General features: G+C 40.2%; 1 protein-coding gene across 4 annotated transcripts; it reads right to left on the bottom strand.

The window, feature by feature from the left end:
• Positions 1 to 12,200: 12,200 nt before the first annotated feature.
• On the bottom strand, positions 12,201 to 69,217 carry BCAS1 (brain enriched myelin associated protein 1). Of its 4 annotated transcripts, XM_052787194.1 has the most exons (13): positions 69,126 to 69,217; positions 63,655 to 63,728; positions 63,468 to 63,549; positions 53,314 to 53,897; positions 47,604 to 47,759; positions 46,989 to 47,033; positions 42,083 to 42,223; positions 38,834 to 38,869; positions 38,295 to 38,498; positions 29,888 to 30,055; positions 23,660 to 23,725; positions 19,589 to 19,855; positions 12,201 to 14,124 (listed from the first exon to the last, which is right to left on the bottom strand). In XM_052787194.1, exons 1-13 carry the CDS (start codon positions 69,214 to 69,216, stop codon positions 14,050 to 14,052), a joined length of 1,989 nt encoding a protein of 662 aa, XP_052643154.1. In that variant the 5' UTR covers position 69,217; the 3' UTR covers positions 12,201 to 14,049. The 4 variants fall into 4 exon arrangements, with proteins under 4 accessions (XP_052643154.1, XP_052643164.1, XP_052643174.1 ...); XM_052787204.1 differs by lacking the exon at positions 23,660 to 23,725; XM_052787214.1 differs by lacking the exon at positions 42,083 to 42,223.
• Positions 69,218 to 72,089: the final 2,872 nt, after the last annotated feature.

The raw sequence follows: 72,089 nt of genomic DNA, 5'->3' as shown, positions 1-72,089 counted from the left end.
TTAAATACTTATTGTTATCACCAAAGAAATCTCAGTGCAGTCATGTGCCTGTCAGAACAGACTGAAGAATCTGAACATTTACCTCATTTACACAAAAATTTGATCTGGATCCGTGACTCATATCTGCCTGAACCAGAATGCTGACACCCAATACCAGGAACCTCAGACACCATGTTGAGTAGGAACCATCCTTTATCTTTAAAGAGAGAGTACAGAATACACTTTTTCCGTTATTAAACTGAAATATGTATTAGTCAGTTTTCAAAGAGTTTCACCATTTTCAGTCTCAGGAAATATCATAGTTCCTAAGAGCCGCAGCCACAAACTAGAAACCTGTTGTGTGAACTATTGTACAAAAAGATCGAGACACTTTACAAAGACAATGACTTCCCTGATATATAATGAAAGTAGGAAATTAAAAATTTTCCTTTATGCTGAAAGGGTGTAACTGATAATGCACACTCTATACGGGTCCTGCTGAGTGTGCTTTTTAAACCCAGATGAATTTGCACTAGAAATAATACCGGAAATGCTGGCAAGTTATTTCTCAGCTTCAGTTTAGGGCAGGGACTGTGAATACTTTGGACTAGTGCAGACTGCAGGATAAGAATACTTCCTTTTACAAGCGACTGATTCTGCGACGGCTATTCTGCTGAGGTTACATAGATGACAAGTTAAGGACTCCAGTTGTCCCAGTATACGCAAGGCTTTCTCATTAATAACTCAGCTGTCTATCCAAGCTCACCCTATTGTGACAGGTATGACTGCACTCCTATTTTACTCATGCAGTTACGATTGCATATGGTATTTAATTAATTATGTACATAACTAGGCAATTATGTATCTCACAAAGCAGTTATACAGTTATCTGACTTATATGTGAACTGAAAGCACAGAACAGACTGTACAACTGTATATACAATTATGACAGATGTAAATCAAAAATCAGTTGTCTTTGCTTAACTGTGTGCAATTGTCAGCCATCAACCTTATTCATATTTTGTACCAGACGCGCTTCAGTTACTTCTATTAGGTAACAGCTTTCCCAGTTGGATGGCAGTGTTAGGAGGGAAAGGTTTACAGCAAGAGATTTCATACGTCTCAAGCAGAAAATTGAAAGTTGCTTTGTGAGAAGGATATGGTGAGAGTACACAGCGTAGTTTTTCTTCAAAGCAGTGTGGTAAAGTACACAGGTAAGCATGTTTCCTCTCCAACAGCCACCTGGCCCAGCACAGGCTTTGTCCCTCTCTTGTCATTAGCATTGTTTTTATTTCATTCTTAATATGAACAAAGCAGTAAGAGAAGAACAATAACACATCCACAATAGCACAAAAAGTGACTTCCATGTTATGGTGTTGACCAAATCTCTCTTGACCTTCTTGTTTCTTCTGCATTTGAAAGACAGAGAATGGAGTGGGGAATATGTCTTTTCATATACATAAGGCACTTACTCTCATTTATCCTCTCTCTTTTTAATTTAAAAGCACTTCTGTGGCACTTGCTTAACATTCACATCACACTGTGCATAGATACAATTTTAGGCACATTATTATTTTTTTCTGTCCTAAGTACATTAGTTTTTGCAAGGCAGCAGATAAAGAAGCCAGAGCGCTCTCATTTCCCCTTTATCATCGCCTCTCTCCCCTTCAATGACATTCCGTCACTTTTGTCTGCCCCACTCCCACAGTCACACACCCCACATCACCTTTTAATCCATGGGATCCCAGAAAAGGCACCAATTGAAACCCCATCACCATTTATACCCTGAACAGTGCTGAGCGGGAGCTCTCCTGAGCCAAATATTAAGAATTAAACCACGCAGTGGCATTGTTTTATTCTTTGTGAAGGAGGGTAGGATTAAGAGGAAACCTGAACAGAGATTACTGGACACAACATCCAGCTTGAGCTATAAATCCGGGGGGGGGGGGGGGGGATCAAAGAGTAAACAAAGGAAGAAGGGAGGTTTGGAGGTGTGCACTGTTGTCCTGTGCTCAGCACTGTGCTATAGTTAGGATAAGCCACCATTTTGCTGAGGCTGCAGAAGCCTTATTTACCCAGAGCACCGCTGTGAAGAAATTGCTCCGAAAACATTTTGGAGGACCCTTTCATTAGCCTCCCTCCATGATCAGAAAGATCCTCCTAAAGAAAACAGATCACTTGGAGTTTACCAAAATGGTGTCCCCCAGTGTCTTCCCCTGCAGTGACATTCCCATCCCTGGCACATCTGCACCTACAGGCACCACACTCCCCTTCCTGATCTCTAGGTAAATTTCGATCAGGTAGGTTTGGGTTTTTGGTTTTTGTTTTTTCTATGAATGGGACGACAAGAAAAAAAAACTGCAAGTGCAACTGCTTGAATAGTTTTAGCGACTGAAACGTCCAAGAAACTAAGTCCAAGTGCCCTCTACTGGCATTGGGGAGAAAGAGGTGGCTGGATAACGTGGGTGGGGAGGGGAGGGGGTGGCAGAAAGAGGAGGGAAGTGATATTAAGCAATAGTAAAAGGAAACTGTGTCAATAAAGTGGGTATGGCCTGAAAACTATAATCACGTAGCAGAGCTATTAAATTGTTGGCAGGCTGGGTTGTTACTGTAATGTACAGTACATGCCAAAAAGCATATTGCTGGTATGAAGGCAGTAACAAGGCAGGATGTTGAAACAACTTCTGTTTTGGGGGTGGGGAAGCAGGGGGGATAATGAAACTCTCTTTAATTTAAGGGAATGTCTGTAATTCTGATACAGAAGATAACTTTTTCCTTTTTTTTTTTTTTAATTTTTGGCTTTTAAATTTCACATTGGAAAAAATTAGGGAGGGAAGTAAGGAAGAAAAACTTTTGATTATTTAGTACTTAATGTCTTTATTTTAAAGCTGAGAAAAGCAGTTGTGCAACAATGACATTACCACATGAATCTAGTCCTGGAAGAAATTATATCATGTGTGCTTATGGGAACTTAATCCATGAGGTCCCAGGAATGCCGGGATTGTATGTGTGTACATGCACGCACACACACTGACAAAACAGTTCATGGAAAAATCTGTTTCAGACAGTCATTTTTGGACAGAACAACTCATTCTTGCCCTGTTAGGAAAGCAGTGTGTACAATTTTATTGGTACCACTGCGCTGACATTTAGTGAATTTGCAAGATCAAGAAGCACTGTGTAATATACAATTGTAGGGCATACAGATTTTACTGAGTTCAGTAATCCACAGGATCTTATCAACTGCCTCAATAAAAGTTAAAACAAACCTAACATTACTATAGACAAACAGATTAACTGCAGTAGAACAGCAAGGCTCTGTACGAAAAAGAGAGTTTAATAGAAATGCAAGCAGCAAACTTTGATAAACTGGTGGTTAAAAATATATGTAAATCTGGGAAAGTACTTTTCAATTCCTGTAATAATAGCAGCAACTTTTTTCAGATTTACTGAAGAGACCATGTCAAGAATGGAGAGTCACACAGCATTCACAAGACACAAAGGCACTGGGGAAGTGAAGCCCAGAACAGGAGAGCTGGACGGAGATGGGATTCAGCTGCTGCATGAGGAAGCAACTTGGGGAAGTGACAATTTTGTCTGTTTTTCTGCCAGGAAGGCAGGGGAGGAGACTGCTCTGTACAGCCTGAATAGAACTGGTTGGGATTGCGATTACTCACTGGAAGATTGATGCGACGATTGCAAATCTGTGTATGGTGTCCTTTTTCTCCTGCTCTGTCCAGAATCAGTTTCAGAAATGTCACATGCTAAGTAATTCAGTAAGTAGCTGCAATATTTATCATACTGGGAGAGGATGAATGCCACTCAATATCTGCAGCATTGCATCTGTTCTGCACTCTGTGATTCTATGAAATTCAGTTTAGGTAATCCTGATGTATAGCCACTTAATTACAGTAAAAGCAAGTCAATTTTTGACATCTAAATTATCCTAGTGCATGTTGAAACCTATCAGAAATGGTGATAAGACCTTGTGTGAAATCAGGTTCATGCATTATACTTTTTCTCAAAAAACATGTATTACGCATTTGTTAGACTGGACCTTGAGGTGAGGATCACACTGAGGTCCCAGTAACCGCCACCAGATCAGCCACACAGTATCAGCCTAAAAAAAGCTTAAAAATCTTGGTCACCTTTCTGATCTAAAAAATAAATAAATACAAAAATTCTCCTGCTAGCCAGTTAGCTTAAGGTCTCTTTCTCTATGAAACACATGTTGATATTTGATTACTCACTTTAATAGTGTCCATCTGTGGAAAGGGCTGCAGTGCCAATACACATGCATGAAAGCAGTAATCTTATTTTCAATACCAAGGATTGTTTTATGTGCTTCATCTTTAATATTTCACTGCTGAGAACAGGTTGTGCATATGGTTCTGCAGCAGCTTGTTTGCAGTCCATTTCATTGTGAGCACCTCCCTTTTCACACCTTTCCTTTTCCACCTGAGCTGATTCTTTATACAGTACAGCAACATTAGCTTTTATATAGTGTTCATCATCTGGCCCAAGCCTAAACTTCCTCGTGGGCCGGATATTAAATCCACAGCTCAGGACTAGTTCTGATAATGAAAGTTAAATATCCCACTAAATGCAACAGGAAAAAGAAAAGAAAAAGTCTGTCTTGCCTAAGCGTGGATATATCTCACTTGAACAATGACCACATGTGAATCAGGGCTATGGTGAGGCTGGAAACATTGTCCCCTGGAGACAGTTACCAAACCTGTCTTGTGGAGAAATGTCTCAGGTGTAATATACACTGGGAAAAGTGAAATTAAACACATATATGTAGCTACCTTTTTATGCGTTCCTTGCACACTATTCTGGGAAAAGCCTGGCCTGTCCTTGCATGGTTTAGGGTCTTCCACTTCGCATGGAAGTCCCAGGTTCTGTGAGCTCCCACGAGCAGCAGAGGATAAGCAAGCCCCACAGCCCCATTTTGGCCCCTTTACGAGAGGTGGTGTATAAAGCCTCCATCTGTCTCACATTGCACTTTGAGGAGGCTATGAGGAAAACAGCCATCAGCGGGGAAAGGCCCTAAGGGTGACCTGTGTTGCTCTCACTGCGCCACAAACTCCCCTCTTCTGTTGGGCAGTATTTCAGTGCTTTCTGTATCTCTGGCTTTAATGTAAGGAAGCCCAACTACATCTACGAAGTACAAATAAGTGTAGGAACAATAATGCATTATCTTTCTGGGGGTGTCTATTTTGAAGGTAGACATTGCATTAACTTGCAAAAACTGATCTTCCCAGCCAGAGGAGAATTTTTTTCCTCTGTAGGCAGTTAACAGCAAGATCCAAATTCAGACTAACAACTGAATAAAAATCTCACTTTAAATATCTGAGATGTTTGTTGGTGATAACAATGGGATTACTCACATTAGTTTTGATTATCTCAGATTGCAAATTCAGATCTTTCAGAAGTACTGCAATACTTCACATTCTCTTGTTGGTAGGGCAGAGATCAACTAAATGTATTAAGAGGAAGTCAGATACAAAAAAAGTACTTCGATAAACGCAATCAATGCATGGAATCTGACAACACATTTTTGAGCCTGAAAACATAAAAAATATTCCTCAGAAACAGATAGTAAATTGTCCCCAAACTTACAAATCCAGTTACAAACTGATATATTTTTCAACTTTTATAGGAACTAACACTACAGTCTCAGGAAGAGTCAACTCGGGGGAGTAAATTCAAAATAAATGAGAAGGTTGAAAGCATGCTAATAATGTCAATTTGGGGTGACCTTTACAATATCTCACTGCCAAAGAATCAGCATTCATAAAAGGTTAAGTTCTTTGAGAAGTTACAAGCCGAATACCCCCAAATTGAAGCATGCATAATCATTAGTTGCTTAGGAAATTCTTGGCAAATGTGTGTACATAAGAACAAAGATACATCTGTGAACAAAAAGCTTAAGGAACACTTTCTGCAAAACCCTAAATACTATTTCCATCCTAGAATATAGACATTTACAAGTAATTCTGCCAGTAACCAGCAGTAATTTTAGTACAATGTTTGTTTCCAAGTACTTGAAAGCACCTACTCTTGTGTAATGGACTAGGAATAGTAACTACCATCTTTACCCTGTCTACAGCAATTACTTCCCCCCCCCCTTGAAGCTAGAAAAATGAGGCACAGACCTGATGGAAAGAGAGTAAATTTTTCTAAATTCTTCCACATTCAGCATATGGTTTAGTTTCAGTTTTTTCCAAGCTAGAAGAATATGCTTTACAGGAGACAAGATAATAAATGCTTAATTTTGGGTTCAGTTAAAACAAGCAACTTTCTCTAAAAGCTCATGCGTTGTTTCAAATTGACATTTGTTAAAAGCATCAGTGTCCATATTATATTACATCACTGCAGGTCAGCTATCATGACTGACGTGGTGACACGGGACAAGAAGGCAGATTTGCCTTAACTCTCGCCATGCCACATCTCCCGTATGCTCTGAACACACCACAGACTTCAGGTTCCTTTTGCACTGTTACTAAACCTCTTTGCAACAATCAAGACAGACTACAAATTTAAGATATATAGAGATTTTTGCTTGTTGAGAAAGGAAAGAAACCAAACAACCCCCCCAAGATTAACCCAAGAAAAAAATATAAGATGCTGTCTGGCATAGGCAGGCTTTCTGTTGCTGATGTGCTAAAAACCACCATTACTCTCTCACATCAAGACACCCAATACAAGCCCTGCTTGGCTCTCTCAGTGAGGGTTTAAAGTGACACATCCCCTACTTACAAAACACTAGCATATTTTACAGGGAAAGGCAACTTTAAAAAGTAAGCTTGTTATTTGTGTGATGAATGTTCCTATGTACTTCTGGGCTTCAGTAAATTTACATTCTAGCATTGCCATTTACCTTTAAATAAATATTGATGAAGGTCAAAGTTGTTTATGTTTTCAGGTTTGAAGTTAAGTGGCTAAGTCCACATTTAGGATTCTAACATAAAGGCGGGAGAGCGTATTGCTTCATTGGGTTACAGGTGTGCAACACTTCCAAAAGGTCAGGTTTTAATGAGGGCTCAAGCTAAGGTATTGCCACAGCACTTCCAGACAAATCACACCACAAACTCCAGAGAAGGCTAAACCCAGAAAAGTTTATCAAGGACTGGCGTCTCCTTAGGAGGCCATGAACAGACTCCACGTGAAAGGCTGAGCACATACTCCAGATTGAAAAAGACAACAATCCCACACTAGCCTGTCCGCCCGAGGGATGGTTCAGTAACACATAGCTCCTACGTGGTTCATGTCCCAAACTGGCCTTTCTCCTAGCAGCTAATGTGCTACCTCTTCCTTCCCAATCCCTTTCAAAGGAGCTTAAACCTCCTCAGCAACTCATATATGAAAACCAGCTGGGCTGACTCACCCCACTGCAGTAATTAACCCTTGCTAGGTCTCTGTGGGACCTGTAGACCCCACCATAACAGCAGATTGATGGAGGCAAAACCCTAGTTTTTACTTGGGAGTTTTACTGGCAGGAGTACGTGGAGGTGAGAGGGTGGGAGAAGAGAGCCCAAAATGATTTTCAAGTATAGTCACAACATTGATAAAAGCCTTAGCATGGATTTAGTCACACTGGAATTAAATTTGTGTAGCTCATGTCTCTGGTAGGGGAGATCTGCTAGCACAGTTGCAAGCACTTGGCTGCAATCACCAAAATGCTTCTAGTGTGCACTATTAGTGGGTTCTCTGGCTACAGGGAATGGTTTCTATAACATCTAAGACAAGGTTCTGCTCCATGATTGGGGATTTGAATATAGATACAGCCATTCTGTGTCAATAAATACATGCTGATAGTTATCTAGCCTTGATTACTGAATTTGATGAAGGATGTCTGCTAATTTGTGTTGCAGACTTTTAAAAGGTTACTGTCTCCACCTACTTGCTCTTCTATTCTTCTGGCAGCTGAGTGAGAGGACACCTTTCAGTCATCTCAGGTCCCAGGGATTTTAGTTTACAGAGATAAATACCCAAGGCTGTGAAATACTTTAGCTTAAGATCTAGCACAGGTTTAATTCTGCAAGTCTCCTATAGTACTTAGAGAATCAGCAGGCTTTAGGAACTCACCAGGTATCTATTTATCTATATGTTTATATGAACCTGATCTCCTCAGCAGTGAAGCATGATGTGCATTCATACATAACATGGTATCACCTCTGGAGTGGTGGCAACAAGCACTTATGTTCATATATGTACTAGAAATAGTGTAAACTATGCGAGATAGGAATTTATGGTCTCCTATACAGAGGCTGAGTGAGAAAGCTGTGAGAAGGACATATAGGGGATCAGAAGCAGGCAGCAGGACATCTGCAAGCTAAACTCTTGCTCTTCCTACAAGCCTTGCATTGTAGCAGCGACTACAGCACTGCCCACTGCCCTGTTAACCCATGCTCCCTCCCAGCCCACAGGTGGAGGCTGAAGCCAGCTGCTGGCAAAATCCCACACTTTCTTCCAAACCCTCTGTTTGTGCCCTTGAAGGGAGACGCTCCCCGAATGCAGCACTGTGACAACCTGCCTGCAGAGGAATCGTGACAGCAGTGTTTTGATTCGGGCTTTCTGAAGTGAATGAGTGATAGGAAGATCTTTCAGTTCTACCAGACAGACATATGTTCTTGTTTCTGTCAGTCTTTTGCTTATCAGGGGTTATATAATTTATTTGTGTAGGAACAGGGCATTTGATAATTATATGCTTTTCCAACACTGTGAATCAGTGGTTAAAAAAAAGAAAAAGGAAAAAAGATTTCTTCAGAGGCCAGATCAATTTTACAAGCAAATTTTTCAGAAGCAATTCTTTTACTCCACTTATGAAAGCCACTGACAGTGCTCAAAAGCTCCAAAGACAAAGCTTCCTGTGATGACAGTGCCTCAACATACTGGGTTACTTCAATCTAATTTACTCAAGTAGTACAATTTCAGTTTATACCAACTGAGAATGTATTTCTTCAGTTGATTAGAAACTGCTGACAGAAAAAAAAGTGAAAACTCTGCAACTTAATCCTCACTTCCCTTATGTTTTCCAAATAACTCTAATGAAGTAATCACAAACATCCTTAAAATTTGTGAAGTACTGCAACAAAGATGAGTCTGCAAAATTCTAATCATGTTTTAAATGTCCTGAAGACTCTGTCCAGGCTCTATCTTTATCATTCCCCATGCATTGCAATAATCATAAAGGCCCTTACTCCTACTCTGTGTAAAGGTAGGTGAAGGGGTAGTGTCAAATGCCGCATCACCTGCTTAGTGGGAAGTGATAAAGAAGGAATTTGGACTTTGTACCTTTCCGGCTTAAAGTCAAATTGCTAATGCTTCCTGTGCAGGAGGCTGTTTTCCTATGCAGTTTAGTAGGTGACAAATTTAATAGGAAATGATTAAGTAAAAGCAAAGAGTGTTGATAAGGGTTTTATTCTTCTTCCAGGCTTTTGATAATTTGTTTTCAGAAAATAATACAATCTTTAAGGAATTTGTACGCATCTTCAGCCTCCGACAAGGCTGCTGCAGAATTTCCTGTTTTTGTGTTCTCAGAACTGCTAAACTGCTGAAGCTGCCAGTAAAGACCTGTGTGTGTTATCCAGAAGAGGTGGAGTCTATAGCAAATCCAGATTCTTCACTGGTATTTTCAAATGAGTATACTGAAGTTAGAGGTATTCCATCTCTAACCTCACAAATGGGGCCAGTTCCCACAGCCCCAAGTCATCTGTGCACTAACCCTTTCTATTTATCTTCTGTCGTGCTATCTTTTCTATGTATGAAACCATGGATTTTGTTGCATAAGTCGCCTGAAAGCCAGCTGTAAACATTTACATATAAAAAGGTATTAAGGTAGTCTTAAAACATGTTCTAATGGGTGCGGAGCAACGTGAAACACACAAACCCTGGAAGCAGCTTTGTTACTCCCTGAGATGTCAGATCCTGGTCTCCGTGTGAGCAGACCAACCCCTCGTCTCCTGCAGTGAAGAATCTCGTACCTACAAGGGGCAAGATCCTAATCAGATTCCCAACTGGAAAGCCGCTCCAGCTTAACACCAGGATGAGGGTAGATACAGGTCTGGCATGGTCAACAGGGAGAAAGTCTGTGCTTTCTAGATACTCTCACAGGTGTTTATCGCTTTGCAAACCTCCCTGGGAATGCAAATACAGCATGATTGATGGATGCACACAATTCAACAGAACAAACGATTTCAGCAGACGGGTGGCCCAACAGGAACCTCTGAAGATCCTATTATACAGGAACAAGAGTGTAATTATGCTATTTTCAGGCATATATTCTGCAGGAGCTAGGACCCGCAGAAACTCCTCGGCAGTCCCCCCGCTTTGGCCAGGGCAGGAGCGGCAGGCGGAGGAGGCCGAGGGGGCCTGAAAGTGTGCGGGCCAGGTCATGGGTCACCGAGGTGTGGTGCCTGCCCACACAAACAGCCGGCACTGCTCTGGCACCAGCCTTTAAAGCAACATTTCGGCCCCCACAGGTCGCATGCAGCAAGGTCTCTTTCCTTCTGCGACCCACCAAGCGATTCCTTATACTTCATGGCCATTTTGCAGATGCCAACAGGCCCCATCCCAGCACTCCCGCCAGAGAAAAGCCAGGCAGGGTCACGGCAGCCATCACAAACCTACTGTCCCCGAGCACAGACACAGGCCAGGCACGGCCCTCACCACTGCCTCAGTTTCCCTCCATCCCCTAACACGTGCGGGGAGGTGTGACAACCCTGGGGACGGGCAACTTTGGGCCAGCCGAAGTCGGCTGGCCATGGGGACAGGCCTGCTCATGGAGACAGGGCTGGCCAGGCCTCGGTCTCCAGCAGGGCCCCCTCAGAGACACCCCCTCCGAGACACGCGCAAGACAACCAGTGGACAGGGCAGGCTGAAAAAACACCAGGCTTTTGTTTTTTTTTTTTTTAGGCAAGGGTCAGCAGACAATGCTTATGCCAAATAATAATAGCTGCTAAAGTGCTGTTACCTGTTTTGTGTGTGCTGGTAATTAGCTGCTGGTTACGCGCACAATTAATGGGCGGACTGTTTAATAACGGAAATCGCATTGTTCTACTCGGGCTGCTAAGAGTCAGCACGGGGCAGTTTTGCCAGGAGTTATCTATAAAAACCTTCTTGAAGTGCAGTGAGGTTAAGCACCTGGACAGCTTCCAGAGGAGAACAATTGAGCTCAGCTATACTTTCACAGGAGATAATTTGCTTTCAGGTTACGAAACCTGCGGCACCCAACCTGCTACGAAGCTGCTCGCTTCTCCGTGCCGCGATGGCGCGCTTGGCTCCCGGAGGGCTTATCCTGGAGACAGCGGGACACGCGCGGCAGAGCCCCGAACCTCACCCGGGAACGTGCTCTTTCATGGAGGGGGGGAAGGTATACACCTGTCCATTGGAAGGAGGGAAGCATTTCTTACACAAAAAGTAGCAATTTTAATCCGTTCCCTGGGATTTTTGTATTTATGAGATTGCATTAGCTTCTCAAAATTCTTCCGAAATGCCTACATGAAACGCAAATTAAGATCCTTGAAGCAGTCTGATCTGCTTCAGTTCCCCTCAAAAGATCCTATGCACAAAACCAGAGCTTATTTGTTGACAACAGAGTCTAAATGCAATGTATTGCTTTGGCTGTTCTTTTCCTTTGTCTTGGATTGCAGCCTCTTCCAAAGCTTTGATTTCCAAATGACTTGTTAAGCTTTACCGGGCCTGAACATAAAAGCTGTACTTTTATGTTTCTTATGCGGCATGTGGAATGGGGAAGCTCAACTTAACTGTGGATGCATCTCCTAAGACCTTTCTTCCTCTTGGGGCTCCACATGTTGCCGCTTTATGAGAAGGCTGACTTGCTGCTTCAAAGCTTGTGTTGTTCCTGTTATCAGAGAGGAATCAAACAAAAAGGGGAGTTTCCACGTGGGAGGCAGTGCCAACACTAACCGTTATTTCATCTGCAATAATAGCTCAGTGGCATAAGGGGCACCCACAGCCAAACTTACTGTTTTTCTTGTTTTTCTGCCAAGAGGATTTCCTGATTCCTGAAATTAGCCCCATTGCCAAGTGATACAGTCAAATCACGTGGTCAGCAGTCCTAATTGCCTTGGGAATACAGAATTCAATTAACACAGTCCTAGTCCTAAAGCATGGACCAGGGAAGAACTGTTCTCTTCCACAGAAAGCCTGATCTATCCATAAAATATGATAATATATATACATACAGTCTATAATATAATGAATTAGCCAGAGAATAGTTTTATTTGAAAATTACTTAAATACTATTCTAATACAGAGGCCATTACAGCAGTATGAAGCCAGCAAATAGCATGATAGCTTATTCCTCTTTTCTGATAACACTCACTATGCTGACATCTGGCAGTTTCATGCCAGCATGTAACCATGGTGGTTGTCTCACTGTATGTAGCTTTACATGCATTGATTTAATTAAAGCTGTATACTCTTGTAGTGTAGACAAAGCCTAAGACTTTTTTTGTGGAGCAAAGCTGGATATAACAAGCCCAAATCTTCTCTCACACTACCATAAATGGGGATGTACAGAAGTCACCGGTCCTACACAGATGTAGGTCATTACAAATCAGATTTGAAATCTGTAAGCAGTCAGTTTTGATTGATATCACTTTATATGGCATCAAAGGCCCATTGTGCTAGGGAGGAGAACAGAAAGTACTATTATAACTAAAGGACCTTTTGTCTGTGCTCCTGTGCATAGAACAAGCAGCAAGGTTTGGTTGTCCGTAGCAAGTCCACAGGTTTGCAGAGGCCAGTGAAAAAATACCATCTACCTACAATGGCTTGTACAGAGAAACAAGGCTTTTTTACCTCTGTCTTCTATGACTAGTTAGAAATGTAATTCTGCAGATTTTACAGAATTCTCACTTGATTTCCAGTTTTAATCTTTACTCACATAAAGAAAGAATGACAGCTATTCACTCTGCAGGCAGGGTTTTTATGTGCTGATTTATGCCTTAATGTCACATCAATCATCAGAAAACAGGGATGTAAATAACAAACTTTGTTTTAAGATTAAAGCAGCAAATGATTTTTTTGAAAGGATAAGTAGTTGTTTATTTCATCATAAGGAGGTCAAAATATACAGTACTGTATCATTCAGATGCTAATGTGGATTAAAATGTCAGGCCCACATTTCCCTGTCTAGGTTAGCCCAGGGTTGAATAAACCACAGAAATCTTAATTTTCTGTAAAATTTATTAACTACAGTTATTACAGGAGTCTTGTAAAGCAGGGAGGTGCCTGGATTTTGTTTTTTATTAGAATTAATTACAAGTACGGATATAAACAAATATCTGATGAAACAACTAAGTTTCCTATCATCTGAAAAACATTAATAACAGGATTGTAGGTACAGCCTTGAAGTTAGGACTATGGTGGGGACGCGGGTGCCCCCTTGTGTTCCTATTAGAACCTTAAATAGTTTTTAATTTGTTATCCCACCTCGCCAAGCCAAGAGAGAAGTTGTCTCAATCACGTAAAGCCTTTGCATTTTAGCATTTTAATTTACATTAATAACCAATATGAAGCATAACTTTATAACCACTGATTCTATTATACTGCAGACTTTTTGCTAATTTCAGCTCTATTGAAAACCACAAAAGGTGACTTGGTTGTTTTTACATTTAAGTATAACATTTATCAAAGGAGATTTTTTTTTTTTCCTGGCTGCTTTAAAGCTCTCTAAAGCTGAGGATTTGTTGCTCATGCCTTGCCGCACAAACTGCATTCCTTTGTCACATGCATTTTTTTTCTGCCATTTATTTAATTCACTGCCACTTTCTTACCTTACATACTCTACCCTCTATAGACTTAAAATCATCCACATGACCTTTCTTTAAATATACTACACATCGCTTGATGATCTTTAGAGTTGCTTTCTAACATTTAATGAACAAACCCTGTAAATGATATACCTTAAATAATACACCAATGTTTGCTTTAGCCTCAGGCATTTGATGACAGCCATGTAAAGGAAAATAATGAGTCATCTCTACTGCAAGGGAGTTTACAGAGAGCTGCTGATCCTTCAGCAGCCAAGTGTATTCATTACTTGGATTTCCCAGCAGGTAGGATAGACACTGGATCTGTTTGCACTTCCGCATCAGACATCCTTTTGGAACCCTGTGAAATAAGATATAGAAATTTGTAACAATTTTCAAATATTTCAGAACAGTTAAGTCTGTCATTATGTGCTATTTGCTACCAGATATTTTCCACTCATTTCACCTCTCTGCTTTTCTTTATTTGCCCTTTATTTAATACGCGTAAGTATATGAGCACCATCTGTATCATGACAATCCCAGAAAGCTACAGCTTGCAACTTTGCCTAAATGTGTTGGTTATTTTAATATAATTTTCCCAGTCAGCATGGAAAGCAATTGTCTTTAGAAAGCGGACTAACGTACCAGAGACATGTTGCTGTGTACTTGTAGTATTGTAGCTTTGGCATAGCTTTCTCTAAAATTTCCCTGGCCTAAACAGTTCACTGAAACCATGCTAAGAGTCCTTCAAGCATGATTAATAGTGTATTATACCCAGCCTTGGTCTGCTCTAAGTTAAAGGAACATTAAATATTTTTATGCATGACAGGTATTTGACAATGTTATAGTGATAAAGCTTTTTTACACTACAAATATAATTCTGTTTTTGGAACTGGTTCACGATACTAATCCAGCTTAGATGAAGGAAATGCATAGATCTAGTTATACCAACTAAATTTTTTACTAGTAATTGATAAAAACTTGGCTTTAATTTAAGATGCCTTGACCTAATTTTACTGGCCTTGAAGCCATCAAAACTTCAGAATGTGACAGTAAAATGGATCCACAAACACTGTTCCAGAGGTCACTGTTAACATCATAGGATGCCAATCCTATTTGTAGCCAGATGTCTAAATCATTACATGCTAAACAGAAAAATCAGCATGACAAATCTAAAGGTGACTGCTATGTGCTTTCCCTACAATAGGAATTGTGCAGTCATATGGGAATTGTCCTTTCACACAGTACGCTTCACACTGGAAACCTGACTCATCACTTCAGGTAACCATAGGACTATTCTGTGTCAGACTGGGAGAGTAAAAGATCTCAAACTTCCTCATCCCTTTCAGGGAAGTAAAAACAGTGGGGTTTTTATACTGATTAGACTCCACCTCACTGATATTTTTTTAATTTTTCACCTTTGAAAATCTAAGTATAAAAAAGAGCAGCCAAAAATTGTAATGGACTAAAAGAATCCCCTGTCTTTAACTGTAATCTTGTGCAGCTCAACTGGCTGCAATGGGTTTGCTTCTGCTTACACTGATGTTGAGTTTGGAAGATGGTCTAGAACAGAATAAGATTTTTTAGCCACTTACATGTAGCAGTAAATGGAAGACACATAAAAAATTGTAATAGTTTTTAATATCCATCAAACAATTCCAAACCAGCTAGTTGTTCCACATTTATCCAGCAACCCTAAAAACCTACACATCAGTTAAAAAAATTCCCACATTACAAGAGTAATGGAATCTGTCAGCTGTAGCTGTTCCTGTCTGATGCATGAAGATATTAAGCCATTTCTAGACAAATCTAGGAAACAAGATTATACTATTTACCATTCTTCCTCTATATAGGTGGAGGGGGGAGTAGAGGAGGGGGAGCTCATTTGAGATAATCCCCATTTTGACTCATTTAGCACATTTGCAGAAGAGTCATATGTTATTTGCTTATACTACAGTCTCCCTGCTGCACCCATTTTCAAGGTGATTGCTGATTAAAGCAGGAAGCTTTGAGGGAGACTGGCTGATGATTCTTGTTAAACTGGAATTTCCAAGCCTGATGTGAAATAAAGAACTTTGTTCCTGCCCTTTTAATGGACAAATTCCAGCTCTGCACTCAGATTCAGAAGTACAGGTACCACTGGCTCACATCTTGCTCTCAGATACTTTGCATAACCCCTTTTAGTGCAGTAGAAGTTGTCTGCCTTTGTGACAGCTAAGCTGGAACATATTATTTTGGACAGAGCACTTTAAAGTGCACACACAGGAATGTCATGGTATTGGAGTATATTTTTTTTCCAGCTTGTGCTCAGGAGAAGTTTGTGTCAGTATACCAGATACTCTGATCAGAATAGGTCAGAATAGTTTCCACATGCTAAGCACTCCCAGCTTCTGACAAGTTAAGTATGAGTTATTCCAGCTCAGAAAACAATGTCATTAATCTTTTTTTTTTTTTCATTTTCTTTCTAATCTAATCTTTCTAAGACTCACTAAATACCTTTGCATTTTATATAGCTTATAAATTAATCTCTTTTGCCATAGGAACAACCACTGGATCTTATCGTCTGTGCTAAAACCACGCAGCCAGGCCATAACACTGTTTGCTTGCGTAAGTGGCTCCATTTGTGTTGAAAGTTTCAGTATTTGTTAGCCCAACTGGGAGCAGATGTTTGAACTGCAGTGTTCTCATCAGCTGCATTCTTGTACTATGACATCCTCTTACTCTGTGCCCTTTCCCAGAGGAATTGACAGATTCAGGAGAGAGTAGTGTTAAAATAGCTGCTATGGAAATAGCTCACCAGAATTTAGGAGGAGCTTGGTGGGCACAGGTTATGTGAGCAAGTAAAGCCTGCTGGATCCCCTGTTAAGTATCTCCTGCTTCCATTTTATCAGCATAAAGCTTAATATTTCTGCTGAGTTGTTACCAGATATTTGAGTTATCTTGAAATGGAAATTCTGGCATTGGTTTGCATGTGATCTAATACTTTTAGATTAATGATTACAACTTCCTGGAACTTAGTATGATCACCTAGGAGATGTGTAGATTATTTCTTAGAAGCAATGCAGAACTATGTTTCTTAGGTGTGGGTAATCTTCTTGGGGATATTCAAAAAGAGGTAGCCATTTTCTATGAAATTTTTTCCATACACAGACCTCATAGTTGTGGGGTTTTTTTTTTCCTCCCAGTTCAAAAGCACAATAAACTGACCAAATCAGCTATACTGTTATAAAATTTTTTTTTTTTTTTTTAAATGCCATCTTCTGTTAATGGGAGAGAGAAGCTGTAGGAATACTATTGGCCTCTATAATTGCAACAGAAGATGAGGGACTATACACAGCCAAACTGTCTGGCATACTACTCAAGCAAGCAAAAATATCTCACTGAACATCTCTACTTCCTCTACATTTATTCTGCATTTTTTCCCCTCAAACAGTCTTTTTACCTCTTCACGATCTCCTTTCTTGCTCAAAAAAGCTTTTTCTTGCCCTTTGAATCAGAGACACCTTTCCCGCCTCTCTCTGTGTCTTTCATGAACTTGCAACTTGAAAGCATGCTTCCTCCCTAGCTTGCACTTTCTCATATCTCCCTTTCTGGAATAATTCTAAATTTGTGTCTGTTATTAAACTCTATGAAAGATTTTTTTGATACAGCTTCGATGAATGACACCATACATAAAGTGCAATTGTCAACAGATAAACCCTTTCTCACAAGTGGCTACAGTAAGAATTTTGACAAAGGAGGGCTGTCAGGGCTTAATTTCAACAAATCTCTAGACCAGAGAAACAAATCTCAATTATATCTAGAAATAATAGAGATAGTTAACATTTGCCCCATTTCTAGATAACCTATGCCAGAAAAATGTGGCTGCTGTCTTCCCCTCCAGTTGATTTAAGAGATCTGTTACAATCATCTGAGTGGTTTAAGTAACAGAACTCCTGATTTCACTGGGGGGGGGGGGGGGGGAGGGGTTGCCAGTACCCAGAGTGGGATGCAACACCTACACACCATACTTGTGAGCGTGGATCGGGTGTTACACACACGCACCGATGTTGCGCACAATGGAAATTTCATATCAGATTTGGAAGCAAAGGGGGTGAAAGAAAGAAAAGTGCACGTGAGTGCATGTGTTTGATAACTTCAGTCAGCTAGTATAATTCACAGGTGCATATAAAACAATACCCTGGGTTTTTCACATTGTGTTAAGCAAAATGATTTCTCCTTTTGATTTCACTGGGAGTCAAGGTGATTGGAAGCCAATGCAAGTTGGTAGTTACTCCAGGTGCACTCCAGGACTTCCTTGCTCCATTGAAACTACAGGAAAACCCCACTGATTTTGTGGTAGACCAGGATTTTACCCCAGAACGATGGCAGAAGTGGCAAAAGCAGAAGTGGCTGAACTGTTGCTAATCAATATTACAGAAAGTTATTTTTCTTTTGTTCTTAATTCCCCCCCTAATGTGTAATTACTTTGGTAATGCAAATTGCCCTCTGTAGGATACATAGTAATTCTGTGAAACGCGTGCAAATTAAACAGTTCTTATGATGTGGAAGAACATCTGCCCCTGAATGAGTCATACTGGTCTGCCTGGCAGCCTAACTTTATAACCCAGTGTCCTAACAGGGCTAATTTTCAAATCTGCATTACCGTTTCAATCTATATTGCTTGACTTTTCTTCTTTCAGGCCTGGAGGATTGCCTACCTGTCTGTCTTTCCTGACAGCCTAGAAGCAGGGTAGGGAGAAAGGAACAAAAGCTGTATGTCTCTCAGGGGGCCAGCTGCACTAGGAATCATTGCAGGTAACAGTCAAATCTGTTTAGGTTCTTTACATCACTTGAAATTTGTGATGAAGCGCAGTTTACACACAAGGTTTCCAAAAGATGCTCAAAATGAGCCCACAGCTCTGTGGATTCATTGCTGTTGTGACAGTGTGAGGAAAGAGGAGCAAACTGCATCCTTCCTATTGATTTATAAAAAGCAATGGAAATCTGCCCTCTTGCAGAGGCTTGAGAGACAGTCCCAGGTCTAACCTGTGCTTTTGTTTCTGCATTGGCCCCTCATTATGGACATAGGAAAAAAAAAAAAAAAGCTTTCCATCTATTTAATGCTCCGAGGAACTGCCAGCTGCATCAGTAACACCAAGCCTTGTAGAAACCCAAATTTTTAGTATGCTGAATTCTTTCACTTCTACATTTCAGGTATCAGTGAAGGGAGCATAGCAAATTTAGGGTAAGATTTAACAAAATAAAGCAGGAATAAAAATACCATGCGTATTTTTTGTGTGTGCTTTAACTAGCCTATAACTGATTGCTAACACGAGGTGCTTATCTTGTGACCACTATGCTGGCTCCCACCCACCCAGTGGTCTACCTTGATTTTTTCCTTGCAGGGATTTCCCGCCTTGCAGGGATGTCCCAGCTGCTCTGAAGCAGCAGCTGAACCACCCTCGTGGCAGGCGGGTTACTCTGGTAAACCGGTACCACGTCCGCTTTTCCTTAATAAACACACCATAATTTGTAGGTGGTTCAGTACCTGTTACAGGAAGAGTTGAGTCATCCCCGTAGCCAAGGCATGAACCTCTAAAACAGGGGTGTGGGAACAATTATAGCTCTCCCATAGTAAACCGTACCTGCCTATGAATCAGTACCCTGAGGCCCAAGTTTTCTCGCCTTTGCCCAAAAACTTGCTGTTGTTTGGCCTTAGTCCTGCAAGCTGCTTGTGAAGTTGCACTCCATCCGAGCACAAGTCTCACATGGTTAATGGCTTGCAGGCTGGGTACTTAAATCAGCTGAAAAATGACTAAAAAGATAAGATCAAGTTAACGTACAAGGCCCTTAAAAAACCCTCCAAGTGACTGCCTCTTCTCTGTCTTCTTGAAGGAGGGTTCCTTTGAAGCATCTCCTCCGTTCTGGATGGAGTCGGTCTCGGCTGCTTGCTGCTCCCGTGAGTCTGGCTGCTCCCTGGTTTCCTGTTTGCTGCCTTTCTGCTTGCTCAGCTCCACTGTAGACTTCTTGTCTTTTGAACTCTCTTTGCTCTTTTGGCCCACAGGTTCACTTTCAGCTGGGGCAATTGGCTTCTCTGTAGAGTTTAATGTCTAAAGCAGTTTCAAACAATGGTTATTTTTAGTGTTAAATGTAAACATTTTGGAAGGCGATCCATAAATATATTAAAAAATGAAAGGCCACCTGGCAGGGAGAAATCCTGCTGTCCAACAGGTTTTCATTTACAGAGTTTGGGACGAACTCCTGCAGCTTTGACTTAGGGAAGAACTCCCAGGGAGCCGATAGAATTACTTACATGAGCAAAGACTGCAAGATCAAACCATCCCTGCATAGATTTGCTTTATTTACGTACATATCTATGCTGAAGCTGTTTTAGGAGGCAGAAAACATGCACGGAAAGATGCAGAGAGTCACAAGCATGCACTTCCAACTGAGACTCCCCCAGCTTTTGCATTCCAGGCTGTGAAAGCACCCAAAAAGTGCAAGGGAAAGATTTGGGAGAGAAAGGAAGTAAAAGACACCATAAAGCAAAGGATAAAAACAACTCTGCTATAAACCTGCAACACTCTACCAAAAAATTAACAACATAGGGCTTGGCTATGGAAGGCCGCCGCATCATCAAAAATTTCATGCACAAGTACAAAAGAAGAGATAAGCAAATATTCCAAAGACAAACACAATGACAGAGCAGCTATATATAGTAAAGGAAAAGATTCTGAAACTCAGAGAAGTACGGGATACATTTGAAGTTCACAGGAGAAAAATCAGATCTGGCAAACAAAGAATAAGACAATGAAACTGTCACGGTTAGCAGAGTAGCAAATGACTAGATATGGTTCTGCTAGGAGACCTGTTTGCAAACGGGATTTTCTTTTTTCTTATGCAAAAAATAATATTTCCTTATTTATTAACATAATAATTAAAATTGCACATATTTGCCTTGTTGAAAATCTGGAAATCTTACATCTGTCTTCAAGGCACAGCCCAGAGCTTAAAGTTCTGTAATTTTTCCAGCTTTGGGGATTTTACCACTAGTCTTGAAATATTTAGTGTTCTTCTAAAGGCCTAGGGTTATACACTTACACGACAAGCTTAGCTTTCATTAAAAACACACCCAACATTTTTAGACATCATGATTTCAGGGGAAAAACTGAAAGCAGAAACTCTAGAGAAACAGAATGCAAATACACCTCTCATATCTATTAAAAAAAACAAACCTCAAGCCACTCTAATTTTGGGGAAACAAGAATGAGAGGGGGGTAGCAATACTACCACTGGCCTTTTTCAATTGATTCACCTTTCTTCCCCACCTCATCTTAAAAAAACCCCACATTTAAATTATAGAACCTGCAACCATGTAATACATTCAGTCTTGACCGGTTAGCTGAAGTCCTCAACAAAATATGTGCTTGTATTTAACTATTTCTATTTCCAAAGGACACGCATACGTGGGTATATATTTGCTTACATCTGGATTTGTCTGCTGTTAGACTTAAAAGATACAGTCATTAAGCTAGTCTTTGCTCTAGTTCTGCAGGAGATACATGAAGACAGCACATGAAACCTGGAGATGCAGGTGATCAGTAGCCCCATACACCACGGCCAGGCACCATCTGAGTGTCAATAGTTTATTCAAGCAAATTCAACAACCTCAGAGTACAGGAGAACTGTCATCTGGGGCTGCACAGACACTGCACACTACCTGCATGTTGTCCACCTCGCTTGAGGAGAGACACCTGCCTGGATGCACATCTGAGTGCCCGAGTGATGCAGGAGCTCTCTCAGCACAAGGATGAGCAGAACTTCAAAACCTCAAATTTAATTGTGTCTCTTTCTTTCTGACTCATTTTAACTATCAGACAGGAAGCTCTCAGTTGCTGAACCCATTGGTGAGTTTGACAAGATCCTTCTTACTCTTATTTGCCTTAGCTCACTTTTGAAATGTTTCTCTCTGGTACAATTGCAAATGCGCACATTCAATTCAAAAATAACCACAGCACCCAAAATACAGCTATGAGACTGGATGCATCTGAGTTCAAAGGTGCCAGAACAACTTCTAACCCTTATTAACACTCTGTGAAATCTGTGGGTTTACTCTGCGGGTGTAAAATTAGAGTCGAATCTTCCTCACCACACGTGTTTGATTGTGTAGGTGCCTGATAGTTACAGTATTGCAGCTAAATCTGAACTGGATGCAACAGGACTATTTCTGTGAGCAGGTTTTCGCCTTTGATGTTAGTCAAACAAAACACTTTAAAAATATTCATAATACATTTTCCAGGCAAAATAAGAAAAAAAAATTCCAATCAGATAATCTCTTTGAGGTGTTTCATATTAACCTTGAAAGGCAGGAAATTGGCATATTTTATATTGATGGGAGCAGCTCAGGAAATACAAAGTGAAGCCTATGAATAATGAAACATGTTAATGTTTCTTATTCTAAAGGGTGATCTGCACCTGACAGATTGCTTTTACTCGCTCAATGTTAACAGCGCCACTAAAAAAAAAAAAAAAAAAAAAAAGAAAGATTAACAGGATAGTATTTTTCCCCATCGTATTACAGGAGACCTTAATACAAGGCTGCATTTTAAGTGCAAAAGGCAGACCCCTAAATTTCCACAGATTTTGGATCAGCATTTTAATGTATTTCTGTAACATACAGAATAGCAGTGATGAAAAGCGAAGAAGAATCACAGCATTCCAGAGATGCGATAGCATAATTTAAGGAGATCATTTCACAGAAAGTCTAAAAAAGGAAAAAGTCAACAGCAGATACAGTCTTCCTTGAGCTCTTCTATATAATAAAACTGTGCTAATTTACACTGGTGCAAATAAGAGAAGTAGGGAAACTAATAAGTTGATTTAAAAAAACAGAAGGAAGCTGGCTGCTAATTAAAATAATAAAAAACAGATCCAGGACTGTAACTTTAGTCACTTACTCAGATCATTTCACAATGCTGTTGTATGAAATAAGGAATAAATGTCACAAGACAAGACCTTCTATATTTGGGATGCTTATAGAGAAATAATTCATAAAGATTAACCTTAGTATCATAGAACATCATGAAAATAGGAAGACTGAGAAAATAATTTTACTATTAATTAAAAAAGGAAATAAAAAAGGAAATTCTGAAAGGTCAGTTTTCAATATGACTTCAGTTTTGCTCTCAGGTTAAAGGAAACCCTATGTCTATACACAGAACCTGTGTTTTATCTCTCATTACTGAATGTAATTATTCTGGATATCTTGACTTGCAACAAATGAGGGTTTGTCTCTCAGAAAAGGTAATAGTATTTGTATTTCTAATGAAAATGTGATTTTTTTCTAAAGCCATAAAGCATATGATGTAAAGGTCACATCCAAAGTTTTGGTTTAGCTTTTCTGAACATAGAATGAAAGAAACAAAAACTGAATAAGAAAAAATATGTTCATGGCTTTTGTCAAATTGCAGTGAACGGTTTTCATTCTCAATTTCTTTTCTATAGAGTTTCCACCTAAATGATCCTTTCCTCAGCAGACAAGTAAATCAACAAAGTAAAAATTATTCTGTCTGTGTGTATTTAGTTTCACTACCTAAGCCAAGGTGCATGCAGAAAGTAAAATAATAGCAAGAGATAGGAATAAAATTGAACATAAAGGTGCTAATTATTTTAAGAAAAGGAACACACCTGGAAAAAAAGCTTTTTTTTTAATCTGATAGTGACTCTTTAAAATCTTGTTTAACAGTATGAATAGATAAAATAAATAGATAAGTAAAGAAATATGTAAAAATATGAAGTTCAGTGAGCATGTAGCACTTTTCGTTCAGGGATTTTTACATTTCAAAAGCTAGAGTTGTATGGAAGTAGGTGACAACAACCCATCACCAAAAGATGAAAAAAATCCAGGCACTTACTTGGTGACAGGGGCTTGGGCCATTTACCTCTTCTAAACTGGTTGTCCCTCCATCACCCTTGACTGACTAAAATAACAAAGGATTATAGGACTTCTAACTGGGTTCCTGTTTGAGGCATTAATTCAACATGAAAACACACATGAATCAAAAAATGTAAGGTTTGATTTAAGCATACTCTTTACAACGCTAAACCAGAATCAGACATTTCAGAAACTCTACCAACGTTTTTGAAATACCCACATCTCCAAGGCAGATTTTTGCTAGTTCTTTCCTATGTGAATTGATTGTCTCTTGCAAGTCAATTTTCCCATTAAGGCCTGAGAAATATGAATGAGGTCTCAGTGGACCAGAGATCGTATCAGCCAGTAAACAAGACAGTGCTATCAGCCCTACCACTGTAGTTTTCTAGGAAAGAGCTTTTGCTTGCTTTTCAGAAGCAAATCTATCTTATAAGATCTAGTGGGACTTCCTTTCTATTTAACAATCATACTAAGCATGCATACCCTGTGAATAATTAAAACCCACTTAGCTTTATAGATATATTTTTGTATTTTATCATCAGCATCCATTTTTCCTTTCCAGTTTATGCCTTCTCTCTATATGCATCTAAGTAATGGCCCTTCTTGGTGCCCACTCTTCCCAGCCCGGACAACCAGAGCAGACCCTGAGGCTGTACCACTGGCAGGTCATTCAGAGCAAACCTTGACTTGGAAATATGTTTTTAAGGTACAATCCTTTTCTATCTAGATTTAAAAATGAGAAAAAGCTGTTTGACAAAACTAGCTCAAGTAAATTGTCACAAATCTTGTAATGTTAGATTAAGGTTTAGTTACAATTAGTAATATAAAAGAAATGAAAGGCATAGTATATATAAGTTTAATTAAAAAGTGTGTTAGAGGGTTCAACATGGCATTCTCTTGAGTACCATATAAGCCACAGAGCTTAGCAGTAAAGCATAAAATAAACTCCAGAATTTCAAAGTGCCCAAATTTAAATGTCATTTTTCATTGCATAAGTTCAATGAAAACAATGAAAGGATGTGACTTCTGTTCTAAAGATAGATCAGGCGGATTTGTGGTTTTCTGCAGCTTGTAGATTTGTTACTTGAAGCACAACAGTATCAGCTTGATCCTATGTATGGTGTTATTGCAAGGACCTATTTCAGTCTCTGATTTTCCTATAAAACCACAGAAAATCACTATGTAGCAACAGCATGATAGAAAACTAAACTACTCCACAACAATTCATTACTTGTCACAAATTGTGGGAAAAATTCTCTTTCTGGAACATGCTGCTGTGTACTCTCTTGCATGTTTATGCTCGTGACTCTTTATCTGTGTAAGAGATTGCAGAAATGGAGGGGAGGAAGCACAGTGTGGTCTGTCTTAACATTACAGGATAGAAACTCAGTCCAGAGTGTATGAAGACATATTGTGATAAGATCTAGTTTGCATTTCTATTTCAGTAGGTCTTTAAATACCTTTAGGGGAAAAAAAAAAGTTTATGCTATAACAGCAACCTCTTTGTTACCTTTTTTCCTAAAAAATCCAAACCAAAACAAAACAGAAAAAAAAGAAAAAACCCTATTTTAGCCAACCTTTAGTAATCCATCTTTTTTTTTTTATCAGAACATAAATAACAGAGTGAAGACCTTGAGGTCTTTGCCTAGACAAAGTTCTCTCTTGCCTTCAGTGAAACATATACGTAATGATCACAAGGATTTCTCTCTAGAGCACTGCTGACCTTTCATCCTTGCCTTTGGTCATTTAGGATTGCTGCTGCTGAAAGCTTCCTGAAAGGGTTTTCTGCTTTCTGTGGCAATAAGAGTGGATCAGTGTATCTTTAAATGGAGGAGAGTGGGGACAGGCAATAGACTTGCTACATTTTCATGAATAATGAAGGAAAATTAAGTTGGGACAACATAAAATACTTACTCTTGATTCCAAATGCTATTTATTATGTAAAAGTTTATTTACGTGGGGAAGTAGGCCAGCACAGACACCACAGACAATTTGGAAATAATATTTTTTGTTATTCCAGAAAGATATATTCTTCTTGGGAGCAACTTCATTAATCCAGAAATAGGATATTTTATTTGCAGAGACCATACTCAACACTATCTCAAACCAACCATGCTTCCAGTCAACTTCCCGGCTGAGGACAAAGCTACATAGCCTCAGTTTACAGTTGGTAATTCTGCTTATTCCGATTTAAAAATGCCATTTTACACCCTTATCTCCACAAAATACCTCAAAACAGATATTTTGAAAGGATTTATCTTACCTAGCTTTGCTTCTGTTTATATTCTATGGAGAACAGCAGGAACTTTCAGGGCTCACATCATCTGACATATCTTAGATCCTAAGGGGCGCTCAGACCTGCTCACCTCTAACCAGTGCCTTTAAAAGGAACCTGGGGTGAATAGCTCAGGTGTAGCCATTTCTATCAAAACATCTGCATTGGGTTTGATCTATCCTACCCTGTAAATAAGATAGCTATTTGATTTTCATTGATAAGGCATGACTTTCAACTGGCAACACAGGATTTCACACTCACGTAGGTGTGGCTTAGTTAGATAAAAGAGCAGTGGTATTTCTTCATCTCTTATTGAAGCACAGGGCTTTAAACTAATACTTTATATCTTTCTATAATTTCCCAATAGCTTTTGTAGCATTAGTTAACCCTCTCCCATTTTAACCACAGCAATGGCTTTTGTGACCTTTGCAATTGCAAACAGACCACAAAGAAGGGATGTCTGTACTGAGCAAGTCAGCAGGCAGTCTTCAAAACACACACTGCCTTTTCCAAAGTAAATTATTCCTAGTTCTCGCAATGGCTATCCTTGCGTCAATAGTGGCAACTATAGTGCTATGGATCTAAATGTCTACTTGCTATTGGCCTGTGCTTGTGCTCTCTGAGCAGAATATGTCAAAACTGAGGCACATGGAGAATAACTGACTTGACTGTCTGAGGCTCACAATAGACTAAGTAGAAGTAAACTTCATTTCTGAGTCCCAGTCTTGAATCCTAAGAAGATAAGCTGCCTTTTCTTAAGAACCTGGGTGGTTGACCTGTGTAACATAACTGTGGATGTTATCAGAATACCTTGGGGTCATCTTCTGCAGGTGGAAGAGAAACCCAGTAAACAATCATATTAATGTAAAATTAAAAGTCAATCTCTTTCAGCAGCCAGAGCAATAATCCATCTATTGCCAGAATGGAGACTAAACAATAAAGTATATCAGTAAACAGGAGTCTGGGTTTTATCAAAGAAGTCCTGCCACATTCCTTCTCACCAACAAGCACGGGTTTGTTTCAGAGACTGTAAGTACCTGTACTTGTTAAGATCCTATCTTACAAGAATTCATGGCCTGCTCCATCTGCAACAAGGCAGGAGTTCTCCAAGAGGACCTGCTGGATGAGTCAGTGACCTGCATCACATGGATGGCACGGTTTGTACAGGCTCTGGTGCCACTTCAAGGCATTTCCCACACCTCCAGGAGCCTCCTGCCCCAGTGTCACCCGTGGGAGGTGGAACACTGCAAGGTACATCTAGGCATTAGCCGAGGTTTGTCCAGATTCGCATGTGGAAGAGGTTGAACAGATGCAACCACATGAAGACATCATTTTATCTCCAGTGCTTCAGGTAAGAGGTGCTAAGGACTAAGATCCTCACACAGGTAGACAGCACAAGGGGATGGTCTGATATAAGGCCCTTTGCTGTGCTCCTCAAACATACATGCATGCTGTGGCCAGGGCTGCAGTGTAAACTCTCATATGTCTGAGTTAGTTTTAAATTAACTAGCATTAGTGTGAACAGCAGACTAATGACATTAGCATGAGGACTGGGGAGGCTGCAAATGGCAGCCCCCCAAAATGCGCAAATTACTCTTCTCTGAGCTCCACAGTGCCAGAATTATGCTGCTACCAGGATGCCAGCTAGCTATTGCAAAGCTGGCTTGGGAATTCCTCTACTTTATGGCTGTTGCTGTAGGGTAGCCAGACCTCCAGAGAAAACTACAGTGGAAATGGACCTTCCTTACAGTGGAAATTATACCTTCCAGCACAGTCTGCCAGTATAGCTAATCTGAGCAGAAGAACCCTATTGGACATCTCTACAGTACTCAGCTCAGCTCTCAGCCCCACAGCACTGGAGCTTCCCCCCCTTTTCCTTGTGAGAAAATCAAGCCTGTGTTGGTTTTAAACATTTCATGCACTTTCAGCACTCACCACTAGTTCAAAAGCTTTACAGAAGCTAGTTGTTTAGTAGTGGCTTAAAATCCTTCTGTCTACCTTAGGAATCAGAAATACTGATTGACCTGTTGGCATGAAGCTGTAGGGCAGCTATATAGCTCCAATTGTGTGCAACAGCGTCGCAGCGATCCAGTAGTGCAAAAGTTATTCAGAGGAAACAGCCTGGGACGTACTTCAGGGATAATAAATATATTAAAATAATCCACTATCTGCTTGGAAATTGATAGCCAAAAGTAGAGCAGATGAACACTAAAGTTTTCAAAAAGCTGCAAAACCAGTTACATAGTTAATACAATTCAGTTTCCCATGTGGGTAGATGTTTGCCTACATACTAGTTCTGTCTTTCTAGGCCAAAATCTGGATTAAATCCCTGCTCTGATTAGAGCAGCATTACATCTACTGCTTTTAATACAGCTCTGTTTTCTTCCATGATGACTAAGATGGGTGTGGAACAGCTTTATTTTTTAATTGGTGGTATTTTTTTTGGTAGGGTGACATGATTTGAAGTCATGGTTGCCACAGACATCAATGTTTGATATGCATTGGTCCCGAGTCACCTTCTGCATGTACAGCATCTCCCATGGTAACAAGCCTGTATGCAGGATGACCACAAGTCCCCTTGGATTTAGGAATAAGGTTGAGATTTTTCCAAACAGACTAGTTTTGTAAAATCTTATATGGAATTAAAGGCATGTTGGGTGCACAATTCTTGGGTGATAGTAGGAATTTTAGCTTGGATCCTCAAATACACCAGAGTGGCTATGTAGTAAAGTAACTCTGAAGAAAAAAAAGTAAATGCACCCATTGTGGGTTGGGCTAAGGCTAACAAACAGCTGAAAATAAAAGAAACACCAATCTTTTGGAGATAAAAAATAAATCAGGATTTGGGTTGTTGCGTGTACCTTCCTTGGTCTGACTCACGAACTTTAACCTTTGACAATGTGACTGTTCACAGTTGTATGTACCAGCACATACCTGTGAGCAGACAACCTGGGCTGTTTATTACATCGTGTTCTAAGAAACTACACTTTTCACATTCTAATGTATAAGCTACACTGACACCCACGCGTAGCTGTCTGAAAATAAAACAGCGTGATTAAAAATAGAAATCTTCCATACACATTTGTAAACCTTGCCAAAATAGATCAATTGCTATATAAATCCGCAAAGGCCTGCTACAATTTTAATCAGAGAAGCGTTCTAGACTTGGATTATTTTCTTTCTTGGCCACTTTTCTAGACTCTGTTGAGGAATACTGTCTGGCTGTCATTTGTACACAAATCAGCAGGATTGCTTCATACCTATAACCACGAGCCGATACCAGCCATGTTATCGCCTCAGCTGTTTCCTTCTTCCCTCCAGTCTCCTTCTGGGAAGGAGGATTAGATTCTACTTTGTGCCTTTCTTTTTTCCACCTAACGCATAACATCTTTAAAGCAGCGATTGTATCCTTTCACATGCCGGTTCAGCTAACCTACGTAAGCTGTCAAAAAAAGTTTCACTACTAAAAACAGGACTCCCCGAAGCAAGCACAGGCCTTGACAACGGTGGGCTAATAGCAGACGGTTTCCTCCAGCAGCATCTGCCCAGGTCTCGCATCACCCAGTGGAAGTTGCCTCGGTGGCAACCCCGAATTCTGCCTCAAATCCCTTGAACTGCCCTGGGCTCCCCCCGGCGGGGGACAAAAGGCCCCGGCGGAGCGTGGAAGCCGCAGCAGCCCCCGGGCTCTTCCCGGCGCGGCCGCCAGAGGGAGATGCAGAACGCGAAATGCGCACGGGGGGGGGGGGGGGGGGGGGCGCGGCGCCGGGGACAAGGGGACAGGACGAGGTCATACACCCACCTCTGGAAACGGGCATAGCTTCGCTCCTGCTCTCTTACAGACATTGATTTTCCAAAGCTTTTTCAAGAATTACCACCCCCAGCCTTGCACTGAACGCATCGCTCTCAACTCGTGAAACTGAGGGTCTTGCTTACCAGTTTAAAAAACTTCCTCAGGTTTGCTTTGGGGGTTTTACTCTCTTCTCTTCTAGGTTTCACTTCTGCAGCTTCTGGGCTTTTACTCTCACCTTTGTCAGGAGCCCCTGCTTCTAAAGACGCGTCTGCTTTTTCATTGCTTACGATCTCTGCTTCTTCTGATGCGTTCTGGGGTTATTTTGGGTAAATATTAAGAAAGTGGGGAAAAACAAACTTAATAAGTGAGGTTTGGGTTTTTGTTTGTTTTTAAAGAGGTTACAATCAAAGTGTTTCAGCAGTGCAGTAAGTTGGTACATCAGGAACCAATGTGGCATGAAAGCATTCTCAGCTTCACTACATCTGTACAGGTTTCTTCAGGAATTTGATTCATCCCAATTAAAAAAAAGTATATAAGGTGGTGGGATTTTAAGCACTTGTTTACATTGAAGAAATAGCCTTTCTTGAATTGCAGTACCAGTTCCCAAACAATAATTTAACTTCGATTACAATTTTAAAAGGAAATTTAAATGAAATTACATACAGTAATATGTGCCCCAAGTAGATGACACTCAGATAAAACCAGTAAAAATAAGAATAGATCATACCCAAGAGTTTGCACACAAAAGCAGGAATAGGATTAATTAAAACACACCGTGGATATTATTAATTGTTAAAACTCTAGCACCCTTCTTGGTGAAATACAAAAGTGTAACATCGCAGGCATAGTGTTCTCAGGCTGGTCACATTTGCAACACTAGCTCCTCTTCCCAGTTGTGAAGATATAAATGGCTTCCTGAGGTACAAGGTAGTTAAGTAGCTCATCTATTACTTCACCCAATCCCACAGGTCACAGTCACCCTCTTTGATAGTGTTGACCCTCATTTGAGTTCAAGAAAAGCTGCTGGGTACTCAGCAATGTTGCCTCTATAGAAGGATTTTGGGTCCCACTGAGCTTTTGTGAATTACTGGAAAGTTCCTCCTGTTATAATAGTACTTCAACCAGAGGCATGCGGTTGGTAAATTCCTCTGAAATATGGATCCCCATAAGATTTATTGGTTAATCTCCTGCGTGTCTCATTCCACGGCCTTCTCAAGGCTATCCTGGGAATGCTCAATGTGTTTAACTGAACAAGACCTGTGCAGAGCAGAATACGTGAGCAGGAGGCACATTTCTGCTGTAGGAGGTGGAGGCACAGCTGGGCAGGAGGCTGAACATGCATTTCCTTAGCCGACTATTCTGCCTTCCGTAAATGCCCTGGTAAATAACATTCTTCTGTGCCCTCGAGAACCACTAATTAATTCCCATCCCACTGTAACTGTGTAAAGAAGTATCTTCCCTTCTACCATAAAAAGAAGCTATTATGCTAATAACCAGGTAATTTGACCTGGAGCAAGGCCTTGATCATTTTGCAGCCTATTGCAGAAAGGTGCAGAACATTATAAAAGCAGGATAAGGTACACCCTCAGTAGTGTAACTTCAATATTGAATCAAACAGAAGCAGTTACCCTAGGTATTGGCATTTCAACACATGCTGCTGCTTAAAAATACAGCACAGTTAGAGCTGAAATGTCTTACTATGGTTACCATAGGAAACAACTGCTGTAAATAAATCTCAGAATGATATTTCACAGTTTTTACATGTACTTACAAGAACACACATGTAATTTATACTAACAGTCATTTTGACCAAATTAATTTTAGCCACATGAACATGAAAACAATTTAAAAGATAATACCAAAGATTCACCCCAGCACCAGATCCTGACTCTGGGAGGGGTGAAAAATGGCTGCCTCCTCCAGCAGCAGCTTACAGTACTACTGTCCTTGTCTACTTTTCCAATTGTCTTCAACTTGATGATTCCCAAGTAGTATCTTTGGTTTAATAGCCTTTGATGGATTTTTTCCTACAGAAATTTAGCTGAACTTTTTCTGAGTAAATATAAATTTCTGACATCCAGCAGCATCCTGTGGCAAAGGATACTACAGCTTAAGTATGCTTTTATTTTTAAAAGCACTTCATTTTTGTTTGTCACCAAATAAAATGATTTGATACTCTACTGCTTTTATTTTGAGCAATGACTGCTCTTTCCTGTTCACCTTTTATGTTACAGTAGTCATTCTGTATGCTGCTGTCATCTTCCTTTCTGCCAACTCCTTTCTGAGCCAAAAAAAGAAAAAAATCCTAATTTATGTAGTTCTTCATACAGAAGCCATTCAATATATTTATGCATTTTTCTCTCAGTATTATACCTTTTAGTTCTATCATATTCTTTTTGAGTTGAAGGGGACCCCACATGCAAGATGAGGACACACCATGGAGTTCTACAGCAGCATGAGAGATTTCGCTTTGTTCTTTACTCCTCTTTTGTGGAAGAAAAATGGTTTTGGGATGGGGTAGGGGGAAGGAGAAGAATGATGAGAGAATGAATATTGCTTGTCCCCTGCTGCCTGACTGCAGCACAGCCCGCTTCCCCATGGAATTGTAGATTTAATTTATATTTATGAACATTTTTGAGATAATCAATCTATAATAATTTTCATCTGTATTTCTGCCTATTCACACATACATATAATCAATTCACCATCTATTTGCTTGAAGGAAATGATTCATTGCAGGAGTTGAAACAGTGGCTCAATAAAGCAGCAACCTAGCTTCTAGGAGCTCATCATTCAAAGATTACAGTTTGGGATCATATTACTGCTACGCTGCTACAGCTGCAACCCAAATGAGTTTTGCCTCTCAAGCTATGTCTATGCAAAGGCGTTAGTGTCACTACTGATAACAAATGCATCCTGGGGCGAAATGCCTAACTCTGAAAAGCACTGTGTATTTAAATAAAGAAAAGAGCTAAGTGATAGTCAACTATTCACAGAGAGATGGATTTGTTTAAAGTAATCAGTGACTTTTTGTACATTTCTTGATGGAGGCCGTAGGAGGCTTTAGGAAAGTTTAAATCCTGTTTTAGAATAGCTTATTTTTACTTTTTTTTTTTTTTAAACTTACATATCTAATGTACATATGGTACTATTAGGCATAAAGTTGTTGCAGAAGTTACAGGTTATCTTGTTTGAGATCTTAAGCCTGCTATTAAAAGTTTTATGATAAATTTCTTGTAGTCATCTCCAAAAATCCTTCTTGTATACCCATCTCCCTCTGTAAGACTGAAGTAACTAATGCTGAATATTCTTTTACAATTTTGTAATCTCAAAGACATCTCTGGAGACCTAGTCCAACCTCCTGCTCAGAGTTGCTGAGGAACTTGTCAAGTTGAGCTTTTAGTATCTCCAAGGCTGGAGTTCCATAACTTCTGTGCAATCAGATCGGGGTATTTAGACACACTGGGACAAAAGGAAACTCTAGAGACATCACAAAATCTTCTTCTCAAACAAGACTGACCAAGGTGGCAGATTCTTGGAGACTGATGACACATGACCATGATATATTGCATACTTCAGAGAGGCAGAGAATGCCTATGCGTAGTCTCTCAGTAGACGGGAAAACCCCTTGCAGCAAAGAAGGTTTTCTGACATACTTTTAAGAAGAGTTTTTCATTTTTGTTCCTGTTTCCCCTAAGAAGCTAAAAGAAAAATTTCCATTTGTGCATTCAAGAGAATCACCAAGGTGTTTCTGGCAGGAATTGAAAGTGTAATAGGAAGAGCCTGACAAAGATGAAATCAATGAACTTTGAATGATGTTACATTAACCTAAACTGTTCTCTAGAGCAATGGGTTCAGTTTCTTTACTTCACCTGGGAGAAAACCAAAAGTTATATCAAGTTTTGTGGCTAGTTTTGGGAAGAAACTGCAATTTGTATAGAAGAATAATTTGCAAACAGCCCAGCTCTATGGGCTTCATGATGCTCTGATGCATAAATGCTCTCATAGAAGTTCTCTCCTTACACCTATAAATCGCATCAACTGAGGTTGCTGGATTCACGGGTCCAAATTCTGCCTCTGGTTTCCTTAGGCACAAATCGTAATAAATTCAACCTAAGTCAGCAGCTATTTTTGTTATGCACCACAGAGACAGAAGTGCTGTTGGGTTATTTTTCTTTTTTTAAAGGCACTCTGCCAAGCTTAGAAAACATTTCAAGATACATTTATTTGAAGTAAGATGAGCACCATCCTTTGTTCTTCCTATTACAGAACTACCTTTGTTTTCTTTTTCAAAATAATATTTTATCTTCGCAAGTTGTGTTTTATAAGAGTATTTTACTAGACTTTATTTCACTATGTTTGGGAAGCATTCTTCCACCTCTTAAATGACAGTGTCCCTAATTCTGTTTTAGTAATAAGCTTACTTAAAACAGTTGTGGTGGGAAGTTTGTGTCTGCTCATTGAGCCATCTTCTGGATCTTACAAACCCTCCTATTGTTTTGGGGAACTGTTACTACACCGTTTTCTTATCTAGGTTCGTGACCATACAAATTGTTGCCTTATGAGAATCTAACTTATTCTGTGACCTGGGTAACTTTGATAGGAGTTTTCCTTTTGCTTGCTGCATCTTTCCTCAAAATTGAGGTAAACACCGTACCCTGCTTTGATCTTGTGCTAGAGTCTGAACTGGCACTCTCCACTGCATTTCATAAGACTCAAGGAACAGGTTTTCTGGTTTTCCTGGGTCATACCCTCTTTATGAAGCAGCTTTTCTTTTATCTTAACAATATATATGAAAGATGACCTTTTGCTCAAGAAATTTCCACTTAAGAGCAGTCATGCTTGAGATCTGTTCCTGCCGCTCACTTGCAGGCTCACGGGCAGGAAGCAGGGAGGATTAGAGAGACTTTAATCCACCTTCCTGCCCTCCTTTGCCAATGCAAAGACGACGGAGGTTGCTGCAGTTAAGGTAGCTCAGCTTTAGCCACCAACGTGCTCTCGGACCTCCAGCCTGAAGCCCCCTGTGACCTGCAGCTGCTGCCTGAAGGTGCCGCTCAGCAGATCTTGAGCTATAACAGCTCAGACTATTAACCAATTAATACTAACCGCTGTCAGCTTATGGTTAAACCACACTGGGCTGTAAACAGCCCAGGAGTGTGGTTCTGACTCACAAGTCCTATTGGTTTTATTTGCTGGGTTGAGGAGGTGAAGGCCCCTCTCTGCTGTAAGGACGGCAGCTATACCAGTAGTCAGGTTGTGAAATGGCCCCCAAAAGCCCATTGCTTATTGCCCTCCTCACTCCCTCAGGCAGGGGCAATTCTCTTTCCAGTTCCTTTATCCATTTACCCAGCAAAAAAAGGCCAGAATCTCCTTCTCTCCTGCCTGATAGGTGGTATATTCCAGGATGGGAGCAGGTAAACTACTGCAGGAACTCAGTAAGTCCCGGGTAACTTTATCTCGCACACTCCACCCAAATATTTACCTTTGCTTTACTATGGCAGAGTATGGTTGCAGGCTCAGCAATAAAAGGTGTTATTCTGCTTCACTTAATATCTAACCAGTTTGCTGTCTGTATTATAGTGCATAAATACACCTCAGTAAAAAGGGCACGGTTTTTCTGCGTTTGTATGGCAACAGAATTGCAACAGCTTAAAATTCTAGTTTTTAAAAAGTATATCTGCTTTTAAAGATAATTCACAGAGCAGTCTAAATAGTCTCTCAATAACTTTCCTCCATCACTTACTGGCATGCTTTAGTCAGATATAAGTGAAGCATCATGTTTCTCTGCCCTGATCAGAGATCTACAAGGTCTTGAAACCAGGTTTCCAACACAAATATGTGAAATTACTAACTGTAATTTTCTATTACTATTCCTTAGTATTTGCAAAAAAAAAAAAACCAAACAACCAACAAAAAACCCCACCACGCTAGCATGACAAAAATTTGAGTAACAGTTATAAAAATTCTTCTGCAGACTGATCAGGAAATGGGGCAAATACAGTCAAAGTGGTTTCTATCTGAGGACTTGAATAAGGATTTTTTTTTTTCCTTTTTCTTTTACATATTTATTCATCTGTAGTCAGAGCAGCAGCGTTAACTGCAATGTGTTGACAGGCACTTCATTAGCTTTACTTTGAAGTGAAAGCTCATCAGAAGATAGATATTTAAGAGACTGCCTGGAAAGAAAGAAGCTAGATCTGAATCCTCGATCTATTGAGTGTTGTGGTTGCTATTTGTTAGTTCCAAAGAAAAACTACACATGAGTCTGAATTACACACCTATTTGGAACAGTTGCTAGCTTCAATTCTCTATCCTAGCAAAAGGGCAGTACATTAAGTGTGCCAGAAAGATAAAATCACTGCAGAAAAAAAAGACAGAATCTTCAAACCAAGCTGAGTTTGAGGCTAACCTGTAGTCTAAGGACTTTTTTTTTTTTTTTACATCTATTCTCATTTTTTTTAGCTTCAAGCTGACTGGGTCACCAGGGTCTTTCATCAAAGGAAATATAATATTATTCTCTGTCAAGAAAATCCAGTAAAGCAACATCAGCCTTTTATAGGTAAGGATTCAATGCTGAAGCATGCAGGGTTTGGGGTTTTTTTTTTGTTTGTTTGTTTTTTTAAATTCTTAGGACCAAATTTAGTCTTCTGCTGCAGAAATTTACTCCAGAAAACCTGCAAAAACATTTGGTCTCAGCACAATTCCAGACCCAAGAAGATCTAAATAAGCAGAAATGGGCTCATTTTACAAAGTTCAGATTTCACACACTATTGTAGTTCAGTGCATTTGCATAAATGATTTAACTAGCCCTGAAGATTTTTTGTAGGAACCAAAACCTGCTCAGAGTTGTAGAAAGTTCTCTACAGCACTTTCCATTCACTGGCAGCTAATGATGATGTAGAATAAGTTAAACCCAGCATTACGAACAAACAGAAGTAAAATACAATTTTGGTACAAGATTTATACCCCTGAGATGTTTGAGATCCCAGGACTTCACATGAAGATTATTGTAAGGTTAAAGAAACACAGGGTGTGTACCTAGACTGAGTTTAGTCTAGCTATAATATGAGATATGGGGAGCTGGTGTTCACTGGGGGCAGAACCTACATTATGCAGAGCAGTAAAATATCTATAACTACATTAGTTTGGGTTAATCTTTCAAAACAAGGTTTTGAAGTCTTACCAAAACCTTATCAGATTTTTTTTTTAAACCAACCATCACCACCAGTTTCTCCTCCACAGAAGTGATTTTCACTATTTTTCTGTGAGAAAATGTTCCTTTCTTACGTGCTTTTTCCTTTTCAAACACAAAAAGACCTTGTTACTTCATTATGAAATTACTGAACTTAAGATTTACTACTCAGTTTTACACTGAAACTGCATACGACCATCTGCTATGCGGCCTTTTTTTTCTTATTTCATCTTCATGTTCAGCATACATCTTGCTTCCCATCTCTGTTTTCAAATAAGCCAGACTACTCAGAGAAGGTTTCTGTAGCAGTAATAACTATATAAAAAACCCTCCCTTTCCCTCTTCTTCACAACTTTCCTCTCATTCTAAGTACCTGATTTGCCCAGTTCCACAGGAAATTAAGTCCCAAGTAACAAGCTTGTTTCAAGCTTAGATTGTTTTCAAGCATGTTTACTCTGTAAATATCTAAACACCTTTTTTTTGGTGTAGGTAACATACACAAACTCTATCTCCAGTATCACTGCCCAGTAGGGAAAATACAGCTAAAGAAGCTGCAGGGCTAGCTGCTCAGGCAGCATCTGTGTGTTTGGAAGCAGTTAATTTCTGGGATTTGAACTTGAACAGAAGCCCAGGAAAGCAGTTATTCAACATACAGTGATTCAGTAAAGTTTAATAGAGCTCTTCTCTTAAGCAGAATGAGAAAAGAATAAACCTTCAGCTTATAAACCATAAGGACCGTGGAAACAGGAACCATGTTTTCAAAGTTAGTCCTAATTTTAGTTAAAACCATTATTTAACAGAGGAAAAATGTGTCTTCCCAAGCGATCGACCTCAATCCCCAAACTTAATGACTGATCCACTCTGGTATGCAACTTTTTCTATTGAGTAAGAATAGACCCACCAGATTCCAGGTTTTCAGATGTTTAGAACTAAAGCAAACAGTTCTCAAAAACAAAATTTTTTTTTATAGCTATGTCTCTATTAATGATATAATTTCATAAAGAATGCTATAATCTCTGTGGGATCTTTAACAAATGCGTTGAATTGACAGACAATAATGTTCCTTCTTCCATAATATCACTTAAATACTACAGACAAGTTTAAAAGACTATGTTCTATAAGATGCTTCTGCAGGAGTCTAACTGCCATTATTAGCCATGTGCATACGTGACTGCCCAAAGCTCACGTATGCATTTGTACATGTGTATATCCTTCATACTCCTTGTGCATTTAGTATGTGGGATATGCTCAACTTTGCAGATTTGACTGCTTTACTGTAACTCTATGTTTAGCAATAACTCTAGGCGCTGTGTGAAAATGGAGCTGTGGGACGGGCCAGCTCCGAAATCCAGACATACCTTTTTCCAAAAGAGCTTGCTCAGTGGCATGGGAGTGGAGGATGCTTTCTCCTTCATCACCTCTTTGGGGGCTTCACTAGCCGCTGCCTGCTGTTGGGCTGCAGGCTCGGGGACTTTTGTATTCTGCTTAGTTGTCTGCAGCTCTTGAGAGGAAGGGACGTTTTTGTCCGATTTTACAGAGGTAACAGGCTGCTGTTCAGTGCTCTAGAAAGAAACACGAACACATAAGGCTATTGGAAACTTGTGAAGGACAAGATACTTGCCGCACGTTCAGGCATCACCTGGTACAAGAGGTAACCGCACAGCGGACCACCGCTGCCCAGGACACGCAAGGTGCAGCTTATGAGTTGCACGCCTGTCCTTTCAAATGAAGTAATGTCTTGAATAGAGGAAGCAAATTACATAGCAACCCACCCTTCATAACAGAGATGATTAATTGATAAAGAAATTAAACCACTCTTTGAGACTGAAAATGACAGCAAGAATAATTACCCTTTGACTGCATTATTCATACAGATAACTTGAATCATCCTACTCACTTTGGTATTAGTTGTCTGTTGGGTCTCTTTTGCAGCCTGAAGGGAAACAAAACACAAAGACAAGTCTGTCTCCGGCAATGTCAGTGCTCACAGTTACACAGTTCAGGAATTGTCTGTGTCACAAATTATTTTATTTTTAGTGAATGTTTGTGAAAGTCCTGGCTCCTGCAACCATGGAAACTGATCTCTGGCATAGGCGAGGCTGCCTGAAGGGACTGCCAGCTCGCATCCTTCTACCTGCAGCAGCATTGCAGCCTTGTGTTGAATTGCTTTGTGCTCATGCTGCTGTGCTTGCAGTCCTCAACTTGTTCCTTAAAAATATGTGTATTTACATATGCATTCCCAGTTTCTTCAGGTAAGACATTACACAGGGTTTTAAGATATTAGCAGAGATTTTTCTGAGCTGGGTCTGCATATGCACCTTCCAGTGCACACTTACAAGCCAGACCTGGGTCTTTTCCACTGGGGCGGTTGCATACCAGTCAGGGACGTGCTAAAATCACCTCCAAAGCAGGAAGCTGTGCTTTCTGGGATACAAAACATAGGCAGATGACTGCCTGGAAATGAAGGGCAGAGAACAGCAGTGGCTTTATAACTTAGAAACAGGAGTTGCAGCTCTACAAAGAGAAGCTCTGCAGGTGCTAGAGGTTGGTTTAGTCCATCCACTCACACTTTGGTGCATTAGGTGGGATTTACTCTTTTGTAAAAAAAAATAATTAAAAAAAATAAAAAAAAAAATCATCACTCACAGTAATGGGTCTCCTGGTTTCATCAAAATACACAAAGCCAGGAGGGATCCAGTTTGTTAAACTCCTTCCTGGCCAGTGATATATACCAGTATCTATTGACCCTAACATCCAGCATGGCTTGCACTGAAGACGAGTATCTGAGCTGTACAAAAAGAGGAGCAGCAAGCCACAAACTCAGGTAAATGTGAGCCTAGCACCCCTGGGTTTAGGCAGCCCACCACAAGCTTTGCAGTTTTCTTGAAAGAATAAGTGAGAGGTATTTTGCAGGAGCCAAGAACTTCTTTTTGTGGTTAGCTCTAATGAACAAGATCCAGAGCAAGTGGTAAGTAGTAGTGTAATGTCACAAGCTGGCTTTAGTACTAAAGCTGAAAATAAGTGATTAACCCTTCTCTTCCAAGTAAAAATTCCATAAATCAGTACAGTTATACTGCAAAACTGGCATGCAATGCAAGGCAAATACACATGAATGGGAATAAAAGGACAGACAGGGACCCAACAGTTAAATGCCATCCAAACTCAGTCTTTGAGGTCAAATGGCTAAATCACATCACGCCAGCCTATGTTATGGATTTATATTAGCATGCATGTTGCTATTTGAAAACAACATTCACAAGGTGCCTTAAAGTTAGTATTCATGTAAACACAGGACACCAAACCCCAATGTTTCTGTTAACCTAATAGCCAATCTATTCTTAACTGAGGTACAGAGAAGTGAATTTTGGAAGACTTGCAGAGAAAGAACTTTCAGAGGAGACAGTGAAGTGCTTAAAATTAAATATGAATACATATATTAAAATGATAATTTCAAATAAAGGGATTCATTACCTATTCATCTAGTTGACACATCACGCTAAGGCATTTCAAATGAAATGAGATAAACCGAACTATTTTTTTTTTTTTTTTTTTACTAGAGGTGATGACTTCAGGGCTTGCCTGTCACATCAGTGCTCTGATTTGAATTTCCACTTTCAATCAGCCTTACAAACCGTTGGCACCATTTTAATCCACCTCCTTTATTCTTAATATGTCATAAGTGATACCTCAGTTATTGCTTCTGTATTTTGTATGTGGAAAGCAAGCTGTGAAAATAAACTTCGAAGCAAGAAAAAAAACTATTTAAAAAATAATGATATTTTATAAGACAGATTTTATTGCTGTAAAAATTTAGTGCTGTTGTGTTTCTTCAAGATAACTGCTTACATTCCAGACCAAAAGTCTTTAAAATTCTATAAAATAGCCTAATCAAAACAAATCATCTCTCCCAACAACTCATTGCAAGATTTTGAATTGTTAGAGAAGAGGCTTAGCACATTAAAAAATGCTAGCTATGTTTTTTACCAGGAAGCCCTAGTTCCTTATGAATAAGTAATTCATATTTTAATTGTATTAAATATCAAAACTATTAGCTATCAAGGTAGTATATACTAGAGGATATCTTAACTTTAAGCTGTTGGCAAAAACTGTAAACTTAAAGCCATTGGGAAGATTATTATTCCTTCAGTAATATGCAGATGACAGTTTTATCTCAAAAATGAGATAGTAGAAAGAATGTTTTTGTTTTAAAAAATATCTTAAAGACCTCCCTTTGCCTTGTGCCCTTGATTATAAAGCCCCCTACTCACCAGAAATTCCATGTGGGTGTTTTGAGTGAGCATTAATATTTAATTACTTTCCTCCCCCAGTGGAAGGGTCTCTGCTTCTGCATTCTTTGGGCTAAAAAGCTAAAATTCTCTGCTTCCCTGCCACAGAACATCATGGCAGATTATCTTCAGAGAATGCAGTAATGCCCAAATATGGACCTTGAGATGAAAAGTTGTCAGTGATTTTTTTTTTTTAGATAAAAGATAATCCCCTCTGAAACAACCATTTGCACAAAAAACGTGCATTTTGAACAACTTTAAAGTATCCTTGAAAACCAGACTTTTTCCCCTTCAAACTACACTTAGAATTCAATCAACAATTACTTTTTACTGAACACAGAAAAGAAGTAACTATTTCTGAAGGAAATTCCATGTTCCAACCTTCTCTGTGCCATATCAGATGACCCACTTCACCAAACCAGCAATTTTAACCACATGACAGTGCATATTAAGGCAATGAGGATCATAAAGCCTTAACTGTAGTTGGCCTGAGCTCTTGAACACGTCCTACAACTGCAGGCACTGTTCATATCTGCATAATTCATTGCTTGTCTGTACCTTTTATTTTATTTTAAGTGGCCAGGGAAGTTTAGTCAGTGTTAGTAACTGCAAAGCACATAGCTGGGAAGGTTAGAGGCATTTTCAGAATCCTGAATTCACAGATGGTATAATGAGAGAAACATTGCACACGAAGATTGTTTTCATAATGCATGGCACAGAAAGGCTCACACCAGTAGTTTTCAGAGCACTGCACAGCTGGCCAGATGCTGATTTCAATTACCAATTAAATAACTTCACTCTGTGACAGGAGCCATCTGTTACTGCTCAGGGTTCTGCTCTCGCTAGAGTTTCATACAGACCTTATGCCTAAAGAGTTTACTAAATGTACTGTGTCCTAGCTTGGGACTCTCTGCCTTCTTTTTCTTGGCTCCTTTAGTTTGGGATTCTGCCGCTGTCTTCGGAGCAGGTTGCCCACCATGGCCTTTTTCCGCTTTCGATCCCTTTTGTACAACAGCATTTGAAGTTCAGTACTTATTGCAAAGTTCTTATTTGGTTCATGAAAGACATTAAAACACTCATACATATAGTATTAAACCCAAACATTTCCTTTTTGCCCTGGACAACAAACTGTTTTCTTCTGAGTGATCACTCAGTTCTCCTTAGTCTTTCTTTCACATGAGTAGTGAAATAAATATGAAAGCTAGGGAAATCAAGTTGACTCAAAATTAAACCACAATTTGCCCCCTAAAATCTTTGTTAAATTGAGACCCAAATCCCACAAAGACTGAGACTTCTGTATTTTAAATTCAAGTAACAAACTGAATTTGGGATTTATAATTTTAATAGGCAGATATATAAATCTTTGAAAATACCTTTTTTTTATTGCAGTATTGTAGGGACTTTAAAATGTTTTGCATAATGCATTATTTAGGAAAAGGGCAGCATGAATATTAATGATATATGCTACGTAAAATATTTCAAGTTTGCACTAATGTTCGTGAAACTAGTTAGAAATGAAAGTATCAGAAAAATAGTAATGATAGACTGATACTAAAAGTGTTGAATAAGCACTGCTTCCTTTTCATTCCATTCTAAATATCTGAGGACGCAGTTTTGGAAATCATTGCCCACTGGTGTTAGGGAGTGGATTTCTAAAAAAACTAGGTGGCACATCAAAAAATCCACTACAAAGGGCTATAAAATGAAGAAATATTGATAGATGTCTATATGGGGAAAAAAAAGCATTATCAGGCTGTTTTTCAAAAGTGGTAGCAGACTACCTGCACCTCAATGCAGACTAAATTACCCTGCACAGGGTAGAGGTGGGCCTGTTCAAATACACGACTTGTAGAAAAGTCTTGGAAAAAATTAAGTAACATTTGCTAAAGTGTTCCATTTAACTTTTCACAGCATTGGAAAAAATATATTTTTTAAATCATAACTCAAGCACCTTTTCAAAACTTCACTCTTCAATCACCGTTGTCCTCCCCCTATCGTCCCCCCCCCCAGTCTTCTACACAACCCCCTCTGGATTTATCAGTGGAGGAAAAAAGCTTAAGTTCTCACATTATGAACAAGAGGGTTTGTTGTTTTGTTGTTTTTTTTTTTTTCCTTCCTTCCCCACCATTTTCATCTTTTCAGTAATAAAAAAAAGGAGAGGAGACAAAACCAGAAGTATCTAAGGTTGCTTAACTAAACTTCAACTTACAAACAAGTTAACACAAGAGTCTGTTCTGCAGTAACTGCACTGTACATATGCCTACAACATATGACTAATCACAAATAATATGGGGTAGCGTTCTTCACTCTTCAGTGTCTCACAGTGTCAGGTTTTAAAGCAGTAAGATGCCTTTGATTACTTAGTACAAAGGAGGATGCAGTATTTTTTACTTACTACTTGCTAGTATCCTGGACTTCATTCTGATCTCCCTTTGGCAATTTATTTCTCAATTTAATTAAGAAACAGGCCAGTGAAGAAATACAAATTTAAAAGTTATTTCAGTGACAAATGACTCAAGTTTTCACCCTTCAGGTAATTAACTTGTCCCTTTGCAAGCTTCATTCTGTTTTCTTTTACACTTGAACAAGGCAAAAATAAAAGCTTTCAACCAGTAAAAAGCTTTAAAATGAGTTGATGAAAATTTCCAGGAACTATGGAAACATGAAGTGACCCAAACTCCAAAGAAACAATCAGCCTACAGTATTTACAGTGTGAAGTATCAAGCACTGTGGTTGACCACAACTAACAGGGTGGGAGGAAAGGTCCAGAGTGCAGAATGTAACACATACCAGCGTGTGAAGTTGAGATCTTGGTCTCAAGATCGTTTCATTCGGTGCAGTTACATGTTTCCTATAAAGTGCTTTGTACTATGAAGAGGCTGTGGCCAGTTGCATCAAAATTGGCCATTTTTCCCTGCAGTACTCTGTACCATTCTTAGTATTCCCAAACATACAGTGATGCGGGAACAAGTCAGGATCTGCTACAGAAGGCTCAAATAGGTGGTCTGGGGCAGATCAGATCTGAATGCCATGTCGGTTAGTATAAACTTGCAAAGGATCAATTAATCCAAGGAAATATGACTCAACTTGTATTGAACTCCTGTGTTTACACAGATGAAATGACAGTCGTTAAGGGTGTGCCCAGGCTGCTGAAAGCATACCTGTCTTTAGCCAGCTGATTAAAGCCAGCGGCATCGCTGATGACAGCACATTGCTACAAAAACCACCTAGTTCAGCTTCGCTGATGCCACACACCTCTGCATTTCAGGAGGGAGCATGCTGCCGCGCTTTGCAAAGCTGAAGCAGGCTGTGGCCGTCTTAGATTTACGAGAAAGCTTGTCTGTCCTCTTAGCCGTGGCAGAGCTCTGCTAAGAGACACTGGGAACGTACCAGCCCTTGCGTGATAAAACACAGCTCCTGCCTGCAAAGGGGGTGCATGAGCAGCCAAAATGAAAGCACCACCAAGACGCAAAGGCACAGAGGTCCCAGCACCAGCCAAACCACCTGAAAGCCCCACAACGCTCAGGAGAGGCTCAGACTGCACAAAGGGGAAAGCCTCACTCAAGAACACATCTTCACCACTTAGAAGTTATTTCTCAGGGGAAAAGTGACCATTATTTCATTATACACATCAGCTAAAATATCTGCAGCTTTTCTATATGACAGTTAATAAATTAACCTTTTTAACATTTTTCCTTGAATATAATGAAAGTGTCATTCTTTGTATCGGGAAGATAGTGAGCATAAAGGAGTTCTTTGTAAAAAACAACTCCCATTTAACCTCTATATAATGGAGTTCGCATATCCTGCTAGTCATCTGGATTTGTTTACCCTCACAGGTGTGGTAGCAAACCAAACCCAAACAGTGTATTTGTTTCCAAATTACAGTATACCTGCACCTGTTATAGAAGCACATGGGTGCACTTGATAAAGTCAAGTATGCAAACAGGACTGAACAACTGGATTTTTCAGAAGTTGTTGAAAGAGCTACAAGTCTCACTGAAATAGCGCAATTTGATAACTACCTTATCCGGATATCTTGGAAGCCCTTAGCCCTGGTTGACAATTTCCAGAATTATTGAGCTATAATTGGGGAGTGATGTGTATCCCTCATGTACTCACCAAGCTTTCTGGAAAGACTGACTTCATTTTAGGACCAGGCTATATAAAAAAATTGAATGTGACAAAAAGGGTAGAAAATAGGATAAAAACCAAAAAAGTTGATGCCTATAGTAATTTTGGCTACCTAATAGTTGCATGGAAAGACTATTTCTTTTTTAGGGTTTTATTCCTTATGTGTTAATTAAATTTTATCACAGGCATTGCAAGAAAACCTTTAGTTCTTATAGTCATAACAATGTGTAAGGATATTTAATGTCGAAGTTCCCAGTTATGCAGTCAGTAACATGCCTGTAAGCCACTGAAACACTAGAAGATAGAAGGCAGCTTAATATGAATTGTCTCACTTCTGCTTCTGTTGAAACTATTGCAAGTTTTGGTACTAACAGAAGAGGAAAAAAGGGGAAAGAAGAAGTCTTTAAACACCTATATTTTTCCATTTCAGAAGATTATGTTTTCAACTTAATTTTTACAGTTCAGTTTTTCCACAATTTTTTTTACAAGTTTGTTAAATACATTGGATCAATCTGAAATTTTCAATACCTCTAATAGCAAATGAAAGCTATAATAATGAAGCTTTTCTGAACTCACATATAAAGGTCCATCACTGCTCATGGACTCTAAAAACAAGTTTCCTCTTGCCAGTGGAATCTAAGAACAAGTGGTTTGTAAAGAAGGCTGCAAGAAGCCACATCTGCCTGTTACATGGAGGAGCGTTTCTCTAGTTCTGTACCTGTCCAGACAATACAGATTTCAGGAACATCACACACACTGGCAGCCTGATGCATTGTATTAGAACAGCTTGACTGTTCAATTCTCCACACTTAACACCCCCCCCCCCCCCCCATCCTCATCTCTGCATATAAAGGGAAGAATCCTGAGTGGTCAGGGAAGGACCATTCTCCCTGCAAGTCCCAGTCCTGCTCAGACCAGCTCCATCATCTTCCTGAGGTTTCAGCTGCTGCATGCGAACAGCCCATCAGCCGTGACGACTCCATACAGGGGTGCTTCAGACAGAAAAGTGCCAGAGAGGAAACGCTGGGATCTCCTTCTACTTTTTATTGATTTCAGTGGGAAGCTGACCCTTGCCCATCCTTCTGCACCCCAAGGGGGGACCCAGCAGTAGCTGTGGATGCACTGCAGGGCAGGAGGGTGGGAGCAGGATCCTGCCCACCCAGCCACAGAGCTGCCACAGGCAGGGGGTCCTCACATGTCCCCCTCACCAGGACATGGCAGCTCCAGCAGGTGTGAAGAGAGATAAGGCAGACACGCATATACGCAACTGGAAATAAAAAGCCAGCAGCTTTGCACAGGCCTATGAGCCAATGGAGTTTTCTGTGGACTCAGGAGGATTTCACTGCAGGGACATGTAATTTTAGCTCAAGGACAAGTCAGAGTAACAACCAAAAGTGTTACCAGGTTATCATCAACCTTGCAGAAAATGCTACAGTTCAGATCTTCATTGTAACATATGATATGAAGAATTGCACTGTTTATGCTCACCTTCCTTTCAAATTTATTCAGGGGAAAAATATTTTAAATTACTTCAAATGATAACATCAACAGGGGAAAAGGCAACACAATGAAGAGGAAATAACTATGTCAAAAACATCTAGTGACCAGTGACAGAAGGAGGAATCTGCCTACCTTGTCTTCAGAATCACTTTTGGCTTCAGCTTTACTTGGGGAAACCTTAAATGTATTTGAGAAAAACAAACAGTCACACCCAACTCAGTCTTTCAAAAGGTCTGAAAGATCATATGTTTGAAACTAGCAGTTTTTTCTAGCACAAAGGTGAAAGAAATAAAAATATTGGTTTCCCACCCATGTGGGAAAATTTTATATTACAAATGTTTCTTGAGAACATGTTAAAGTCAATGGCTAAAATGAAAAATACCTGGACCAAAGATATATTATTTAAGCTTATACATCCAATTAACCATAGAAGTGAACTTTTAGAGCTATTACAACATAAAGTTTCATCATACAAAAAATCCTTAAGATGGCTTAATACCTCCACGTCTACAAGTATCTATGCAGAAGAGGAAGTTTCCAGAGTAAGTCATCATCACTTGGTCATAACTGCACTGTACCTACACATCTATCACTCTCAAGTCATTCTCTAAGGCATCTGTTTGGCTTCATTACTTCTCAGTGCCCTTGACAGCAAACATATTACATTTAACTCAACATGTCCACATGGGATTTTTATAAGCAACTTAAAGCATAGCCTAAAGATGAAAAGGAAAGGCAAAAGCTTACCAGTGTTTTAAGGAAACTCATGATGGAGTTATCTACTGCAGCAGCTGGTTGGGGGTTGTCTGGTTTTACCTCTGCCTTTTCAGGTTGCTCAGCAGTGAGACCACTGACACCTGCCAAGTCCTGCCGTAGGTCTTTTTGGTTGCAGTCATCTATCTCCTAAAAGAAAAAGGGTAGGGGGGTCAGGGGCAGAGTTTCCTCAGTCCTAGCTTGCTTAATTTCCAGTGGAATGCAAAAGTAACATTTGTGACTTGCATTATGTTGCTCCGAGAGTCACAACCCTAATTCCAACCATACTTCTCCAGCCTACGTATTCAGAACAATCGAGCATTTATACATCTCTCTCCCCTCTTTCCTAATATATTCAGCATTTGCTGTTGGAGGAACATTGTTCTCAGCTACCAAGTATAACAAACACAAGTAAAGTTGCACACGGCATCCCGAACAACACTGCTTTTCTCTTTTCAAGGCTGAACTTGTGAATAGGAACAAACGCTGAGATTTTGGCCTTTGATGGCTCAGTGTCTGATTGTACCATACAAAGATTGCTTCCGATATTCTGTATTCTGCAATTCCAGAAATAATTTTTATCTGGCAAACACAAACATGGTACAGACTAAAAGAAGGAAAAAAGCGACAACCCAAAGTAATTCTTCCGAGCCAGATGGAGCTGCCTCCTCTCTTCCTGGAATTACAGTTCCCAGAGCCCAAAAATAGTTTTCCAGTGCTCAAACACTCACAAGTGTGTAATACTACAAGTTATTCAGTTTCTGTTTAGATACCTAAACAAAGGTCTGTTTTTTAAAAAACTCTTCTTGGGCCAGTTTTGGAGAGCTTGGAACCCTTTTACACTGAATTTGCCTGCCATTCTGGCCCCTTTTGCCTTGAGCCTGCACAGGTAAAGCCAACACAAATGTTGTGCAGGAGGGAGCAGCCTGAGACAAGTCCTCATGTCCCATTCAGCACTTCCTTTTGTAATATTTAAGAGTACTACATCTGGCTAGTAATGTCTGAGTCTGTTACCAATAATCCTCCTCCCTTCTGTCTGTCTACATTGTAAGTAGAGGGCTGGATCTGTCAATTATTATTAAAGAAAATTGTGCCTAGCATGATGGTGGCCTCGATTTTGATAGGGGATTTGAGACATTATTGAACAGACAATCATAGCAGTGCCATAATTCTTCAGCAGAAGTTATCATCCCCAACTATTTAGACAGCAGTACACATCTGGTCACTTAGGAAACAGTGACTAGAGAAGCAGTTGTTAGGTTACTAGATGCTCAGATTACTCCAGAGGAAAAATCAGGACAAGAAATAAAACTGATGAGCCTGTCCAGGTGTCTCCAGTAAACAGCATCTTTGAATCACTGCTCTCAAAGACTGCACAGAGGTCTAAGCAATACCAACAGTTTCTTCCTAAGCTGCCAGTTAGACATAGTTGTTCAATGCCATTTTTACTCGGAAAAGTTAAAATAAAATTGTACTCTTGAGAACCTTTCCCTGTACTGGGCGATTAAAAAAATCACAATATTTGTATAGGACATATGTTTCTGTAGGTCACTAAAGGAAGGAGTAGACTAAAGATGCATAAACATTTTAAAACTTCAGAGGGCTAATTTGGCATCAGGAAAGTTGAGCATGGAGTGGCCAGTCTCCACGCAGCATTTAAAGAATTAAAATATGCAAGGTTTTACTTGCAAGAACAGACTTCTAATTCTCCACCCACTGTTTTCCAAGTTTACCCAGGAAGAAACACAGCACAGTAGTTCAGAGTGCTTCAACAGGCTATTTAGAAATTTCTTACAAGGGTCTAACACACCACTTTGTCCAGCTGCCAGTTACAGGCCAGAGTGGCTCCAAGAACAATGTGTCCCATGCAGAACATGCGTGGCCACGCCAGCTTCGGCAGCCCTGCTTCCAGGGATGCCATCTAAAGACCTCTCGTCATATGAAAAATGCTGGCTCTATTTCAGATATTAAATGGGCAACAAAGGCATGAGGCAAGAGACTAAAGAAGCAGGAGGCAGAAGGTATGTTGCTGAACAAAACTAGCTTCATAACTGAAGTACCTGATGCTATCAAACTCTTTACTACTTGATGCTAGCAAACAAAAATAAGCAAACTAGTTTTTACACACACAAGCCCAAGCTCTGGTGTTGGGCTGCACTCTGTTTACGAGAAAGGGATCTTTTTGCCAAGGACTGTAGCAAACAGCTGCTACCAGCAGCGGATACCAGCTGGGACAACTGCAAAGGTGACAGGTACCACCACCAGCGGCACCGGCCATTCCAGGTTATCTCCCTGCTAAAGCCACACTTTGCCTTGCAGAAGTGAAAGCTATTGCAGACTGTACAGAGCTTGAGGCATGACACCATCCAAAAATCCCTGAACTCCAACTCGCAGAGCACAAACGGGCCCCATAATGACCCATTACTGCACGAGGAGCCCTACACCAGGATTCCCAAGGCAAGGCTGCCATTAGCTACCGGGATAAAACTCAAATCTGGACTTTGAGAGATGCTGTGATCCATCTTGTGCTTTCGCAGGAATACTGCTGTAGGAAGGAGCACAGACTCAGGCCATCAGCATATAAATCAGGGAGAGATAATGTGGAGTCCTACAATATCACATTTTCAGAGGAACAAATAACCACAAAAACCTCTGCAGCAGCTCACTGCATAATATGCTACGCAAAGCCCCAGAGGCAAATAATGAACGAAAACTCTAGAAATAAGAGAAGAAAGTCAGCATTGGAAGTTAACAGATACTATGTAAATATGCAATTCATTTCTTTGAGGAGCCAAATTTAGAGGTGATAAACACCTTAAATACTTACACTGTAGTTTCAGCTCAGTCATTAGAAAAACATATCAAAAGAATGTATTCCTGCCAGCACTTTTGTTTGTATGAATCATGGCTCAGTGAAACATTTCAGGCATATAATTTATCTTTTCTTTGGCTTACATAGTAAATGCTTCATGAATTCATGAATTCTGTCCTTGTTTTAATTATGCTGTGTTCTGAATGTAGTTTTGTAGACCACAAAAATAAAGAGTGGTTCACCAAACACAGAATGTTTGTGCAGCTCTTAAGCTACAACTGTGGAGCCTCTCTCTTACTTACCAGCAATGCTGTTTGTTTTGTGTTGGCACTCAATTCAGGGAAACTTTGCTTTGCTTTTAGCTTTTACAGATACTACAAGTCATAATCCAAAAAAAAAAAAACCAAAAAAGAAACTGTTGGCAGCAATATCTGGAGTTTTAGCACAATTATTTGGTAACAGTTTGTAGTTACTACAGTAACAGCAATTAAATTAGACTTGGTCATTCTTGCATCCCACATGAGAACTAGCAACTTTAGAGGGAACAGAAGGCAACTGTGCTGCAAGGCAGAGCCACAGCCTTTGTTTTACAAATGGAGTTAAAGTAAGTTTGGCAACATACCAGCAGCGTTTAGTTGATATATTTTTCCCAGAAAAGGTCCTTAACTCCACTCCACCCTGAACATATACTCCTTTTCATATTTGAAGAATGAAAGACAAAAAATTATAGTCCAGAAATTCAAGGATAAGATTAAAATTTCACTCTCCCCTGTGATACAGTTCTGCCACTCATTTACACTGAGCAACTTGAACCCCTGTTTTTCCAAGTCCTCAAAGACTTGCAGTGGTACAGCTTTAAGCACACATGTGAAAGACGTACAGGCACTTTTTTTAAACAGGAGACCTGTCCTCAAGCAGGCCCCCAGGCACCACAAAGCTGTTGTGTGGGCTAGGATCCTGCAGCCACTTATACACATACCAAACAATCTACAGCTGGTGAGGGCCTGGGATTCCCAGGTTATTGCTATTAATGAGGTTCAGGATGTGGATAGGTAAAAGCTGAAGACTGGAACAGAATTCAAGATTAATATGCAAGCTAGGCATTATTGATATAAAAAAGCTTGATCTGAATGAGCAGTGCTTCTAGTACCTGTTTGAACTGGCATGATAAGATTTAGATCATCTTGTCCCATCCCCTGATGGTTGCTCATTACAAACACTTGCTTACTTGAGCTTTGCCAACATGACTGTTTGCTACCAGCAAATGTTTAACTGACTTCTGGTTAAAGCTACTTCACATTGTTATTTTATTACAGAGAGTTTCACACTGTACTACTTCAACAGCACAAACTGCAATCTAGAGTGTGAAAGGTCACAATCACAGCAAAATAGGAAATGATGAATTTTGCATTTGATTGTAAAAGTAACAATTCTTGCAAGCCACAGGCAAAACTTACTCTTTGTGTGTATTAGTCAAGAATATCTGCAGGAATTTAGAGTGTTGAAAAGATTCAGTCTTATAAGCTACAAACAGAAGTGCCAGTATGGACTGAATAGATTATTCATTCTGAATTATTCACCCTGTTCTGTTTATGTAGTGAATAACTTGATATTCTGCTAGGTTGAGACTACAGGTTCTTTAAATGCGCATATATAGCTGTCTGCAGTACTAGTGATGGGTGCCACTTTTGAAGGGCAACAGTCAAAAATGCAGCTGTTTAGTCTTAAAAATGAATCTTCAGAAAAATATTACCATTTATAAGTTTATACAACAAATGTGATCTTCAAATTTGAGAAGGCATAAGATAGAGAAGACAAGGTAGAAGAAAACAAATTGAAGAGACTTTTGGGGACAACCTGCAATATTGCCAGTACAAGCAGTGAGCATTGCGATCTATGTCTAACACTATTCAAAGCATTAGCAGTCATACAGCAGTCTTATTTGTAAGCCTGAACAAGGCCAATAAAAGCAGTTACTATTAAAATGGCATTTACACAGAGATTCTGATGAGGGAGCCATGCAACTAGGTTCTCCCTCCTGTTCCTGACATCGGACAGGATTTGAGCTAGATTGTCAATTAGTGTATACTGGCACCTCTCCAGCAGAATTAATAAGAGTTATGCCACTTATCCCCGTACAGGGGATGGGCTTTTCAGTAGTTAATTACCTGAAAATTAATCCTATAATATATTTGCTGATATCAAGCTTTTCAGGAGGTGTAAAATCTAAACTTATGTTTGTTTTCAGCTCCTTCCTTTGATTAGTGTGCTCTCAGATAAGTTACTTAACTTCTTATATCGCATTCTCATCCTGTAAAGTCAATTCTAAGGGAACATGTTTCCTTGACTAAAAATTCACAATAGCTAAGAGTGCAAAAATTGCTGCTGCATATTCCTTATACTGGTATGTAGGGTATGCAACAAGCAGCTACTGCTCAAGTAGTGACTATTTTAAGAATGGCACAAAACATGCTAAAGAACTTCTTTAAAACCATCTAGTGTCAAACTTCAAGCTCCTAAAGCATAATAAACAATTTGACTTTCAGGTATTTTTGCTTTCATATGTAGCTGCCTGCTGTTCATCGTCCTGGCAATCGGAGCATAAACACAGCTATCTTGCCCAAACCTTTCGTAGAAATACAAATGAATTTAAACTCGATGTCAGATGCCAGCATTTAGTCATGAGGCAGACATCAGAGCGATTACCAGTCCACCATGGGTTCTTCTTCCATACCTCCATTCAGCCCCCCCTGCGGGGCGTTACCTGCAATAATTTTAAGAGCAACACCGATTCATTCACACAGCTATCATGACATCAGGTTGTCCTGCGCTATTAGTATTCCTAAGAGGTTTCATTAAGAGTGAAATGGATATTCCTACTCAAGCACTTGCCTTCCCCTGCGGGACACTGTTTGATGTGCTCTGTAATCCAGCAGCCTCTTTCGCTGTGATGCACCCGTCAGGAAGGTCTGAAGTCTGCCTTTCCTCCTGGGTATCAATTTGCGTTTTACTCCTTTCCTTTCCCTTCTCCAGTTTGAAGATCCTGTCAAAGAAGGTTACTTGTTTCGGCTTTGAGGCAGCCGCATCCCCTCCCTCAGGTGTCACTGAGGCCGTGAGATCGATGTCACGAAGCGATGCTGCTGCCGGGGCCCGGGTCAGGTTTTTATGTGTGCCTTCCTCCCGCGCAGCTGCCGCGGGAACCTCCACGCTGTCACTTGGTGCTTTGTTCACTCCGGGCGCCTCTGAGCTGACATCAAGTTTCGCCGATCCAACTGATGAAGCTGTAGCTGGATCTTCAGTACGCCCTGGTACAGACCATGAAAACGCAAAGACAGAGCGGGATTTAGCAGATGGCAGAGCTCTCCTGGCAGCGCTCCCGAGACTCTGCCCGTCCGCGTCGGGAACGGGGCTCTGCTCCATTGTCTTTGGGGAAGAAACGGCCACATTATCCCGTGCAACACTTGCCTTTGCATCCACTACAAACAGAAGCATAAAACAGTAATTATCCAGCACAGCAAAGAAGTTATACTGGTTGTACAATTAATCGTGGTGACCTTGCTCTTTAATAAACTAATTCTGAAACGTGGAGCCTCGGGGAAGACCACACAGAGTGCAGCTTGTTTAGATACCCTGTTGTCTTCTGGTGCTAAATACGAGCTGCTGCCCATCTATCAGACCTGCCCATCTGATTTTCTTTCCTGTCATTCCTCACTGAAGTTGGTGCAAGTTTTATGTTCTCCACAGCCCCTCTCAGCTGCTCAGGTAACAGCCCAGGGTTTTGACTACTTAGCCCAGTGGGCATGCTGAGGATATTTTACTTTCCAATTAAAACTAAAGAAGTGATATGCAAAAAAAAAAAAAAAAAAAAAAAAAATCAATAAAACTTGAAAGTTCTATATTAATGTTACACTTTCCTCTGTCAAAGCTAAATGGGAAAAAAGAATGGAAACTGCAAGGGCCGATTTCGTTTCCTGGCTTGCCAAACTCCCCACAGGGCCGTGCAGTCATAATTCATTTCATTCATTTTTCCAACACTGTTCCTTGCCTTGCTGCCTACTCTCCATAGTGCAGTTTCTAGTTGCACTTCTCCTCTATTGTCTGTAGGTTAGTTTAAGCCTGATTTGGATACTTATAAATCACATCCGAGCCAGGCTTCTCATCCTTACGTTTCTGACTCTTTTTACCCACAAACAATATGGCTCTTAATCACATTTCCACCCCCTCAAAATTCTCACAAATGATTCCCCCTTGTGTACACACATGGCCATCACACTTCAGATGTGAAAAAATCTTTCATCTGAAAAGTATGTTTTCTGATTTTATATTACAATGGCCCTTTGATAATACAGCTGAAGTGAAAATCCCTAATGCTGTATATGCAGACAGGAGCAGAAGACTCCTGCTTTACAGGAGACAAAAGAAAAAGAAAAAAAAAAATCTTTCTTCTGTTCTGTGGATGGGAGACTGAATCACAGATTATGTGGTGTGAAACCCCAGTAAACAAGAGGAGGCTTGTCAAGAGGTAAACCTTACAGCTCTCCCTCAGCTTGAGCTTCTCTTCCCTACTTTGACTAGAATATATATCTGATTTCCCTGTCAATCATAGCCACAGATTTCAAGGATGCATTTAGATCTACGTAACTATAACTGTGAAAAACTGACAGTCTCAAACTGACTTGCTAAATTAGAATTTTAAAATTGTCAGGTTCAGTGCAAAATTGAAATTATTTCAAATGATAATTGTAATAGTCTAGTCAATATTATGCCCTTCACATTTTACATTAACAGAAACAAAACCCCAGATACCAACAAAACCTGACTAAAATGCCTGTATTCCACAGTACAGATCTTCAGTGTTCAGTTTCATTTTTTAAATTCCTTTTTAAGATAAGGAAAGCAGAACATTTCAGATCCCAGCTTGCAAAACTACCCCTTAGCTTTTCACAGCAAAATTACCCCAACTTTCCACCATCCCCCTCCAAGCATTTTGCATAACACACCAGCATCAGCAGGCACTGCCGAACACATGCCTGTATCCCTCTGATACTGTCCTCCTGCAGCAGTGCCCAAGGACCCTGGTCTTATGCAGGAGGAGGACAGAGCCCCAGCATCCAGCCGTGACATCCCCGTCCCCACTGGCCCCTTGTTTCGCGGTTCAGGGGTGGTCCTGACTAACAGGAGGTGGGAGCTCCCGTAAACCCCAGAGATGAGAAGTGCCGGAGTGTAGCGGCGTGCCAGCGTGAATCTCAAGTGACTTTACTGAAATACTTGCCAGCAGTGGAGGCAAGAGCTGACAAAGTAAAGGCTGTGGTGGCAGGATTCACAACTGCGGCCAGCATTTTACCACCTGTCGGGGAGCTGGCTCCTAACTTCTTTACTTCTAGCATTTTTAATCTGACATTTGCTTTCTTATTGTGTTTTGGGCCTATGCAAGCACGCAGAGCACCTCAGTACAACCTGTTCTGTCCAAGTAAATAGATTTTCACTTGTGTGTACTCTAATAGAGAAAATTTCTATCCCCGGATTCTCTCTGTTACTATTCATGCAAGAAAATAACTCACACCGGCAAGAGTCCTTTGCCAGTAATATTCTTCTGCAATATTTCATAAGCACCTATTTCAACGTACTGACATGCAAAAAAAAGGCACAAATAACTAGCTACTCAATCACCTGTTCAGCTATTCAGTCAGGGCCACTAGGTAACAGTTAGTTTCCTAAGCCTCCTGTAGTACTATATGAAAAAGTACTGAAGCACTAACTTCTAATTATAGTTGGAAACTTGGGAAGGAAGCAAAAAGCAAACCCTTCCCCAGCTAAAGAAAGCAGAAACAATATCCATTGGAAAATAATTGTAACAGATGCTGAACTTCTGCTTTATGTAACAGATAAAAAATGAAACACAGGAAAACTGTCTTTAGTATAAAAATAGGAATATAAGCTCATCATTAAGAAAACCAACCAAACAAAAAGTAGCTCATGAACCTATCAAGCTCCTTTTATCTCTAATTATCATGGAAGGAATGAAAGACCTGGAAAATATCACTAGCATGAGCTCTGCAGCGTCTCCCGTGTCAAAACAGTTCAAACTGTTTTGGGGAAAGTCTACTCAGACACCAGGCAAAGCAGATCCCACTACCAGAGAGGAGACACTACTGTGGCGGGCTGAACAGAAGAGTTTGACTCATGCCATATTCACAGCAAACTGTGAAGGAGAAAGGCTTTGAAATTGCAGGATTTGGATGAAAAGTGCCTGATATTTTTGTTTTTAGAGAGACACAGAAGTGCCATTCTTTCCAAAGTTATGCCACAATCCAGAGGCAGAATTAGGAATAGAAGCAAAACCTACCAAATTCTAGGCCAGGTCTGCAAGTAGATCAAAGCTGCTCACTCTGAATGAGATTAATAACTGCTCTGAAACTAAAATCAATATACAATTTACAGCACTACTGTTAGGTTTCATTCCATACTACTACTACACAGGCATTTTCCTTTCAAGTATTTAACAAAAGACAGTCACACTACAGAAGATTTGTTCTTCCTTCGCTTTCACTTCGTCAGGATGTGTTAAAAAGGCAATACTATAGCTGCACAAAGTCCCTCTTCTGTAAGAACACGCTCAAAATAAGGACATTTTTTCTAAAATTTGCTAGATAAGACACATTTTTTCCTTGACTTATAAGAAAAACTGTACAGATAAGAGTAATGGTTAGTGCAATGTTATGTCAATGCCATTTCCCTGCTCAGAATTGCTGACAGACTTTCTCCCCTTTCCTTTTGTATCCTTGACTTTAGCATTTTAGGCAGTTCCATAGGCTGAGAATGAAGAACAGCACTGTTTGCTGACACAGACTGGGACCAAGTCTGCAGAATTAGCACTGAATTTTAAAAAGCAAGTACTTAGGTTTTGATAGACAGAGCCAGCAAATAAAATATTATAATGGACAAAGCCTTAAGGCGAGCACAGGCCATGTGAGCTGCAAAATGGACCATATAGGTATGGAATTATTTCTCTTCATTATGGGAGCTAATGTACCCAGAAGCCCATGGGCAGGCAGAAGAGCTCAGAAAGCATCGGTGTAGAGTGCCTGCAGCAAAGCACCTATTTCACATGTTTTTGGGACCAAGACGCAGCACTCGGAGGGAATGGCAGATGCAGGCAGGAATCCTGAGGATGCTACTGACATGAAAGAAAGTTCAGAGCCACCAGTCTGACATAAAGGAAAAGGCTGCCCAAGCTTTTGTCAGCTGATTTGCTTTTGCTAATCAGTGGGAATATAACCAGACTTCAGCCTGGTGCACATAACAGATGGCAGCCAAACTCCCTCAAGTGGGACCAAAAGCAATTCTGTCCAGCACTTCCAGATTGCCTTCCCTCCTCCTTCACTACAACCCGATTTTCTCTGAAGCTTAGTTTGCTCTTTTTATTCCTGGCAGCAGCCTAAGCCACATACTAGGTAGGCATCTATTTTTGATGCTCAGTTTGCCCAAGTTAAATCCTTCAAATGCTTTCTTGAAACATGCTCCTTTTCCTTAGCCTTTGATTGCTAGTCTGGTTTCAGCAGTTATATGCACCCTCATGGCTAATACTTACACACAGGAAACATATAAAATAAGGTCCTGTGATGTCTTACATTGGCAGCTTCTCACCTCCTGCTATTTATCCTACTGACTCTTTCATAGTGCAAGTAATATTTAGCTGTTGAATGAGGAACAACTTGAATTGGCAAGGTCTTCAGCATACATATCTCCTCCTGTAGGCCACTAGCATGTGAACATGCATTAAAATAAATGCTAGGAGAAAATCTTTTCTGATGATGTTGCTTTTGACAATAGAAAAAAAAAGTCAGTTTTGTTTTTGTTTTTTTAAACCAAACAAGCCATTAGCTACAAATACAGTTTTAACATCTTTGACTATTTTGAAAACAAACCAGTTACAAACAGATATTTTGCTTAGCAATGTATTTATAGTACCACAGCATTATCTTGTTCCCTGGAGTTCAGATAATCATGGAGACAGTGGATTTTAATGGCCAGGAAGGAGCCATTACGGGCTACAGGGCAACATTTGGCACTGAAGTCCATCAGTGTAGGCCAACACAATGGATTATAATAGCCCTGAATGAATTACTGTAGCAAATACTAGGCTTAAAAATCTAAATACCTAGCAACAAAAAGCTAGTTTTCTAATTTACATCTCTGATATATTTTTACAGATATTGTGTAGGTTAATTTTTTCCTTCTGTTATTTAGAACTGAGTTGGTATCATAATGCTACAGTAGATGTAGAACTTTCAGATCTCCCAAGTATACCTTGTGTTTGTGCGGGAGACCCCAAAAAACTGTTGTGGCAAGTCTGAGTTTTCAGGAGCATTAAAGAATTCCAAAATAAGACATTTTCCCCCTTTCTTATGAAAAAAGATACTAAAATTATTTTGCAATCTTGCTCAACTATCCCATGCAAATAAAGTTGCCAGTACATTTATGTTCTAAGAATAATTTTCTTTCACTGTTAAATAGCATTGTTGTTTACCCAACAGATTTACTGGAATTAATGAAAATGGAGAGAAGCTAGCAGCAAGAATAGTAATGATCATTCTTCAAAAAAAAAAAAAAACCAAACCCCAAACCACAAACAAAACTAAAATGCCTTGTGTTTCACACCTTACAGGCACACAGTTATTGCAATACACCCTTTCTGTTAGATACTGGCTAGTAGCAGATTTTGCTGAATCAGATTTATCCTCTGGAATAAAGGAGTTGCATCTTAACTGAACTTTTCTTCCTTGTGTAATATTTCTTTTTATGAGCAGGTCATTGTTTTCATCTGCATGTAATTGCCACCCAAATACAAACAATTTTTTTCCCCATTTTGTCCTCTTGATACATTTCTGCTCTATGTAGTGCAAATCTCAGAGATATATGGCTTTTAGTTCTGGCCTTCTTCCCCGTACCTGTTGTCTGCCAAGTACTTATATTAGTTAAAGTTCAAAAAGGCCAACACAAAACATTAGGAAAAGTCAGGATCAAATATGCTATCCTTTTGCTTGCAAAGCAACATGTCATGAAGTAGCAGTAAGGGCACCACTACTCTTTAAATGGCATTACAGGAAGAGAAGATGGATGCTGGCACTCGGTACAATGTCTGCAGCCCTGATAATCACTAGGAGCAGGAAAGGCAAGTCATGGAAAGAATCCCTAAGTCCACACATCTGTCAGCCTGTTTGAGCAGAAGCAGCAAATGTAGGGAACCAGTCGCCAATCTTCTCACCCAGATGTGAAGCAGATGGTGACGGGGCTCTTCCAAATAACATTACTTCCTTTGGTCATATTAAGTTAACTCTCTGGATTCTTTTTTCATTATATTGGCAGATATAGATTTCATAGACTCATTTATCAGCTATACCATTTAATGCACAGCACATGGTCAGATCACTGGCAATCACAGAAATGCAAACTAACAAGACAAAGACCACAAACATACATCTAACACTATTAATAAAATCCTCTTGCTCCACTTGCCTTTTTTGCAGCTCTTTTGTCTTCTCCAGAAGTGCTCACTTTATGACCATAAAATAGATTACAATACTATTTCTTGCATTATTTAATTTTAGAAATACTATCAACTGCATTTTCTATAGGAACAACTTCTATGTCCAAACAGCACTTGCACTTTTATTTCAGCAAGACCTTGATTACATTACACAAACCAGGGAGATTTCAGTCATATCTAAGTAGTTAATGATTTTAACTGCTTTTTAAACATTAATAAAGTTAAAATATAAGTAATATCACACAAGACAGTTCAATTTTTCAACTTGCTACTTAAACTGATTTAGTAATTGCATTAATTAGGTAATCCACTTAAGTAAAACAATGCCATATGCTTCATTTTATATATTAAGAGTAAAATGTACACTTATTTTCTAGGTCTTCAGACAGTGTAAATCATCTGGCTTTTATTTACTTCCCAGAAATCTGCTGGTGTAAACCAGCAGAAACACACAGCTACAGGCTTTTATTTTCTAGTAGGCAACTGTTTAAACTGACTTATTATAGCTTGATGGCATTAGGAAATTAGCCATGGAACAGAGATTCTAAACTGTAATCAGTACCATCTGCATATTGCCATACCAGTCTTTGATTATTTTTGTCTAAGCTTAGATTTTTTTCAACTGGATGTAACAGGCTGAGGGGGTTCTTTTAACAATGAATAATAAAATAATATTTTCTTTCCTCACAGAGATTGGATAAAATTGTTGGGTTTAATTGTATTCTGAAAACAGAAAGAAACCCAATGCAAGGAAAACACTGGTAAAATTAATGTGGCTGAATCTGCAAAGATGTGAGCTGAAGCAACACTGCTCCAAATGAGTGCTGCAGAAAAAGGCTCCAAAGCCAACAAGAGGTGGAAGGAGAAATTAATGAGGTGCTGAAAGGTGAGAAGAGACACACATCTGTAGATGAGAGCAATTACCCATGAATATTGGGAGATAACTTTTCAAAACTACTTGGAGCTAAATTTTTAATGCTCAGGCCATGTAGTTCACACCAGATTTTCAAGATGTCAGCACTGGAAGTGGAGCTCAGGTGCTGACAGGCATCTTTCCATGGGGAGCCCAGGGTCCAGCCTGCCACTGGTGTGATCACTCCAAAACTTGGTTGCTGTCCTGCTATGACCACCACCCAAATAGGTCTGAAATGGGATGTCCTTACTGAGTAGCAATTTACCCATACCCCCACCAACTATGCAATTTCTAACACCCACAGTTTATACCTAATAGGGGCATATCGATTTTATTTCATTAGTGTACAGAGAAAGAGAAACAAGTTGTCATCACCCCCCACGCTCTAGTTGCCCTGGCAGTACTCGAGTTATATCTAATATATCCTATAACAGTAACAGGAAAGAGGTAGTCAGGATTACAACATCAGTCTTGTGACACAATTTGAATAAATTCTGGTAAATAGGACTGACCTCTTGGTAATAACATCAGCCATGCTGCATCCCCAGCTGTCACTTATCTAGCTCTATAAATTACTGTGCTATAACCCAAGTTCTCTGGAATTCAAACACGTGCAGTTGACACAGTTAAATTTTGTTTACAAAGATCTCACTGCAGATTAGACATGCTCTGCTCTCTTCAAGAGAGTCTACTACCTCTAAAATGAGGGCAAGGTAGGTTTCCCTATATGAAAGGTACCACTAAGGCCCAGCTTAGGATCAGAAGTGGCATTTCACTGCAAAACCTCAGGTCCAGAGGCAATTATGTTGTAACAACCTCACAGCAGGTATAATTGCTACTGAAAGTATCAGAAATATGGCTTCACAAAAAAACGCAGAGGTGGTTCCTAAGATTTTACGTTCCTGTGGATGAGAACATGTAGCTAGGACCTGGATTTTATTTTAAATTTTATTTCATTTTTTTGTAACCAGCTTGCAAAGAATTTTGTAAAGTTTTATTAAACTGCGCAAAACACCCCAGAAGGCCAAGTGCATGCAGAAGGTTTCAAAAGAATGTCTTTTATTGCAGTCACTAAAATAAGTCCCCCCAAACCAGCTTCCTACTCCCTTCTTTTTCCCTTTTTCAACTTAATACAATATTACTCTGTGCTTTAAATAATTTATACTAATACATTTCTTTTGGGCTTGCATGATTCCATCACCCTTTCCTACACTCAATATGGTAACAACCTGGGGCACTTGGTAAGCACCCCTTAGAGTCATGTAGGTAAAATGCCAGATCAGCAGGGTGAACTCCTGTTGTGCCAACCTCAGGTATCCCTTGAAACACCTTCCTCAAGCTCCTTACAAAACTTAAATCAAGTGAGACGCATTGAGCTCAATGGTAAGCGGCTCAGCATTACCTAGAGCAATACAGTAGTCATTTTGCCGGCCCATTACTGTCTTAGCTCCTCTATCCATCCCAAGTTACTCCTTTTCTGCAAAGCTTTGTACTGTTCTAGCCTGCCTAACTTCAGGCATCACTATTAGGCAATTTGGGGATAGACCCTTAAGTCTACGGCACATTGTTGATTTCTTTTATAAATAGAAAATTATAGGGGCTCTCCATATAAACAGCCCAGTTTCTGTATAGTGCCAGAGTTGTGCCCACCGTGACCAGAGAATGGGTTTGGCAAAGCAGCCTGATCGACAGCACAAACATTTGCCTCACAAAGGTTACTTTTCCACAGTAGTTGGGGAATATTTTAAAGCTCAACAAATTCAGTTTCTAGCCTACCTAAGTTTACTTTTTAATGCATTCAGTCCTCCTCCCCCCCCCATTTTTTTTTTTTTTTTATAGTCTCCTACACTGGCTCCAGACTATCAGTTTCCCCACCAGTGGATATTTCAATCTGGCATCTGAGCACAACATCATCACTTGGTAACTCCCTGCTGGCTGCAGGGATGCCATGACATTATTTAAAGACAACTTGCTCTCCCTTCCAACACATGAACTTCTCTCTTACTCCAGTCTGCAAACCAGCATTTCATTGTGTCCCCCACAAACACAAAACCTCACTAACAGGCCACTGATCCTTGCATTGGTGCCATTGCTACATCATGCCCCTTTCAAGAGCTCCAATTTGTGCTCCTTGCAGCAACAATTCCTCCAAGGCTTGTTGGAGGCACTATTTCCACCAGAGCCCAGGCAGATGTAGTTTATCACAGGACACCCTGAGGTTTGTGCAGCAACCTGAAAGGGACCAGTGCCAAACCACTCCTGCCCTGTAAAACTTCATGCTAACCAAAATCTTCAGTCCATAAAACCACTTTTTGTGGACCAGATGCAGAACAAAATTCTTAGAACAATTAAACAAACAGCTTCCAGAGTACTTTGAAAATGTTTTCCTATTTTACTTTTTGTTATCTTTAAACTTTCAAGCATCTGAAAAGCCACATCTACTGATTCACAACTAAGAGTTGAAACATGGGTTCATCTTAATTTGAGACCATGCACCAATATTTATTGTTGCTCCACTATAAACCTCTCTACCTGTCTGGTGGCAAAAGAAGTGCAAATATGCCACCCTTTCCCAGTACATACCTTCACCGTTCATTGCAGGAGAATGAGTCTGAACAAATGCTGCAGATCCATTTTTAATACTGTCAGGAGATTCAGATAGAGCCTGAAATAGCAAATAATACAGTTCTTAGGACCAGATACATCATGGGATTTAAAAACTGCAATATGCAATAGCCAGGGAAGGTGAGAGTGGGCAGTTCTTGCTTACCTGATAGCTCTTTACTGTGCACATATCGTCTTCTTCAGCTTCCTCTGGGACACTCATTGTATTCCCCATAGTTCCTGTAAGATAGAGGAAAAAAACCCCAAATAGCCCCTTCCTTCTCATTAGTATGAATTTGTCACCTAATTCAAATTAAGAAACAGCCAATGGTGACAGACTTTGACAGGCTGTTTAAATTCCTAATGAGCCCCAGCTCCTTTCCCAAAGGTACCTGCCCTAGTCATCAGTCTCCACCAACCAGGCTTTCTCAAACCCAGTTAAGCACAGGGGCTTGCAGCTCCTCACTAAAAACGGTACAAGCTAACAAACTTTTCTTGTTTGTTGAGGAAAACTGGATGCAGTCACACCTGCAGCATTTGTTAGGACTCAGTAGATAATAAGATGGAGTTAGCAGCAGAATAAAGAGAAGACGACCAAAATATATGAATAAATTACAGCAGCTTGGTGGGGATTTATATTTTTGCTTGGGTTTTATTTAAAAAAAAAAAGAAGAGAAAAAAGAGGCAGCATGTAAAGATATCATGCATGTAAACTCTGAAAAATTAGGCCCTCTATGTCCTGCAGTTATGTATAACAAAACCTCTGGGGAAAATTCTCACCTGTGGCTGTGGAAGTATTTGGCTTGCTCTAGACAGCTTTGCCAGTCAACTGCAGCTCACAGAAGTAACCCAGCTACATTTTCTTGGCTAGTTCAAGCACTGCCAAGACTGTAGCTGCGGCAAGTCAGAGGCAACATGAACCAGCCACCACAGCATTTGTCTGTGGTCCTGGAGGTGTTTTTTGAGCATCTTGTGTTGTCACAGGTGCAGCACTACTGATACCCAAACTATTTAGTTTAAAATGGCTTGCTTATGTTCACACCTACTGGAGTCACGGCTCTCACTACAATACAGGCATAATCTTAGCTAGTTAATGACTATTAGTCCATAGACAATTCAACACTTAGTGAAACTGTTCTGATTTCTTTAAACTTTGGTTCAGGAGCAATGTATTTGATTCAATTTTAGCCTTTTTGCTGTGTACGAGTACACACAAACCTGTTGGGTTTTTTGGTTTTGTTTTTTTCTTTTCTTTTCCTCTTAATTTAAAATACATTTATGTACCCTCTGAGCTTGCTATGCTTTAGGACTGTAAATTCTTTGGGGCCTGTCCTGGTTTTGGCTGGGAGAGTTAATCTTCTTCCTAGTAGCTGGTATGGTGTTATTTTTGGATTTAGTATGAGAATAATGTTGATAACACACTGATGTTTTCAGGTGCTGCCAAGTAGTGTTTATACTAAGTCAAGGATTTTTCAGCTTCTCATGCCCAGCCAGCGAGAAGGCTGGAGGGGCACAAGAAGTTGGGAGGGGACACAGCCAGGGCAGCTAACCCAAACTGGCCAAAAGTATACTCCATACCATGGGATGTCATGCCCAGTATATAAACTGGGGGGACTTGGCTGGGGGGGGACAGATTGCTGCTGGGGAACTAACTGGGCATCAATTGGTGAGTGGTGAACAATTGCATTGTGCATCACTTATTTTGTATATTCCTATTATTATTATTATTATTGCCATTTCATTTTTGGTATTATTATCATTATTAGTTTCTTCCTTTCTGTCCTATTAAACTGTTCTTATCTCAACCCATGAGTTTTACTTTTTTTTTCCTGATTCTCTCCCCCATCCCACTGGGTGGGGGGGAAGTGAGCGAGCAGCTGCATGGTGCTCAGTTGCTGGCTGGGGTTAGACCACGACAAGACCAAACACACTCCCTGCAACATGGTTGAAGGGCAAATCAGACTGAAGTCAAGAGGAAGGTTCCTATTGTCTTCGGCTCAGGATATATATGTATATATACTGTTAAAACTACACAGATAAACAATAAGGAGAAACTATTCTAAGGCACACCTTGAAGGAGTAAGGTCTCCAAAGAGAGGAAGGCAGAGGGCTGGAGCCAGCTCCAGCCTCAGTGCTCTTCCTGTTGGATGTCCTGCACAGCCACCACGGGTACCAAGTGCTCTTCTGTTTTATTATTGCTCTGGTTTATGCCTGTATGAATCAGTGAAGGTGCTGAGGTAAGGATGAGAGCAACTTCTTTAGTGTTTTAATTAAACAACCCTTGGCAATTGGAGAAAAGAAGGAAAAGAGTAGTTTTGCTAAATCTTGCTCACTAGAATTTGAATGCAAGAACTGGGAGCAGCTCTCCTTTCAGCCCACAGCCCCAGGTGTCTGCTTCCAGTTACTATTTACAGAGCTCAAGCTGGTTGTGGTTTTTTCCTAACCTCAATCTACAAACCTTTGCTTTACAGGGATGGTCCAGATCTGGCTTCTATTTTGTGCTGCAGCTAAGCTGGGCCTCCCTCCAGAGATGGTTATTGTTCTCTGCGAAGTGCCTAATGCTGCGCTGAACGGCCCCCACTGATGCTGAAACATGAACTGCAGTGGTGTGCTGCTGAGAATGGCTGCATAAATAGTGGCTGTAGGACTGAGCCTTGATTTCGGAGTGCAGAGTTATTTTACAGGGTTTTTATCTTCTCAGCTGATATTTCCACTATAAATCAGAACTTCTGATTTATGGTGGAAAACAGCCAACATTTCCCCATGGATGTACAATGGCCTCTTGTCCTTGCTATGTAATTCTGTTTCCTAGCAACTTTAAGCATTATCCTATCGGAAGAGAAGAAAACAAGATTCAAATCCTACTGCTTAGTCTCGATGGTAAATCTGGTTGAATCTGCAGGATTTACTTTTGTTTTCCATTTACAAGGCCGCCTGGTTTATGCCAGGAGACAACTTAAGCAGAGGATGGAGTATTTGCAGGTTACGTGCCTCCTTTTTCACATGTGCTGTCAAATCAGTACATATCTACAGGGAGTGAGAGAAACAAATTCCTTTTTTTTATTTATTTATTTTGACAATGATTTGTAGCTTTATTCTCAATTGCTCCAGTTTCCTGTTGATGCAACTCTACTCACGTCAGGTGAGTTATCTTTAACTGATACAGAGCAGAGATCACAGGCTCTGGTCTCTGGCATAGGTTGCTCTAGGAGAGATTACCCATTCTCTACAGTGAAGTTTATAATTCTCACTGAAATAAAACACACACAGTGGTCATGTGGAATTTTTAAAGATTTTCACTCACCAGAACCTTCTCTTGCATAGAAAGCTGGACAAGACTTGGAGGCTATTTTTGCTAAAAATGGGACAAACTTGCTACATAACCCTCTGGGGAATATGATCCCAAAACACCAAATGCAGTTCTCCACCATGCACATATATAATATGTCTTCAGACTTTTTCCTTCCTTGCAACAGTAATTGATTATTGTATTGCACTGAGTTTTACACTGTATGAGCGGTATTACAACTGCACGTTTGGCATGCTCTGGGGCAAAGTGGCTACTGAAGAAAGGTGACAAGTCTGTGTCCATTCCTCTGGGTACAGAGCTCAGTCAACCACACAGTCTCACAGTCCTGGCCCAGATCCTTCAGTAAAATTAGGAAGATACGTATGTGTGTGCTTCTGCCCTATTTTAAAGAAAAAATGAAAGGTCACTGCCACCTATAGACAAAACTGAGTATCAGCAGAAGTGATAATACACACATACAAAATGGTATCACATTGGCAGAGTTTCAAGTTGCCAAGCAAGTAATGTCACAGCTATTCGTTGCTGCCATTGCATCTAGAAATTGCTGCTGTAAAGACTATTGCACCTGATTGCACTCATATATGGCTCTAGAGCTGCATAAACGAGCTACTCCAATTCTGTCATTAACATAAAATGGTTACGTTTTTCCCAAAGTGTTCAGGCCTCTAGTTTATATGAACAAATCCATTTTTCTCTCATTTGAAACACCTTCTGTTGAAGCTAAAATTACTAAATGTGGAGCCAACGAGGTTTTCTGAAAAATAAGGGGCTCCCACAAAGCTCTCACTTGGTGTCTTTTTTCACCAATGAGTTTACGAAGACTACCATTTTGAATGTGGGCTGCCAAAAGCTAAGCACCAAGCCCCATCTTGGCACCCAGCTAAAATCCTCACAAGCAAACAGATTTGTAAAAAGATGCTGAGGACTCCCAGTGTGCAGGGACTTGCCTGAGAACTGCGAGTCTTGGGGAACTCTCAGGATCTGGCCACATGCTTGTTTCTAGTGGGCAGAATCAGACATTGTCAATCACTGAGGACCTCTGTCCAGCTGGGAACCCTACGCTATCTCTTGGGATGCTGACTTCGAGTCTCCATTGGGTGGTTTTCGTTTGTCTTGGTTATTAATCATGGTGATTTATTAGTGGTACAATCACCAGGCAGGACCTATTTGTGTCCTTCGTTCTATGTCTGAAAAGCACAAAGCTGGTCTCTGTAGTAAGCTGTGAGTATGGAGCAAACCTCCACTAGACCTGGGAGGTGTTGTTGACAAGATGCCTATTTTATGAGAGGAGATTTGACAACATTTACAGAGACAAGACAATTTTCAGAGACTGAGAAAGGAAAAGAGATGATCCTGATGCAAGAACTTTTTTCAAAATGAGAAGAAAACCCTTAGAAGTAGAGAGGAATGGGATTAAGCTCATTCTCATCCTTAGGTTTCCTTTCTAGATACAGTTTTTTTAATTAAGTTTCAAGCTTATTATCCCTGCGGGGGGGCTAATTCAGACCAGCTAGAATGCAGCCTGACTGGTTTAAAAAGGAACATGAACTACCAGCCTCCAGATCAGACACAGCTCTGAAACAGTTCCTTTCCCAAATTATGCTCCACTGCTTCTATTGTAATGCAGAAAATAATCCAAAAGAAAAATTGTATTTTTTAGATTTTTTTAACTTTAGATGAACTGTAGTGTGCCCCGAGCATGAGCTCAAGGCTTGGTAAAATTCTCCTTTTTCTCTCACTCTCAAAAACAATTGTTTTGGTCCTGGCAGAGTGGTAAAAACTTTGAAAACTATGAGAGAAAATTATGACAAAATCCATGATCTACTGTGTACTCTGGCTAAAGCCAGATAAGCCTGACCTTTCTAATGTACTGACCAACCTAGAATATTACAATCGCCTGTGTCACAGTGTCTATTAATAAAAAAAGTACACAATTAATTCTTCACTAAAACTTGCCATATGTTGTACTTAAATGTCAGAAAAAATAATCAACTTTACTTAGTTCTCTTTGCAACTCATTTCATTATAGATATGTCCACTCTGCAGGTGTCGGGGAAAGACTTAAATAAACTTGTGTATATTCCAGAGGCAGAGGAAGGACCTAGCATGCGTTAATTCATGCAAAAAGCAGCCTCCATTATGGCCGCAGGGCAAGGACTGGATCCTCAGCTCTTTAGACTGTCCCTGCCCTTTCTCCTGCCTCTCGGAAAACAGGTGAACATGGGCACGTGTCAGTGTCCAGCTAGAAAAGCAGAAGCTCCTGCTCTGATTCACTTGGAGACAAGGAAGGACTAGCAATAGGACAGAGTTTTAGAAAGTCTCCTTACCTTCCTTCAGTGCAGCTCTCAATTGCTCTCCTGCAGAAAAAAGATAACTCAGACACGTGTTGGGTGTGATGAAACCAGGGGACAAATGCATCTGAGCATCGTCAGTGGCTAAGGAGGAGAAGCGGACACACAATAGACAGCAGTGAAGGGACAGGGGAAGGAAAGATTGAGATGACTCACCTAGAGCAAACAAGGAACACCCAAGAACAATATGAATAGCAACCTGGCAGCTGCCCGTGCATCCAGGACATGCAGAATTACAGTCCTTAAGGCTCTAGGGGCAGTTTTTAATACACTTCTTTCAGCCACTCTGCATTGTAGCCAAATGGGAAAAGCAAAATAGTTCAAACATTCACACCCTGGGCTTTCAGGGAGGGACCAGTTCAACAGTGCCGCAGAGGTGAACAATCCCAACCTGGCTGGTAGAAACGCTCTGTCAGAAAGTTGATCTTTTTGTTCTTCTGTTCTTTTGCAGAAAAACCCGGTGCAGAGAAAGGGAAAATTTATACCAGGCACTTTAAAGCCCAGACAAAATAAGCGAAGCACTTGCAGGAGCTCCCAAGATCATTTAGCACAAGAGCACATGCAGGACTCTGCTTAAGCGTGGGATGGAAGTGGCAGCTGAAGAAGAGCAAAAGCAAAACCCAAGGAAAGCCAAACCAACAGCAGCAGCGGGAGTTACCTGGGGGAGGGCGGCTGGGGCACCCAGCACCCCTGGGAGCAGGAGCTGGTCCGAGCGAGATGCTGCTCGCCCAGCCCCACGGCTCTGCCCCTGCCTCTGCCGCCCGTAATCAGCCCAGGGAGTGCTCACAAACACTGGGTGCCAACACACAGAGGGGTGGAGTAGTCCACCTTCCTAGCCGTTCTCAAAATATTTTCTGGTCTTGAGCATTCTGGCCACCCAAACCTGTTCAAATACATACTTGACTTTATGGCTGCAGGGCAGCCCAACACAGACACTCTGTTGTTAGAAATCACGACTGTGCTGAACACCTAAAAACCCCTTCCAAATACGGATTTTTCCGACAACGGCAGAAAAAAACAAAGTACATTTAATGACATGACTGCTGTAGTCAAAGTGGATCTTAATATCCTTCGATAATGTGCAAATGACTAAGTGTTTATATTTTAAACCTATTGTCACAATTTATTGCTCCCTTACGTGAGTCACTAAGCCCACACTCAGACTGGGGGTGTCTGGAGCAGGAAAGGCTTTTTGTTCTGAGTTTTCACACCACCTCAGCCAATAATACTTGGTTTCAGGAACTGGGGTTCCCACAGGCTGTCATAATACCAGCAAAAAAGTCCTTATTTTATAGTTTGAGAAAGCGATAGCAAAGAGTTGTGAAAGGCTCACACAGGGTGATACCATAAACCAGTTTGGGGACTGGCTGGAGCTCCTGTTGCAAGGCTCAGAGAGACCGTGCTCCTCCCCAGCACAGCTGGTGACAGCAGCAATGCTGTTAACACTGTCATGATGTGAAAACACTAAAAGCGCAATGTCAACTTCTCCTTAATTATTAATGAAATATCCCGAGGCCAGGGGTTCCCAGAATTTCTCTTTAGGCTTCCTTTCATCCAAGCCTGGTGTACATAGATCACTTGGCTGTCAGCTTCAAGTGTTCAGATATATTAATCAGCTTGTTTCAAGTCGTGCGTTGTCTGCACAGTATGTTTCTCCAGATTCAAATAAACTGGAAGATCATTGCAATCCCCATGATCTTTTTCCCAATTGACTTGCTTATATCATCCAGAAGGCACTTTTATTTCTGTGTTGCTTTATGGTTTTGAAAATAATTCTGTTATTAGTCATGGTAAAGAAACAGAAACAGATCTGTAACAAAGGTGATGTGCTGGCTGTGAATGGTGTCAGATGTTTCAGAGGACAATGAGGAAACTGTAAGCATGAAAACAGAACTTCTGATTACACCCACCACCTCAGCAGTGCATGGGAAGGTGAGTGGATATTCTGATTCCCTGAGGTCTTCAAGCATTGGGTCAAGCATCTTTATCATTTTTGCCTTATTTTATCACCTTAGGTATTGCAAATCCTTGCCTACTACAAGCTCAGAAGATACCCAAGTTCAGTCTCATAATCTTGTCCAGAGAAAGAATATGATTTTGGGAAGGGTCTCTGGCTGGCACATGTGGTGGTGACAACAAAACTTGTCTGCGGGCTAAGGCACGAAATACCAACCTGGCTATGAAACCAGTCACCATTCCTTGACTCTGGACTAGTTTTCATTCACCTTTTTTTTGTGTGTCTTTCTCCTTGGGTTTAAATATTATCATGAAGTAATTCTGAAATGCAGGATGTAAATATTTAATTCCAGAAATACTTCATTTCTTTAAGAAAATGTCATTAAGATTCAGTATATGTTTGCACCATATTTTGCTTTCCATGAATCAATTTGCTCCTAAAATGTCACAAAATTCAGCCTTAAAAACTAAATGTGCATCATGAAAAAAATAATTTGGATTATTATATACTTCGCCTTATGGCATGTGCTGTGAATATAAGGATAAAAATATTGCTTTTCCTCAAAAAAGGCTATTCTTAGAATTGAGCCCAAACAGATGGTAGTTTGGGCTATTGCTGAAGGATGTTTGTATGCTTTCCTTTATTTTCCACAGAATTGTGTTTGCCATTATTCATCCAGGCATTTTTTCCCCATCATGACCTGAATTGCGCAGGAATAATTAAGATACTTTTAAAAGAAAAGGTCACTGCCTAGCTTTGGGCATTTAACATAAGTGCTTAAGTGAGGGGACAAATCTCCTTTGGACGCTACATACGCTGTGCTGGACAAATCAGGAGGTTGCTGTGATAGCCATCTGAAGTGCCTTTCTCTCTCAAGTCCAATCCCTGAATTTTGGCAGCTAAGTTGGATGCCTGCAACCAGGCAATGTGAATACTCTCAGTGTCCCCATGTGTCTTTCCACAGTATCAAGGCCATTCGTGTT

This window comes from Harpia harpyja, chromosome 1, assembly GCF_026419915.1.
Source record: "Harpia harpyja isolate bHarHar1 chromosome 1, bHarHar1 primary haplotype, whole genome shotgun sequence".
NCBI lineage: Eukaryota > Metazoa > Chordata > Aves > Accipitriformes > Accipitridae > Harpia > Harpia harpyja.
The sequence above is the reverse complement of the archived record's forward strand: the minus strand, read 5'-3'. Positions and strand labels throughout refer to the sequence as shown.

Coding starts and splice junctions, on each gene's coding strand:
- BCAS1 (XM_052787194.1), bottom strand. CDS start 69,216: ATGCATTTGTCCCCTGGTTTCATCACACCCAACACGTGTCTGAGTTAT. Junction 23,726..29,887: donor TGAGGAAGTTTTTTAAACTG/GTAAGCAAGACC, acceptor TTGTTATTTTAG/TCAGTCAAGGGTGATGGAGG. Junction 19,856..23,659: donor GCCCAAGCCCCTGTCACCAA/GTAAGTGCCTGG, acceptor AAACTGCTTTAG/ACATTAAACTCTACAGAGAA.